This window comes from Zea mays, chromosome 3 (assembly GCF_902167145.1).
Source record: "Zea mays cultivar B73 chromosome 3, Zm-B73-REFERENCE-NAM-5.0, whole genome shotgun sequence".
Lineage (NCBI taxonomy): Eukaryota > Viridiplantae > Streptophyta > Magnoliopsida > Poales > Poaceae > Zea > Zea mays.
In genome coordinates, this window is record NC_050098.1 from 94,641,247 (window position 1) to 94,713,335 (window position 72,089).

The 72,089-nt window shown below is 46.6% G+C and overlaps 2 protein-coding genes and 1 long non-coding RNA gene across 3 annotated transcripts; 2 read left to right on the forward strand and 1 right to left on the reverse strand.

Annotated features, from left to right (window-relative positions):
• Positions 1 to 10,562: 10,562 nt before the first annotated feature.
• LOC103650404 (uncharacterized) lies at positions 10,563 to 12,439 on the forward strand. The gene is made up of 2 exons (XR_002268030.2): positions 10,563 to 10,816; positions 10,885 to 12,439. It is a non-coding gene; the product is annotated as an uncharacterized lncRNA (long non-coding RNA).
• A 1,298-nt stretch (positions 12,440 to 13,737) lies between these two features.
• On the forward strand, positions 13,738 to 14,732 carry LOC100283303 (uncharacterized). Its single transcript, NM_001366961.1, has one exon. The coding sequence runs from the start codon at positions 13,824 to 13,826 to the stop codon at positions 14,400 to 14,402; it is 579 nt and encodes a 192-aa protein (NP_001353890.1). The 5' UTR covers positions 13,738 to 13,823; the 3' UTR covers positions 14,403 to 14,732.
• A 7,812-nt stretch (positions 14,733 to 22,544) lies between these two features.
• On the reverse strand, positions 22,545 to 56,337 carry LOC103650405 (protein LAX PANICLE 2). The gene is made up of 4 exons (XM_008675975.4): positions 55,494 to 56,337; positions 55,342 to 55,392; positions 55,129 to 55,201; positions 22,545 to 22,955 (listed from the first exon to the last, which is right to left on the reverse strand). Exons 1-4 carry the CDS (start codon positions 56,075 to 56,077, stop codon positions 22,791 to 22,793), a joined length of 873 nt encoding a protein of 290 aa, XP_008674197.2. The 5' UTR covers positions 56,078 to 56,337; the 3' UTR covers positions 22,545 to 22,790.
• Between the last annotated feature and the right edge of the window lie 15,752 nt (positions 56,338 to 72,089).

Genomic DNA, 72,089 nt, shown 5'->3' on the forward strand with positions numbered 1-72,089 from the left:
AGTTTCGGTGTCACCTCCCTGTTGTTCTCCAAACAGAACACTCTCCCATCCAGGACGTGTATCCAGAGAACAACAGGGAGGTGCTGCTGAAACTCTGTCTCGGATTGGAGTAGAGCATGGAAACTAACCCCATCTATACATGTTTATATTAAACTATACTTGATTATATATGTTAAATGATGGATGACCGTGAGTGGATGTACATGGACCGTGAGTTGATGACTTCTCAAGATACACTTGGGTGTTCTTTCTCCATGACAAATCTGAAGTTGCATCTATATTCAAAAAGTTTGCCAAGAAAGCACAAAATGAATTTGATTGCAAGATCAAGAAGATTAGAAGTGACAATGGCAAAGAATTTGACAACACCAACATTCATGAGTACTGTGATGAAATTGGGATCAAGCATGAAGTATCTGCCACATACACACCTCAACAAAATGGAGTTGTTGAAAGAAAAAATAGGACCTTGATCACTCTTGCAAGAACAATGATTGATGAGTATAACACACCGGAGAGGTTTTGGGCTGAAGCTGTCAACACTGCTTGTTATGCATCAAACAGGCTATTTCCTCACCGGCTACTTGCGAAGACTCCCTATGAACTGCTAAATGGGAAAAAGTTAGACGTCTCCTTCTTCCGGGTGTTTGGGTGCAAATGCTACATCTACAAGAAACGCCATCACCTAGGGAAGTTTCAAAGACGTTGTGATATTGGTTTTCTTTTGGGTTATTCATTAAAGTCCAAAGCATATCGAGTATTCAACCATGCCACTGGCGTGGTAGAAGAAACATATGATGTGGAATTTGATGAGACTAATGGCTCCCAAGGAGCACTTGAAAATCTTGATGATGTAGGTGATGAGCCACTTAGGGAAGCAATGAAGAACATGCCTATTGGAGCTATCAAACCAAAAGAAGATGAAGAAGAGGTGCAAATCATTGACAGGCCTTCTTCATCAAATGTACCACAAGATGATGAAAAAGATGAGAGGCATGCAAATGAAGATACATTTGTCTCTCATGAACAAGCAAGTGTACAAGCCGAAGATGTTGATGCTCCAGGATCTTCTTCCCAAGTGGTTGACAGGAGAAACTCATCACTACTTCAAGCTCATCCTCAAAACCAAATCATCGGGAGTCCTTCACAAGGGGTTATTACTCGATCACATAGACATGCTTCTTTTATTGAACATCACTCCTTTGTTTCTTGTGTTGAGCCTACTTGTATAGATGAGGCGCTACAGGATCCGGACTGGGTGAATGCCATGCATGAAGAACTTAACAACTTCACCCGTAACGAAGTTTGGACCCTGGAGAAGCCCCCACAAGATGCAAGAATCATTGGAACAAAGTGGGTGTTCAGAAACAAACAAGATGATCAAGGTGTGATTGTAAGGAACAAGGCAAGACTTGTTGCCAAGGGATTCTCTCAAGTTGAAGGCTTATATTTTGGAGAGACCTTTGCACCGGTTGCTCGACTGGAAGCCATCCGTATCCTACATGCATATGCATCATGCTATGATATAAAACTTTATCAAATGGATGTAAAAAGTGCATTTTTAAATGGCTTCATAAATGAACTTGTATATGTTGAGCAACCGCCTGGATTTGAAGACCCTAGATATCCTAACCATGCTTACAGGTTGTCCAAGGCGCTATATGGGCTAAAGCAAGCTCCAAGGGCTTGGTATGAGCGCCTTCGCGACTTCCTCATCGAAAAGGGCTTAAAGATCGGGACCGTCGACACAACTCTATTCACAAAGAAACATAACGGTGATATTTTCATTTGTCAAGTATATGTTGATGATATAATCTTTGGCTCGACAAATGACTATCATTGCAAGGAATTTGGTGAGTTGATGTCGAAGGAGTTCGAGATGTCAATGATTGGTGAGCCAACGTACTTCCTCGGCTTTCAAGTCAAGCAAATGAAAGATGGTAACTTTCTCTCACAAGAGAAGTATACCAAAGACTTGTTGAAAAGGTTCAACATGGAGAAGTGCAAACCAATCAAGACCCCCATGCCTACAAATGGACATCTCGACTTAGATGAGGGAGGTAACCCGGTTAATCAAACTCTCTACCGTTCTATGATTGGTAGTTTATTATACTTTACCGCATCTAGGCCCGATATCATGTTTAGTGTCTGCATGTGTGCTAGATTTCAATCTAATCCTAAGAAAGCTCATCTTCGCGCTGTTAAGAGAATTCTTAGGTATCTCAGGCACACCACAAGCGTTGGTTTGTGGTATCCCAAAGGAGCTACTTTTGATTTAATTGGCTATTCCGATTCGGATTATGCCGGTTGCAAAATTGATAGGAAAAGTACTTCTGGGGGATGCCATCTGCTTGGTAGATCACTAGTTTCATGGACATCCAAAAAGATAAATAGTGTTGCCGTGTCAACTGCCGAAGTGGAATACATTGCCGCAGGTGCTTGTTGCACACAAATTTTATATATGAAACAAACTCTTCTAGACTATGGCGTAGTTCTAGGAAAGGTACCTTTGTTGTGTGATAATGAGAGTGCTGTTAAAATTGCTAATAATCCTGTGCAACACTCTCGCACCAAGCACATTGATATCCGTCATCACTTCCTTAGAGATCATGTTGCTAAAGGAGATATCATTTTAGAAGGAGTGAGGTCGGAAGATCAATTAGCGGATATTTTCACTAAGCCACTTGATAAGACCCGCTTTTGCATGTTGAGGAATGAACTAAATATTCTTGATCTCAGAAATTTTATGTAAAATGTCAAATGGTGTTGTCAAGCTTGCATTGCATGTTTAAATTTCTTGTATTGCATCTAGGGCTTGTCTAACCTAGTTGAGATAACCGCCAACAAAGCGAGTGAAAAAGCTTAACTCGGATCAAACTTGACAAGTCTTAGTTTTAAGCTTTTAGCACTTAAATTCTTACTTTTTATGCAATTGTTGGTTCTTGAAATATGCATGAGGTACTGCACTTAGGGGGAGTATTCAAAACTCAAATCACTCATGAAAACCCCTAGTGCAAGCCAAAAATGCAAATTTCACCATTTGCCTATTTTCTCTAAAAATTATCTAGCCTATGGCAAAATATTTTGAAAAGTATATGAGGGTGCCAATACCTGTCCCAACAAGTGTTATTTTGTGTGATTATAAGTTGGGATTTGGTTTGGTTGGAAATTAGATAGAAAAATTCAAAATTTTCCAATCTTCCCTCTGTCTGGGCTCACCGGACAGTCCGGTGTGCACCGGACAATGCACTGTGCAATGTCCGGTGCATCGGCAGCCGCGCGCTAAATATCCTTTTTCCTGTGCGTTGTCCGGTGGTTCACCGGACAGCTACTGTGCGCTGTCCGGTGTGCACCGGACAGGCACTGTAGACTGTCCGGTGCGCCCATATCGCGTTTTAAAAAAGGCCTCCAGCCCGAGACCAAGCCAAAGGCTCATTTCTTCCTCTGTGCTCTCTGTTCTCTGCGCTGCTCCCCCTCGCCGGCGATCTCCCCTCCCCTTCGGCGATCCTCCGGCGACCCTGCTCCTGCGCTCATCCCCTTCCCTCTCTGGTGAGAATCCCTCTCTCTCTCTCTTTCCCTTTTTTCTCTCTGTGTGATCCTGTCTCCAGTGAAGCACTCCATCTCCACCCTTTGATCCAAATTCAAAATTCTTGCGAATTCCTGTGAATCCTTTTGGATTAAAGTGTTCCTATGTGCTACATTGAATCCCCTGCAAGTTCTTAGCTCCTTCGGGAGAGTTTTCATACCTCAAATGGCCATTTCCCCGAAAACCTAATTCACCGCACGTCACGTGTTCGATGAAATGCCCAAACCAGCCAAAAATGCCCCGATTGAACCCAAATTTTTCAGGCACCTTCACAACACCTCCAGTAACATATTTGCCAAATTTCACGCCAATCCGAGATTCCAGGCTTTAATTTCACCAAATTCCCCGTTTTGAGCGATCGTTTCCGAGCCGAGTGCCCAAATCTCTTTTTCTTCGCCTAAATTCAAACCAAGCACACACTTCACTCATATTCACCTATATAAACCTATTCGTGAAGTATCGGCTCAATTCCATGTCGTTTCGTGCCTTAATTCAAATTCCAAACCTCCTATGGCACTGTTTATCGTTCAAACGTCTCGTTTGACCTCTCGATCGTCTCATCTCGTGTTTTCTGTGCCATATTTCTCTGTGTATGTATTTATTCACATTTCATATACTTATTACTATGCGACTAATACGTGCTCACCTCTTCTGTCATTTCAGTGACCTTGATTGCCCATGTGCTGTCTCCTGTCCTGCCTGGATCGTCACCTCTCGTGTGAGCTTTCCAGGTAGTCATCTCATCCTTTGCTATTCTATCAGATATTATCGATCTGTGCTTAGTCACTCTCTCTCATTTGCAGTCATCAGTTCAGGATGCCGCGCACGAAGAATGTGTCGGCGCCAGGGGGAGGCAATGATGAGGATCCTCGTCGCCCCTTCAGGCAGGTCAAGGGCAAGACAGTTCACCTGGAGCAGCAGGAAGGCCGCAAGAAGCAGCGTATGGACAGAGCAGCCCGTGCAGCGGCAACAGCTGCAGCAGCCGCTGTGTAGGCCGAGCTTGGAGATCAGCCACAGACTCCGTCAGATCAGATCGCATACCGTGTTCGTCGTCTCGCCTCCCGGCCTCGCTCCTCCACTCACACCACTGCTTCCACTCCACCACCCACTCCGCCTGCTCCCGTCACCCCTGTTGCGCCATCCACCACCACAGTCATACCCGCTACCTCCACTACACCAGCTTCCACTGCTCCTCCTCCCGCTCCCGCTTCAGCTCCTCCTGTCCCTCCACCTCGATTCCGGGAGCGCGATGAGACTGAGGTACGACCACTTGCTGCGGATCCCAGACTTTTTGACCTTCAGCGTGCTACAGCGGCACGGGTACGTAGGTTCAGATACGTACCCGTGGAGTCTTGGTTACCAGCTCAGAGGGACCCTGCAGTAGTTGACCTATTCAGCACCCGTATTCAGGAGTCTTTTTTCAGAGCTCAGATGTCTGCTCAGATAGCTCTGCGAGTGCACCGGCTCTTGGACCTTCCAGCTTTTCTGCTCGCCGCCGGTGCTGACTCTGAGGCGCACCTCACATATCTGCCTGGCCTTCTGACCCTTTTGACTACCAGCGGCAGGTATGTTGAGGAGTGGGTCCGAGTCTTCTATGCGTCTGTATGGATAGACCCGGATCATCACTGGATGAGGTTCCGTTTTGAGCGAGAGGATGTCACCATTACTGCCAGTCAGATTCGCCAGCTCTTTGGATTTCCCGAGTCGACGACTCGTCTTCACAGCCTCTGCTACGGCACCTCTGACCCTCCTCGTCGCCCTCACGGCGGTGTGGCGCCCGCCCTTCTCAGATGGGTCGCGACGTTCACCGGCAGATTTTACTACAGCAGCCAAGTGCTTATTTGAGCTTATCAGACAGACTCTTCTGCCGAGGATGGGATACAGGGAGGCTACCACACATATTCAGCTCTGGCTCCTTGGTGCCCTGGTCTCCCACTCTGAGTTTGACGTCGTGGATTTCTTTATTTGTGAGATCGAGGACACCATTTTGGATGGCATTCGTGCTCGTCGACATTTGCCATATGCTCACTACTTGTGCCACATCTTTGCGCAGCTGATTCAGCCTCCACAGTTTCAGGGCACGCTTGAGGCCTCACGCCTTGTTTTTGGATCCTACCGTCTTGCGCCTGAGGCTCCTGTGCCAGCTTCTGCTCCTGTATTTGACTCTCAGACCGAGGATGCAGCTCTTCGTCAGTTCGACACTCAGTATACAACAGTTGATGATGATGATGATGATGATTTTGGGGTTCCTCCTCCGCCTCCTATGCCTCCACGCTCACATGATCATGAGGCTGGGAGTTCTAGTGCTACTCCTGCTGCTCCTCTGGCTATTGACCCTGCTATTGCTTCGATTCTCCAGTCTCTCACTCAGCAGCAGGCTCACCTGGCAGCCGAGCAGACCTGGTTGTCCGAGAGGATGCTCACGATGTTTCAGACCATACAGGACAGACAGGATTCACTTCAGCAGCAGCTACTTCAGGATCGGGCTAAGAGCAGGGCATTCATGGCTCTTATGCTACAACATTCTGGTGTCTCAGTTCCCCCAGTTCAGTCTGCTCCACCTCCTCCGCTTCAGGCTCCAGTTGTGCCAGCGATTCAGACCGGACCCCCTATTCCTTCTGTTGGTCCTTCTCCGCTCCAGCCGGTCACTTTGGCTTTTACGTCACCGGTTCTCAGCTCTGTCTGCCCTCAGCCGCCAGTGCCACCAGCATCTGCTGTTACCACTACTGTTGTGGCAGTATCTGTGACCACTTCTATTCCGTCAGCTCCTGCAGCGCGACCTCAGTCCGAGTCAGTACTAGCTCCAGCTTCTACCGCAGATCCTGGATCCGAGACTGACTCTGACCCCCCGCTGGCGTTCGCTCTGCTGCCTCGACCGCGACCGGATGCGCCCCCACCGCCTCCTCCCGCTTCAGATGTTTAGGTTCGAGTGCCCTTTTGGTGTTTGACGCCAAAGGGGGAGAGATATGAGTTGTGAGAGCTAGGGGGAGTTAGAGAGTTAGTAGAGAGTCATTTTGATGTAATATATGTGCTTGCTACTCTCTGTACTAGCTTGATGTTTTTGGCTCACAAACTCGATATATACTCTCGTTGCTTATGATTGACTATGTGTATTATGTTTTCACCTTATATTTTATCACCAGTCTTCTAGTTCTTGATTCATTGGTTTAACTTCACTTTTATATGAACAAGAATCTTATGATGTGTATGCGCTCACTCTTATTATTATGGTACACGTTCTTTCTGTCAAAGATTACTGAGTATAACTAACTATCCTTTCTATTGACAGAAACTTCAAAACAAACTACTCTCACAAAACTTGTAGGGTTGTCATCAATCACCAAAAAGGGGGAGATTGAAAGCATCTAGGCCCCTGGTTGGTTTTAGTGATTAATGACAACGTAATATTATATGTGACTAACGTATGTTTTGCAGAGACAAATGGTAAGTTAGGTCGCATTACAGGTAGAAGTACTACAACGGTGAAAACAATCCCAGAGATAAGAACTCGAAGCGACGGCTAAAACGACGAAACAAAAGGTGAAGGACTACGGAGTCCGAGTGTCAAGGAGATGTGGACACTCGTGATTTAGTTAGGTCTTTTATTCTCTTTTAGCCGTACTATAAAGAGGGGTTGTCGATGAGTAGTTTGACCAAGAGAGTTCTAGTGTAGTGTTGGTGCACAATCACACTCACATACAGTGCTAGGTGTCACTCTAGAACTCACCCACAAGTTAGAACGAAAACCGATTTGAAAAACAGCTGAAAAACAAGAGTTAGGGTTTCTGGCCCTGGGGCACCGGACTGTCCAGTGTGCTCTGGACTGTCCGGTGCACCCTCTGCCAGGTGGGGCCAGGCTGGCCCGGGGAAGAGGCCTTCCCTTCGCAGAAACCCGAGAGTACCTGTTTCAGAAAGGAATTTTAGTGGCGCATCGGACAGTGCACCGGACAGTGCACCAGACTGTCCGGTGTGCCATGAGTCCAACGGCTAACTGTCAGAACTAGCCGTTGGAAACGGCCGTTGGCGCACCGGTGGCGCACCGGACTGTCCGGTGCGCCATTGCGCAGTGAGATGCCTGTAACGGCTAGTTGGTGGGTGAGGGCTATTTATACCCCTTCCACCCACCATATTCAATGTCTTGCACTCCACATTTATTCCAGCACATTGCTAGAGCATTGCAAGCACCAAAAGCCTAGTGAGGAGATTAGAGAATCTTAATCCGCGTTTGTTCCTCATTAGCGCTAGCGAGAGCCACCTAGAGCACACACCACTTGCATTAAGCTTCTCTTGGTCAAGCGAAAGTCTACGGCTTGTTACTCTTGGTGATCGGCATCACCTAGACGGCTTGGTGGCGTTGGGAGCTCGGTGATCACCGTGAAGATCTTGTTGGTGACCCGACTCAAGTTTGTAAGCGGTCTCGAGGGATCCACCACGCCGGAGTGGCAAAGGATCATCTCGTAGTGAGCACTTGGTTCTTGCGAGGACCAAGGGGGGCGATACCCTTGCGCGGGTGCTCCAACGAGGACTAGTGGAGAGTGCCGACTCTTCGATACCTCGGGAAAAATTGGAGGAGTCTTCTAAACCTTGCTTTACATTACACACTTAATTCAAGCACTTTACATTGTGTATTTGTTTAGCAAGTATTTGAAGTATTGTCTTAGCATTATTGTATTTCTAGTATTATTATCTTAGTGCTAGTTGTTGGGGTGAAGTTGGGCTCTTGCTTAGCTCTTGCTTAGCTTTTAATTAGTGTTGATTTTTAGAAAAGCCCAATTCACCCCCCCTCTTGGGCATCGTGATCCTTTCAGAGACCACTCGAGATAACAGTACAACCATGAAGGTGGAACGGGACGCCCTTAGCTGATTAATTAGATGAACTTGGGGTGTAGTTGGCTTTGTCAGAGGGCCGTCAATGGGGGTCGGGGCATAGTGCTTGCTCTGCTAAGGGTAGGTGCCGAGGTTCATTCGATTTTTTGTTAGTCACCCACCTTAGGGAGGAGTACTATGTTTGTACGACTGACGAAACCTAACGAGCAACTTCACACCAGGGGAATCTTTGTAAAGGCCACGTAGTGAAATCTTGCCTACTCACCTTGGTAGTGTTCGAGGGTTTGATCGATTCGAGGCAAATAGGGATCAGGACTCGTGAGTAAAGTGTGCAACCTCTTCATAGTGTTAGAAACTGGTATATCAGCCGTGCTCACGGTTAAGAGCAGCCTTGGGATCCTCTTGGATTAGAGTAACTTTAGATACTTTTATGACAATGGTAAATGGTGATGATTATAACTCTGGTTTCTGGTATTTCCTCTTGGAGGGAGTATTTTTGGGTGATAACTGGGTTTATTACTAAAACTTAGCTTTCCCACTAGTAATAAATATTTGACCAACTAAAAGCAACTGCTTTAACCTCAACCCCACATACAGCTAGTCCAATTTAGCCAAACGGGACATTTGCTGAGTACGTTGATGTGTACTCACCCTTGCTTTAACCCCAACCCCAGGTTATCCCCATTGCAATCAGTGCTCAGGAGGAGATGAATGCAACATGGAGGACTTTGAGGAGTTTTAGGACTATGATAAGTTCTAGTCGTGTTTAGTGGCAAACCCTCAGTCAGCTGCCCGTGAAAGCCTTATCCTCTATGTTTTGTATTTCGCACTTTGATTATGTTAATGACTATGTTAAAGTTAATGACTTTGTGGATGTCTTGGACATCTTGATATAATAAAATACTATTTCCGTCATTTATTTTGAGCAATATGTGATGATGTCCAACTATGTAATCAATGTGTACGTGAGTTTCTGATCCTGGCACGTACATGGTTAACATTCGGGTTGCCTTAACATAAGTTCCAACATATTTTGTAAAGGTAAATTACGAAACATATCAACGTACTTAATATTTAAGACAAATTTGGAGGACGCAAAATACTTAAGTAAGCAATTAATAAATTTCGAAATGAATTTAAACTTAATTGTAGCCATTATGGTCTGCACACTTATTAATGGACATTAAACTTATACTTAAAAAATTGAAACTCAACATTTGAACCTGCGGTACGTTTAAAAAAAATGAAAAAAAAGAAGGTAGCTATGGTAGTTGGATTGATATGTATATTTTATGTGTAGATAAATGTATAGGGGAATTTATAGGGGAACAATTGTGGGAAGAGTGAATTTAGAGGAGAAAATCTTGTTGACGTGGCTGCACAGTAGCATATAGGGGGAAAATTTAGAAAAAATCGCTACGGACAGTCGTAATGTAGGTGAAGCCTGAAGCGCTCCATCCACTTGAGGTCGCCATTCTCGTAGCTGTACAACAAGGGGCTGTGTTGGTTGAAGAAAATCTCGATGGACGCAGCGTCTACCGGAGCACCTAGTTGAGACGGTCCGATAGATTGATTGGCGCTGACCTGCGCCACTGCATCTTGAACCCAGTTTGGATGTCCTCCGTGATGGACACGTAGATCCACCCTAGCTCCATACGTTGCAAATCTATGTCATTGACGCCGCTGACTGGATGAGCAACGCAGGTAAACAGGTGCGCAAGCGACGGTGATGAGCGAGAAGTGGGAAGGTGAGAGAGAACTGAGAATATATATATATATATATATATATATATATATATATATATATATATATATATATATATATATATATATATATATATATATATATATATATATAACTAATATGTGGGGTCTATATGCCATGCTAGTTCTAAGCTGTATGATGAGATCAGAATATGTTTAGACCTAAGATATAACTGAACAAGAAATAAGAATTTAAGAAACATAATTTTAAAGTTTATAAAGCAGAATGATAAGTTTAAAGATGTAAATGTATCTCTACTATACTTAAAACACCAGTTTCAACGGTAGTCCTACGTCATATTTTTACATAAATCTCCCTCAATTTTCTGGAATCAACCCGCAGTCCTGCCCCCATGTGCATCCTATGCCGCCCGTCGATCGACCCGTCAACTAACACCTCACGCCCCTGTCGCCAAATTTCTCGCTCAATCTGTCCTCCCTCATCATCGGCTCATCCTCCTCTCTCGCTTCGTCCGCAAGAGGAGCGCACCAATGCATCCTTCTCTCCGGTCGGGTGTCAACTAACCCCCGCGCACCCGTCACCAAATTTCTCGCTCAGTCCGTCCATCTCCCTCCTCGCCCTTCTCTTCCGCTTCCTCAGCAAGAGGAGCGCACCCATGCATCCTTCTCTCCGATCAGGTATATATCTATACTATCTATCCATCGACCTTCTTCATATCTTATCCAACTAACTGACAAAGGTGCAGAACGAGTGGACACAGCAGCATGTCACGATCCAGCGGGGCCCGTCGGTGCACACGGAGAAGCTCATGCCGCCGCCTCTAGCCGTCGGGTCCTACACGCGTGGTTCTAACCTGCGGTCGGCGTCGTCCTTCTCGTTCCGCGCCTCGGCCTCCATCGCTGTCATCGGCAGCCACCCCACCACCACAAGTAACTGCAAGATGCCCCTTTCCTCCCTTCGTATCATGTCCATCGTGCCCGCCTATCTATTCCCGTCGATCTTCTACCTATCTTACCCAAACTATGATCCTACGACCTCTCCTTGGCGTACATGGTCTTGAGAATTTGAGCTGACCCTTGTATATCCTAGATATTAGATCTGCGTGAAACGTCTCACCCTGAGCAGGACGAGGGAGCGGCTGGTGCTGCATAGCAACCGCACGTAGTGCTGGCTCGCCTGGCGCGAGGCTGACGTGAAGGTGAGCGATGCGACGCAACACACGTGCTGGCGCTGGCGCGACCGGCGAACGCGCATGCCAGGAGCCTGTGGCACCGCACACAGGCGTACAACAAGAATGGCATGTGGATTAATAAACTAAACACATAATTAATTAGTTGAACTCCAAAAACTATTGGGTTCCCACTTGCATCCTTAAATCCAGTTTCAGAATATAGTGTTACAATACCTCATTTGATTTGTGTGGCTATAATGTTTTTTAAGTTTCTATTGTTCTCTCTATACTTAAATGATCTATTTTTTCTATGAACCTTGTTTTTCTATGATATTGTTTCAAAATATATGAATTTAGTAAATGTTGGCATTGATCAATTTCAGTATCATGTCGAGATAAGATGAAAGATGGCTTGATGAGCACTATCTCTGCCCTCGACAAATTTGAACAGAGAGTTAAAGACTATATGGGTGTTTATACCTTTTTTTGCAAGGCCAGATCACATTTTTCAAGGCTTTTTAAAATGACTTATTATTTTTATTTTCCTCCTATGTTTGAGGTAAAGTTTCATTTGCCTTTGTTCATTGGGGACATCTGTTGTACATATATTTTGTTTATTTCATATGATATATGATATTTATGGTATAAGAATGCTTGTCTGTAAACAAAAACTAGAGTTAAATTATTACCAGAAGTTATAATTGTGTATTGCCATGACCAACAATGGTGTGGAGAAGAAAAACAAGAGCGACAGCATGCGATGCGCTATGCACGCACGCATGCATTACTGCTCTCTTGTGCGTAGGAGGTGGAGGCAAACAATCTGAATGAAGCAGGTGAGCTTCTCAAGGAAGTCAAGGAGCATTCCAAAAGGTGGCACTTGCCTTCTCCACAATGACCATCATGCACTCAATGGTGGGCAAAATTAAGCTAGGCTTGCTCTGCTTGCTAGAAAGTAGAGAAGGCGGCTTGCCGTAGATGAGGATCACTGGCATTGGCCACCCCAATACTATGTTCTTCCTAGCCGAGCAGATTGAGGATGAAGTACTATGTCGGTTGAGCAAATGTGCACATGAATTTGACTTGGCTTCATTCAAGCTGTTCTCATAAAATATAGTCTTTGTTCTTTATCTGTCTCATGAATTTTTTAAAGTCAATCTAAAGGTCCATACCATTCATATTTGGCTTCTCATTTGTTGATTTCAATCTTTTGCTTTTGCCAATGGTTTTCGTCGACGCAATTAAGTTTTTCTCAACTCCTTGACATATCGCCATTGCATTTTTGAAATAAATTGATACTTATGTTTTTATCTAGGTTAGATGTTGTGCCGCTTTTTATGGTATCATCTTGTTGAGGTGGATGACTGCTTAGGTTGGCATGTTCTCTGATTTAGATTGTTTTGCTATATATGATCAAGACATTTGAGAATAGTTGGATCAGTAACCAATATAGTATTTAAGGGAAAATACATTAGAAGGATGATGTTGATCTTGGCAACATCATTCAAGTCAATTGGCTTGCGCCAATACTTTTTTGGCTGATCTCAATGCTAACCTTTTGTTGGCTAGATTGTCTCGCTAATTTTAAAAAGGGAGAAATATTATCAGAGTTAGAAAGATTGATTATTAGTTTGTTTACAGATTCATGAGCCGGAAGGTTGTATTTTGTTTTGATGTTTAATTGAATTTTGTTAGATATTCTTATCCTTTCTGCACTACCGGAGGGTGCTATGTGTAGTCCTAAGTCTGAGGCGCCGTTTGATATCTCTATCTCACGTCTAACAGGTTTTTTTAATAAAAAAATTATAATCTTCTGATAGTCTAAATTAATTAAGTGATAACAATTAATACAGAGCATCGATTTGATTCGTAGCTAGCTCTTATGCAATTGTTTTGGAGCCAAGCTATGTTTAAAATTATGGTTTAAATTGTGCAATTAATGTTGTAATATCTTTTAGATATTTATTTTAATATTTTTGCATGTTATTAGACCTGATCATGGGCCACCCGATCCGATCCGTCCGAAAAAATCAGATCCGACCCGACCAATGCAACGGACGTGTACGAGCTATAATTTTTGACCCGCAATAATTCACGGACCGTGTACAACTATGATTTTTGACCTAAAACCCGACCAAATCCAAAAAAAGCCTACCAAAGCCAACAAACCCGACCTAACCCCGAAAAACCCAACCCGACACGTCAAACGTGAAGGCACCGGCCAACATGACTCAAATTATACATGAGTCGGGTATAAACCGTGCTAAATGGCCCATGCCCTAAACCTTAAACGTCGGGTTAGGTATGAGCCGTGCTAAATGGTCCGACGTTTGAGCAGATCTACATAGTATTATTTTGCTCCCACTGTATTATATAGGCGGTCGCAACTCACGGTTATTTAACTATACTCAAGATAACAGTAACGGTGAAAAGGCTAGCCAAGAAAACGACTGGGCGCACGAGGCTTCTGTGTTCTGTGACTTCTGTCCCTATCCACACGACCCCGACATTCCATGGGCGACTCCGGCGGACCCCACCACCACCGCCCTTCGCCGCCGCCTCTGCTGGACGCCGGCAAGCGACGGCGCATCCCCAACGTCCGCCTCGCTGGCTCCGTCCCGCTCCCTTCCCACCTGCCCCACCCGCGCCGCGTCCCCATTGCCCCCGCCACCAGGTCCCGCAAACCCCTCCAACTTCAGCATAACAGCAACCAGCATGACCACCCCTCCGCGGAGCCACCCAATACCCTCCTAAAACCCTTCGTCGACAGCGGCGACGACGTCGTCTTGGCCGCCGCTTTTCCCCGCAAGGTCAGGGCCCCGAAGTCCACAGCATGGGAGGATTCGGAGATGGAGACGGAGACGGAAATGGAGGAGCAGGAGGAAGTGGTGGACGTGCCGAGCTGGCTATGGGGGATGGGTATGGGGCGCTACGCGGCGGCGTTCGAGGCGCACGAGGTGGATGCTGAGGTGCTCCCCTGGCTCACTATGGACGACCTCCGGGACATGGGCATTGGTGCTGTCGGAGCACGCCGCAAGCTCTTCTGCGCCATCCAGAGGCTCAATTTGCAGCCGCCTCCATCACGGAGGTGAAACGTTCTGTCTAACCTTCGTGCTGTGGTCTGTGGTCGTGCTAGCTAGTCCGGCGCCCTCTCTTTGCTAGGGGACTAGGATGCATGGGTCTTAGAGTGGGTGTGCAAAGTCTAAAACATGATCGGTTTGCTTAGCTGTGAAACTATAGCATGGTCGGTTTGCGGCGCCCGTTGCATAGTGTAGATGTGGAGAAGGCGAAATAGAAATGCTAACTCCACTGTTTTTGGTGTTGTCTAATGCTTTCGTGGAAGTGCTAGGATGATGTGTTGTTGGATGTAAATGTGAAAGATATGGAATAGTAATGCTCAGTTGTTGACCTCATGTTTCGAACATCATTGCTCCGTTCTTTTCTTCACTGGGCTTGGATTAGTGGAATTTCGACATCTAAGATAATGAAACATGCTATGTGCGTGCATTATGTTATGAATTTAAGTTCATCTTGCAGGTGAGAATTGCACAGGAATTTCAAGTAGGGAGTTTGTCTATGCTGTGTTGCTATCCAAATTGCTTTTCTGGTATTAGTGTTCCCACATGCTTAGATTGCTGAAAATGTTGAGCTTTTGGGTGTGCCAAATATCTTGCCAAAGAATTTAAATTATGCCATGTCGATTTTGCATAACTGATCATCTGCTGCAGAGCAAAGCTTGAATGTCAATTATTATTACCTTTTCTAAATGCTATTACTAGCCTTCAACTTTCCCTATTGGCCATCTTATTTGGTACTGTTTACTGTATCCCATTTAGTGTTTAGTTGCTTCAGGGTATACAACCCATGAGACAGTACACATGGAAATGATAATATACTGCATCCAGCTGTGCCCCTCTGTTGTATTTTTGGAGTTACAATGACCAGCAGGTATGCGACTTAACTTTATTAATGAACGCACTTCTATCAATGTTTAATGTAGGGTAGAGGCAACATTTCTTTATAATAGTGTTCAAATGATTGTTTTTGAACCTTAGTCATCTAAACAGGCATGAGTTCCATATATGTTCGAATATGTCCAAGTATTATCAAGGCATTAATGTTTAGCTTCTCTAGAACTAATTATTGTTGATGTTTACATAGGCCTTTGCATTAGCAGTGCTGTGAAATTGGTGAAGTTGTTGTGAAATTAACATGCGATGCCCAATCTAATAATGTTCAAATGATAATTTATGGTTTATACATAAGTGTAAGCTTCAATAAGTGTTTCAATAAGTGTCATAGTGTCCCCTGAATTGGGTAATAGCGGGGCATGGTCCGAAATGTCCCTAGATAGGGCATTCACCGTCGCTTTTGGATATTTCTCCTCCCATTCAGTAGTGACCAAAACTCTATAAAGTTTCTCGTATGTGGGATTTTGGCGCGCATTAGCCCATGTGTACAGCCTACCAGACATCACCAATTCTCTTAGATCAAGACCAACAATCACGACATTAAAGAGGAAAGGCCAATGATGATTGAATCTATCGTTGTTTTTTCATCTGCTTTTCTAAGGATGTTAAAATCCCCACCAATTATGATAGGATATGATAACATTACACCAAAGCATGAGAACAAACTGAGTAATATTATTCTACGCGTCGCTACGAATCCGTAGGTTCGAGAACCACTAAAATCGGAATTAAAACAAATTAGTTATGGATTTTTTTTAAGTTTTCTAGAATTATTTTTATACTAAAAATCAATTTCTACTTTCATTTTATAATTACCAAATGCCCCCGGACTGTGGCCACTATCTCTCAAGACTGCAGGGTGTTTCATATAAACTTTAGGACCTATTTGATATAATACTTACACAACGGTGGACTGCGGGTTAGTTTTAAATAAAAGTGAGGTCTCTTTTGCAATATGGCCGAGCCGAAGGGATACCTTTGATCCCTGGCCGTTGGATCTTTGTCGAAGCGCCCGGATTAGATCCTTAACCCCTTTGAACCGGTACGTGATCACGACCGTAGGATGAGAGATCTACGGTCCGAATTTAAAGTCTTTCGATCTGATCTCGATCGTTCGTTCGCGTTCAAACGACTCCGATAAAACTGGTGAAGGGGTACTCTTTATTCTGATCTAACATCTATGCAGAGATCAACGGTCCCCATTTAATGAAATGCAGAAATAATCGCGGCTGACCATGACCGATCTAACGTCACTGAGCGTGCGACCCAATTTCGTTACTCAGTCGCGACGGTGGTGGCGCCCTCGCCGCCCCATGGCCGTCCACCGCCCCCGCCCGTGAAACACCAGGCCGAATAGCGCAACACAAAGAGGACAACATGACGAATCTATGGAATACAAACTAACCCAGAATCGTAACGTGGAGGCTTCTGCCCACGGTGGAGTGCGGAGCAGCGACGGAGTAAATGCTTCGGCGAGGAATTGCCGGCGAGTACGACCATCATCTAGCTCCTGAAGGACGTCCAGATTCGTAGTGCGTTGGAGATCATCCTAGGTTGCTTTGCGTGCCCGAACGACCATGCAGGCAGGCGCCCACGATGGCGGGCTCGATTTCCTCACGCGGCATTGTTCTTCCTCTCGACTTGCTCTCTGTTCTTCCATGGCGACTGGCTTGGCTTGGGTTCTAGGGGGTGTGGGCTTGTTTAAATACCTAGAGACGGGGGGACTCATGTTAATCCTGAACGAGGGCACGTCGACCGGGAAATCTACACAGAGTTTGTTACGTCGGGCACGTGTTTGATACCAAAAAGAGGAAGAGAGATCTGCGCCATCAGCCCCACACGTAAGAGAGCTACGAATCCGCGCGCGAGGGCCTACAGCGCAGCGACCCCGGCGGCATGCGCGCGGGCGCACAGGTTGGACGGCGTGCAAACATGGGGAGAAAAGAAAGACGGAGAGCCCCAGTTGTCAGCAACAGTGAGGGAACGTGGCCCACGCGGGGCGCGGGGGGATAAATGGGCCGCGGTTTTAGAATTCGACCCAGGTGGTTCTCTTCTCTTTTTTCTGTTTTCTTTTCCTTTCTATTTATAATTGGGTTTGGATTTGCACACTCAAGTTCAAATGCACAATCAACAAACCCCGACATGGAATGCAGATATAATTTATATTAATTACTTTATTCATCTATTTATGCAAAAAAATGCTTTCTGTTATGCAACCAAACATTATCTCTATTAGAAAAACATTATATTTGAATACGTGATCAAATCAAAAGTTGCTCAAAAATGAATATTAATATAATCTTTTACATGAGTGATGTTAATAAAATATTTTTAAAGAGTGCTTTAATTATATAGTTTTATAAAGAGAATAAAAAATAGATTAGAAGTCTTTCTTTTAGTTATTGTCCCAACCTTTAGTTTGAAGATTTGGATTTTAAGTTTTGAATATCAAACTCTTACCATTATTATTTGTTTACTTTTAAAGAGATACTTTATAAAGGGAGGGAATCATTATTAGAAGACATTTTATCTCAAATCTTTTGGGAGAACTCTCTAAATTACCCAAAATACGATTTTGGGTGTTACATCAAGCGACTAGCAGAGAAAGTCGAGTCGCTCTGATCGACTATCACCTCTGCACCGACTTATCGACTACGCTCGACTTTAAAACCTTGCCCCTAATGGGTATACTGGGCCTAGGCCCAACATGGAAACACACTCTAACAATTCTCCTTTCAAATTTAAATGCAAGATATATGTAAGAAGACAATACGTTGGAGCCAGTTTTTGTTGGTAGTCAATACCAATAAATGGTTATTGGCCTTCTTTGAGATTGTATATTTTTTATATTGTTGTGTGATGCAGTTAGTTGTAGATTTTCATAATAAGTGGGGCTTATTCAGGAAAATGTGTCTCTGAGCCTAGCAAAGCGGCAAAAAGAAGGTGGGGGGGGGTCAGGAATCAGGATGCATGTGTTCAGTGATGCAAATCTAAAACGTGCAACTATGTTTTGAATAAAGGTGAAAACATAGCTCCAGATGTATCATTTTTATATATAAAGGTGAATCAAAGTTTTATGTGGATTGTAGTTGGTACTTTTAGAGTGTGTGTTCCTATATGTATCCGTAGACGGGCTGGCACCACTGTTAGGCTGCCGGCCCATTAGGGTTTGAATTCCCTAGGTCTCTATATACATGTACTCATCCTCTATGCAATAGAACAAGCAATACATTCTCCTGCATGGTATCCGAGCTAGCTAGGTTTTGGCCTTCCCACTCCACAGCCGCCACCCCATCTCTGCCCTAGGTCTGGCCACTACTGCTTCCGCGCCGTCGCTTTTGGAACCTCCGGGGGTGGCCAACTCCAACATCTCGGCACACAAGCGCCCCATCTCTCCTCCTCTAGGCAGGGGTCCCTACTCCTTCGAGCTCACGCATGGGTCTCCCATGTCGTCTTCCTCCCCCTGCTGGAGCCCCTCGCCGGGATGCATGCCTGCCGACCACCATGGACGCGCCCAGCGCCCCCTCCCTGCACCTCCCCTCCAGGCCGACGGGCGGCCAACCCAACCTCCCGGTACTCCTCGACGCTGGCGCGCCGTCGCCCCTGGCACGCGCCCCTCTCCTCTGCTTGGTCGGGACACCGCCCCTCCCCTGCATCGTCGTCCTCGGTCCGACCCAGGCGACCGCGCCCTCGGCGTTCGCGCCCCCGCCCTCGCGCTGGCACGCGTCCTGGGGTCGCCCCACCGCCCCTGCAGTCGCAGTCGCCCGCTTCTCCGGCGGTCTCCCTCCCCGCTGCTCCTACAGCCAGATCCGACCCCAACTGAGCTACCTCATATCTTCCCTCGCCCGACCATGTCCGCCGGGCACGTTCCTCGGCCCTGTCGCCGATGCAGCAGGTGAGTGCGACTTTGCCGCCACCGCAGCAGGTGCCCCCGGCCGCGACTTCCTCTCCTTCTCGACCATCTGCTCGCGCCACCCCTCTCCGGACAGGCGTCGGCCTTCCCTCATCTAGGCGCGGCGCGGGTCTCTGCCCCGCCCCCCCTGCTCGCCTACGCGGCCCGCCGCGTGCCCCCCTTCGCACTTCTCCCGTCACCCGCGTCGACAACGCCCTGTCTAGTTGAATCCGACGCAGCCCCCCTGCCTGCCTGGACCCGCCCTGTCGTCCTCCCCCTTCTTCGTCGCCGCCACGGCGGGATCTGTCGCTGTCGTGGCCTTCCCGGCGGATCCACCATTATCGCGTCCTTCCCGGCTGAATCCACCATCCCTTTGGCTGGATCGCGTCTTCATGGCTAGATCCGTCGCTGCCGTGGCCTTCCTGGCCGGATCCACCGCTACACCCCCTTTTGTTCCTCTAGCGTGCACGGCCACCCTGACCAGCGCAGACACGTGTGCTGTCGTCGGCTTCCCTGGCGGGGGCTCTTCAACGACCGGACACGAAAAGAAGCAAGAAGGTCCACATCACTGTTGTCCCTTTTGTGTCGCCCTGCCGACCGTTGACGCTCGAACGTCGACCCCTCCCGAAGCACGAGGCTGTTGCTGCATGTCTCCAAGCCACAGTAACGCACCACCTCGAGTTCGGCTATCTCGGCATCCAGGGGCTATCATTTACATGGAGTGCACACCGGTCTCTACTCTAGCTGCAACACTTGCACCCTCACGATGCTGCGACTGCGGGTGATTTCAACCCATCGGCTCCTATCTTCGGCTTCTGCTCCAGTGTCATCGTTTGTGGTGCTCTCGTTGCGACTGCGGAGGGATGTTAGAGTCTGTTCCTATGTATCCATAGACAGGCTGGCACCACTGTTGGGCTGCCGGTCCATTAAGGTTAGGGTTCCTAGGTCTCTCTATATATGTACCCATCCTCTATGCAATAGAACAAGCAATAAATTCTCCTACAGGTACCATAAGACCAGTGGGATGTACTTCTTACCGCGATCTTGTATGAAGCAGTAAGATGTGGACCACCCTTAAAATTATCTCAGTACGACTTTTGTCTTAAAATGATTTTTGATGGATAAGAAATTGATAGTGTTAGCACTTTGGCATGAAATTTTTCTAGAGTTTTTTTTTACTGAGTTACTCCATAACAGCAACAGCTGTTCTCCATCCAATTCTGGCCTAGGAATCATATATTTTCAATGTGCAAGGTTGTAATGCAGCTTTGACCGTCAGTCTAGCTCCAGTTGCAGGTCTGCTGCACCATATTCTTATATGGAAGGTTTAGGCCCAGTTGACAAAGAACATGAATGGCCGGGGAACTTGAAATGAATGGGAATAAATGTGTAAAGAAAGTGTTCCTAGATATATGACAACTTGCATACGACTGGGGCGGTTCATGATAATGATACAGGGAACCTACATGTTGGGGTTGGGCTTTCTCTTGACATGTGTAAATAGAGGACCATTTTAGTACTAATATATTTTCCAGAGATGTTACTACATGGCACTACTATATGGACAGTTTATTTTACCTTCAGCCCAACTAACTTGGTGAACCTGTGTGTTAGCTCAGTTTTATATAGAAGGACAAGGCTATAAATGGTATGATAGTTAAACTTGTCAATGGCCTTTTAGGTGGTTGTGTGGAAACAAATATCATGTCAATCAGGATGTAGTTTTGTACTATATCAATGATTATGGAAGCTGATAAGTATAAATTATTATGACATATTTTTATTGTAGCTCTTTGTAGTATTGTCAGTGTCCTCAGGTGAATTGTGAAAGGTACTAGTTTTGATGGGTGTTCACACTTCGATATTATTACTACCTCTTGTATGATTGTAATATTTCCACTATAATAAACAGCCACCTCCTCCTTATATATATGCTGGAAATACGCGCTAGTGCCAATGTTTGTTTTTGTCACACTATTCCAAGAGATTTTTGTCTTAATATTCGTTCATTGACGTAATCACAGATATATTTGATTGAATAAACAAGAGTTTCTCATACTGCTAACTAAGTTTTTCCATATTAGTAAAACCTTGCCTAGGGTATGTTTTGTGCTTGCTGTCTAGCAAATGCTTTAACTGAATAGTTGTCTCCTTTATTCCTTGATAGCATAAACCAAGGGGATGTGCTGTCAAATCAATCTGCTTTGATGCTCCTTATGATGTTCTTGATGTATAATTTTTTTATGTTAGTATTGGCAGCTACTTTTAAGTGCCTAGTCAGTACCGTCAAGTAACTTTTGGCAAGTAGCTAGTCGATTTAATGTTGGCCCTTTGATCAAACCCTTTACTTTTCATCAAGTGTCGGTGTGCACTGTGGCAGATACTGCTGGTAATGATGCCTTGTCTTGTGTTGAAGGGACCTACCCCACCTGCTTCGACTTTTGTCCTGTTCGTCATTCGTGGCATGCTACACTGGAGATTCTTAACCAATTTCTACCATGAGTTAGCCCCCAATTTTTTTTCTCTCAAATATATCATCTGTCGGTGAGACCCCTGCTCTGCTGGGGGTGTCAGTGCTTGTTCACGGTCCAGAGCACATTGTGCACTGAGTATACCTTAACTCCCTGCTAGTATTGTGTCTTAATTTCATTTCCAGGGTTTCCTGTTTTCCATTACTATTTTCTGTATTCTTTCTCAATCCTTGTGTAGCTATCATAGATACACTAATTTACGTTTGGTTGGGCTTGCTTGCATTCCTTTCTTTTGTATCTTGACTTGTGAGCAATTGTTTGCCCGCCCTTGTCCTTGATGTCGACTTCCTACTTTCCCTACTTCTAGTATGCGCTCTCCTCTCTTTCATTGATTCTGACATGCTACCTGAACACTACGTGATGCTGCATCGAGGGTCTTCCACAGTGCCACATTGCGACATCATTTGGTCATCATGAAGAGTGCAGCTTATTATGAATCTTTTTACTTGCCTTTGTTTTCTCGGTTAGGCCCGTTTGGTTTGAGATGACTAAAGTTTAGTTACTTTTAGTCTCTAAAGAAGCAAACATGATGACTAAAGTGGAGTAACTAAACTTTAGTTTTTTAGTCACCAAGGGGTAACTAAAAGGGACTAAAGTAGGCTTTTTATCTTATTTGCCTTCTCCACTTTTTTTTGCAGCAAAAATCAACTAATTAACGAGGGTAATACAGTCATTATTCACAACAATTAATGTTCTTTAGTCTGATTTAGTCACTGGAACCAAACAGGGTACTTTAGCGACTCACTAAAGTTTAGTCTAGTGACTAAAGGAACCAAACAGGGCAGTGGCAACCTATATTTGCATCACTTGTAAATGCTTGGGTTCAGATATGCCATGTAATTGGAAGAAAATAAGTCTGTGAAGTAAATAAATATGAAAGAATTATTTCTCAGGGTTTTGAAGTACAATTACATTTGGGTGTTACCTATAATCTACTGTCCTTGGTGTTCTACTATTCTTTCTCAGTGAATTCTGTGGTGAGGATTAGATGTTAGGGGATGGGAAAAAGGGGGATCAGTGCCTGTGGGCACTGAAAATCTAATTACAGTGTGAAAAGTTGTCTGTTGTTGCTCCGCTCTCCATGTGCTAGCATCTGCCATAATGCAGAGTCATGACCTGGCTTGTGCTTGGTGAGCCGGGGGCCGGCAAAACCGCTGCAGCCTCAGCCGGCACTGGCCGCCAAATGGTGTCACGGACCTGCTGCAGCGTCATTGTCGGTTGAAGGTGTTGCCCTCGACAGGTAATCTCTAACTGCATTTCACAGAGATGTATGTTAATGAGGTTTTACTGGCAAGCATCTTTCGCTACGATTATGATTGCTGAAGCAAAGATTACGATATGTCAACCACAAAATATATTATCATTTGTGTACAAGCAAAGCAAAAGTAAGTGCCGCGTCTTAGTTTTTCGCCAGATTATCTGCAAAGCTAAACTCAGGTACAAGTCCAGAAGACTTCATTTTTCGTAACATATATACTTTTTTTGTAAATTGTAATAGAGGACAATATCAAATTTTCATATTTGAATGAGATGGTGCCGTTTTCCTTGTCCTTCCTATATTCAATGAAGCTATTCTTTTAGTGCTTATCATGATGATTGTCATAGAAACAGAATCGCATAATTTGATTTTGCTTAATTTTGCATGAAAACGTGGCCAACATTTACATGTCTTTAGTATCAAAATATAACATATCCAACTACTCGACTACATCTACCTCTCATTACTATTACATCCACCTCGTTTGGTTCTACTGCCAACAGGGGTTTACAACATCCCTCCCTGCTGCCAGTGAGGTTGAAGGGACACAGGGTGGTGGAAGAGCAAACGGCTATGCAGATCTTGTAGCTGCATTGCAATTCAAGGCCTGAAAAAACTAGTGGCTGCAGCCTGCAGTTGAGCTTAAGAAAATGGCTGGAGAACAAGAATCATTAGAAAAGGGCCCCAGCAGAGGTACTCTTTTATTTCTGACGAAAGATGGGGCCCTCCAATTGTGATTCTCCCGTTGCTGCCTAACTTTGACCCCCACCTTTTTCCCTCTCTTTTAAGGTTGGAAAGAAGATCCAAATTATTATTATACAACGCACAAAACATTGAGGGAACTACTGTGTGAGTTAGCCTGGTGATGAGTTGCTGCCAAGGGCACATTTGGCAGCCCTCCTTTGTGCGAGGACATTTGTTGTAGCTAGGGACGGAGTCAAAAAAAATTATGATGGGTTGAATTAAAGCGCTAGTGTTCACATTTTTTTAATTTCGAAAAGGGGCTTTGGTAGGACTCTACGTGGGTTCGGAAGTGTTAGCTCTGTCCCCTGTAATAGGCCTGGTCCAGTTATGTGTTCTATTAATACACTACCCAACCCTATTCTACCCATCGTCACCATCCAGGCCGCTGTGGCCGCTTCACAAGAGCGTCAACACGCCGCGTCTCTCGCTTGGGAGCAGGAACGCGCTATGGGGCAGGCCTTGACCACTTAGCTAGCCACTGTCCAGCGTCTTCTCCACGACCGCGACACACCGCCCCCTCCCGTTGTGCCACCCGGGGGGGGAGGTCCCCGCGTTCCCCCATGCCTCCGGACTTGACGTTGGCACCATCGTCGCACTCCATGCCCAGGCCACTGGGGTTCACAACATACGGTCCCTCGTGTCCGTCGTGTTGGACTCGGTATCCTCCTACTACCCCCGCTGGCATGCTCAAGTGGTCCTCACCCTTCGGCGCTTTGCCCTCGCTGACCACGTCTTCGATGAACTCGCTGCCTCGTTGTCTTCATCATGGACAGTGTGGTCATCTCGTGGCTCCACGACACCATCACCATCGAGACGCAGGACATCATCTGTGATCAGCCAGACACCGCCCGTCAGGCATGGCTCGCTCTCGAGGACCAGTTCCTCAGGAATCGGGAGGCTCGTGCGCTCCACCTCGACGCCCAGTTCCACCTGTTATCTTAGGGGAACTCTCTGTGGAATAATACTGCCGCCAGATGAATGGCATGGCGAACTCTCTCTGTGATCTCGGCGAGCCTGTCGCCGACCACACCCTAGTGATGAACCTTCTTCGTGGCTTCAGCCCCCGGTACGACCACCTGAAGGCTCTCATCAAGTGGACCATGTCGTTTCCCACCTTCCAATGTCGTGCGAAATGAGCTTCTCCTCGAGGAGCTCACCATGACGATTGAGGCACCCACTCCGGCACCGGCACTCTACAGCGCTCTTCCTGGTGGTCGGGCGCCCTCCGGGGGCCATGGCCCTAGCACCTCGTCGATCGAGGGCCCCGCTCGTCCTCTTGCCACCACCCTTGCGGCCCCCTCATCTGACCTCCACCACCAACGGCGGCCATCGCCCCCGCAAGGGCGGACGCGAGGGTAGTAGCTCTAAGCGTGGAGGTTCCATCGGCCGGGGGTGGACAGGGCTGGCCGTTTGTCTACAACCCCTGGACCAGCACCATCTCGATGTGGCCGGGTCAGGCCCCCAGTGCCTTCTGTCCTCCTGCGCAGGCACCAGCTCTCCTGATTGCACCCACCTATGGAGCTCCTTCGCCACCTGCCTTCGGCATGCCCCCATATGGCGTGCCCCCCGATGACCCCAGCTCGTGCCTCCGAGGACCCACACCATGACTCCCTGGTCGCCCCTTTGGCTGGAGGCTGGGACGTAGCCTCCGTTGCCACCACCTACAACACCATGACGTTGGCTCCACCCTCTCCTAACTGGGTCATTGACTCCGGTGCATCCTACCATTCCACCCCTACTGCAGGCATGTTATCTCGTTCTCACCCACCTCATTCCTCCCACCCCACTCCGATTGTTGTTGGGAATGGTTCCACTCTGCCGATCACCTCAGTAGGTGCCTCGGTTCTCCCCGAACCGTTCTATCTCAACGACGTTCTCGTCGCCCCTCACATCACTCACAATCTCCTTTCTGTTCGTCGGTTCACCACTGACAATTCTTGTTCCATTGAGTTTAACCCTTCTGGTTTTTTGTGAAGGATCTGGCCATCAGGACCCCTCTCGCCCGATGTGACAGCACTGGGCCACTCTACACGCTTCGCCCTTCATCCACCGATGCGTCCCCACCTCCCGTCCTGGTCTCCACCACTTGGCATCGTCGTCTCGGCCACCGAGGACCTAACGTCATGACCAAGCTTTCCAGTAGTCTAGATTCTTCTCATAGTCGGAAACATTTTGAGGGCCTCTGTCATGCTTGTTAGTTAGGCCGACATACTCGTCTCCCGTTTCCCACTTCGTCTTCTCGTGCTGAGCAGGCTTTCAGTAATCAATCTTTCTGGATACAAATATTATTTGGTGATTGTGGATGATTATTCCCATTTTCTTTGGACTTTCCCCCTACGATTGAAGTCTGACACTCTCACCACTCTCACACATTTCTTCGCCTGGGTATCCATCCAGTTCTGCCGCCCGGTTCGTGCCCTACAGTGCGACAACAGCAGTGAGTTCGACAACAATGCCTTCAGTCCTTCTTTCTCACCAATGGCGTCCATTTACACCTCTCGTGCCCCTACACCTCTGCTCAGAACGGCCAGGCCGAGCGCATGATTCGCACCACCACTAATATGATCCGCCGCCTTCTCTTTCAGGCATCTCTCCCTGCTAGCTACTGTGCAGAGGCCCTACACATCGCCACCCACCTTCTCAATCGCCTTCCCTCGACGGCGGTGAGCCATCCCACTCCGCACTTCACCATGTACGACACAACCCCCTCCTACGACCACCTTCGCGTATTCGGCTATGCTTGCTATCCTTACACTTCTGCTATTGCTCCGCATAAGCTATCCCCACGCTCCACCCATTGCCTCTTCCTCGGCTACTCCACTAACCATAAGGGGTATCGCTGCCTTGACGTCGCCTCCCACCGCATCATCATCTCTCGCCATGTCGTCTTCGACAAAGATATGTTTCCCCTTGTAGGCTCCTCCCCACCCGTCGATCTTGACTCCCTCCTTGAGTCCGATCCGCTTACCCCTCCTCCCTAGGCACCTCGCCTTGCGCCATTGCCCATGCCACGTGCGGCCACATCGACCTCCCCTACGCCACGCTTGGCTCTGACGCCTCCACTCGCCCTTCTACCCGCTCCACGTGCGGCCCCGTCGACCTCTACCGCACCACGTGTGACCACACCCGCAAGTGAGGGGAGGGGGGCAGAGACAAAGGAGGGGGGAGGGAGATGCTGAGGGTGGCACGAGAGGGGGAGGGACGAGTGATTATTCAACAATATTGTCATTTTGATTTGAGTACGGGTTCTCCATACACTACCTGACTCGCTTTCTTTGCCGAGTGTCCAGACACTCGGCAAGACCTACAACTTTTATTTTGGTGATTTTTCCATCCGAGTAGTTTGAAAAATCAAATTTTAAAATTCAAACATAGTTTTGCATGACAAGATGAATTCAAACCAAAACATTGTCAACTACACAGTTTCATAACTCTTCAAGACCTACAACTTTCATGTTGGTGGTTTTCCATTCGAGGTCGTTTTCAAAATTCAAATTTTAAATGTTTGAAATTCAGACGTAGTTTTCGTTGACAAGATGACTTCAAATAAAAAAGTTGTCAACTAAAAATTCTATAACTTCTCAAGATCTACAAAGTTTATTTTGGTTGTTTGCTCATTTGTTCATCCCACATGATGGTTCTAACATTATTCACAAATCTGATACATCTCTCTTATAGTTTCATAAACTACAAGAGATATACAGGTTTTATGAAAAATTTACTTTTATTTTGTCATATAAGATCAAAATATAAATTGTACATCTTTATGAATTATACAAATTTGTAGTTGAAAACTTTTTTCATTTGAATTAATTTACTGCTTCAAAATGTGATTTTTAAATTGTCTTTGCCTAGTGTTGAAAAAAAAACCTCGGCAAAGAAGCTCTTTGCCGGGTATTAAAAACACTCGACAAAGAGTTTCTTTGCCGGGTGTTTCTTTTACCGAGGGTTTTTTAATTGGCACTCGACAAAGTGCGTCTTTGCCAAGTGCTCGAACGAAAACACTTGGGAAATCATTTGAAACTCGGCAAAAAGCCGAATTCCGGTAGTGATGATCCAACGATTTGAACCGTTAGTTTTACTGGTATGTTAAGTTTGAGTGTAATTCGTTTGATGGATTTAGTGGAGGTTATGGGTGCAGGGGTGATTTGGTTAGGTGAATTTTATAAAGTTTAAACTTTTAGATTATATAGTGGTATAGATAAAAATGATAAAAAAATATTATTTATTTATTTTAGAGACGGTGCCCACGGTAGGGTGGGTGTGGCTCGTGCCCCCCTAAAGTCTTCCAAAAGTTGCATCATATATTTCTCATTATATAATAATATAAGACTACTTTAAACTATTATATTTGTCCATTGTGACTTGTGAGTGGTTTAGTTTAATTATATCACTGTAATAGTTTAGTTTAACCCTTCTAATAAATTATATTATTTTAGCTCTGTTCCTGTTGGACTTAACTATTTACTTAAAAAACTAGAATAAGTCTTAAAGACCCACTCATGAATCCAACTTTATGCAATAAGTGTGGAACTAAAGAATCTTAAGGTGTGCGGACCAAAATAGATTTTCTTATGCATACTCTTTTCTCACCCACAGATACGTGTGAATACGCGCCATGTGCACCTAAACTCCATGGGCACCGAAGATAGAGGAAGAGATGATGGTGCAGTGCCTACATGTGTATAATAAACCTTTGCCTTTCGAGGAAAATAAATATAATTGATGTCGAGTTATACGAACACGCACGTACGAGCACCACACAAGGTGGAGGCAGTGGCAGATATCCGATTCTGTCAGGTAATGCTAGTTGGGCTAAAAAACTAGATTGAGATGTTGGGTTAGTAGTGTACAGACAGAAGGCATGCATGGTGTGTATGCGCGCGTTTATAGTGGTGGACCAAATTAAAGTGCATATGGCTGCTTATCAAGTCGTCTCAGTGGAGACTGGACATGCATGTTTCTCGTGCGCGTACGTGTTTGAGGAAAACCCATGCATGGTCCTAACTTTTATCTATTAAACATTCAAAGGACTTCATTTCACATTTAATAAAATACAAAGATAGGGGTATATACTTAAATCATTTATTAAAAAACAAATATTTATGTTTTTTATAAATTACTAATGTCTATGGTCTATAATAAGTACTATTAGATTATTTGTGGAATATTTTTTTTAATAAAATCATTTGGACATAAAAATATTGATATTATCTCTCTCTCTATATATATTTGACTCCTTGATAAATAAGATGTATATTCATTTCCGAACCGGGAGAGTACTGCAACAATAAACAATACAACCTTTTTAATAATTGAAATTCATGATGTGACAGTTGTGCTTGTCGGTCAGAATTTCATAGTCGCATGTACAGTCGGGGAGAAAACGACGACTGGGGCTGTGCAGTGCATGTATCAGTGTTGTAGTGTCGGTGGGGATTATTGATTGGCGAATACACAAGCGCAACAAACGATATGCATGGAGTACCTAGCAAAACGTCCTGATTATTGTATCCAGCCTCTGCCAGGCGGGGATGGAGACGTCTTCTATGTGAGGATATCATATGGAGGTCATGGAAATCGAACAAATTTTTTACTCTAATTTTAAATTCTTTGTTCTAAATATCTTCGTAAGGCTACGGATTTTCATTTTATTTCATATAATATAATATTATCTTTTTCTTTGAACTAGTAGTTCAGTGCATCACTACCGGACTTATATTTTTTTTGCCAATACATTAATTTGAATTCCAATACATTTCATGGTACTAAAAGATAGTACACTATACATTTTTACAACTCTAAGTATATATAGAACCGATTGTGATGTTCTTTGGATAATCAGTTTTATTAATTTATGTATTAACTGACTTGGATGTAATTAATATACGTTAACAGACTATAAACATGGCCATTTCTAGTGGCCAGTTACATCTCACTTTTTTCAAGAGTGCCATATCATCAAAGTGTTGCAGGCAGGCTGACCAAATGAAATAAGAACCAGTATGCACAATTTCATTATTTCACGATTTTTATAGACTGGTGTTGTAAACAAAACACTGAAAGCAACAAAAGAGTTTTATATTATTACTCTGTTTCCAACACGTGGGAAAGAAATGAACTGATGATCGTACTTGTTCATCCAAATTATAAGGCATATTTTTGTCTACAGACTTAGATACGCACTATGTCTAGACAAATAGCAAAAACTATGTATATAGAAAAGCCAAGACATTGTATAATTTAAAAAACAATGTATATTATTTCAATGTCATGCACATGACAACAACATGTATTTATAGTGATGTGTCACTGGCCTCAAGGCTTGTTTGGATATCCATATATCCACCCCAAGTCATATGTGTTAAGGTTGATTGGTATGGACTTTAGTTTAAATTTGTCGGTTACCGTAATTAGGGGTACCCCCAATACTCCTTAACATGGCTCGAAAACATCATCGGAACAAACCGTAAAGACTGATAAGCACGGTTCAAATCAAAGCATCGTCTACCAAGGGACGCGATCTCGCCTCGCCCGAGCCCGGCCTCGGGCGGGAACAGTAGTCCCGGGCGGATTCACGCCTCGCCCGAGGGCCTCCACAGGCAGTGGGCGCACCCTCGGCTCGCCCGAAGCCAAGCTCGGGCAAACTTTGTCGTGCAGCGACCTCGGCCAAATCGCCTTACCAACCGACCATATCGCATGCGCATTTAATGCGGGGATCGCCTGACACCTTATCCTGACACGAGCGCCTCAGTCAGCAAGGTCGAAGTGACCGCAGTCACTTCGCCCTTTCACTGATCGTTCTGACAAGAAAACAGCACTGTTCGCCCCGCTCCGGCTACTGTGCCAACCACCAGGGTAAGACTAACAACAGTAAGTCACGGCCTCTCCCGAGTTCAGCCTAAGGCACAACAGGGAGCTCCGCCTCGCCCGACCCCAGGCCTCGGTCTCAGCCTCGGCCTCGGGGGAAAATCTCTGCCTCGCCCGACCTCGGCCTCGGGAGGAGTCGCCGCCTCGCCCGACCTCGGCCTCGGACCGACCACGCTACAGGAGATACATCATTACCCTACCGCTAGCTAGCCACCCCATGCTACGAAGGAACAAGACCGGAGTCACATCAAACTACTCCAATAACAGGTAATGATGGTTCCCCGCGTGCGTCCATGACGTCGATGGTTCTCAGCTCCCTACGGAAGCAAGGAAACGTCAGCAGGATCCATGCCGCACCGCCAGCTGCGCTTCTACAAGGCTCAAGCACTTCTCCGTCGGCCACGTTAGCGCATAGCTACACCCCTATTGTATAGCTGGACCATCTCCTTGTATCTATAAAAGGGGATGTCCAGGGCCTTCCTAGAGGCACGCAGGCAAGCAGAAAACGCAGGGTGGGAGAGACGCGGAGGAGGCTAACTCAGACAACTCAAGGCCGAACCCTTTCTCTCTCTCTCTCCCTCTCGCGCGCGCGCGTGCGACGCTTGTAACCCCTACTACGAGCACCCCTAGGGATGGCAACGGGGAATTCCCCGTCGGGTTTTAGCTCCCCAAACCCGTCCCCGCGACAAAAAAATTTCCCCGTGGGAATCCCCACGAATGCTTGCGGGGGACATGTCTTCTCTATCCCCGTTCCCCGCAGGGATAAATCCCCGTCGGGTATCCCCATCCCCGCTTACATTATAATTAAATCGTACTTTATTTGTTATTAATGTAAAACATTGTCACTTATACACATTGTTAGATGTAAAAATCATTATGTGCTCATTAAAATCAATGTATTTGTACAACGGGTGATCTCTTGACAAGGTAATTTTTTATTTTTATCATTAACTATTACATGAAAACACTGTCACATGTAAGTTTAACGGGTCACACGGGGAACTGGGATGGGGAATGCTTTCCCATCCCCATCCCCGTTTACCCATCGGGGGAGAATTTTCCCTCGATTACATCCCCGTGGGGGAAGAAACTCCCCCATCCCCATCCCCTAATAGAGGAATTCCTCGCGGGGAATCGGGGATCGGGTCCCCATTATTACCATCTCTAAGCACCCCGGTGCAAGATAACATAAGCCTCATCCTCCCTCTTGTGTTCCATCTTGCATCAACCCATCTGGGTAGGGACACGTAGCATCAAATTCACTGGTCGGTTGAGGGTCCTCGCGGGTCCGAAACGCCGACAGTTGGCGCGCCAGGTAGGGGCTTGCTGCGTGTTGGCAATACTTTCCCGTTGAGTTCCAGATGGATAATCTTCAGCAACCTCTTCGGCCCGGGACGGTGCTCTGCTTCGGGAGTCTCGACTTCATGTCCCCCGACGGCGGCTACGACATGGTACTCCTCTCCCCCTCAGCACGACAACAACGGCGGTCATCGGCTCGCCCGGCGGAAGCGAACTCGACGACGACTTCCCCCCGTGGCGGAAGAGGAACACCCGGGTTCGCCCCGCCACCCTCCTCGTCGGAGGAGGAGGAGACGGGGCAACCGTGGCCAGGCAGGAGGCGGCACCTCGTCGGCTGTCGGACCAAAGCGCGTCGACGACACCGGCACCCCTGCGAGGGACATGTCTGGTGTTGTCCTCGCACCTGAGATAACGACGGGTGTCGCTCCCAGCAACGTGCCAACCCCAAGCGAACTGATGACGCCGGCGCCCTTGTGAGGGACTTGTCGGACATTAGTCTCGCACCTGAGATAAGGACACATTCCATCCCCGATGCGACTTCACCACCGTCCATCAACCAAGAGGTACCATCCGTTTTCCACCCTGTTCCCTTTAGATTCAGCTTCGATCCACCAAGCGACCCCGCTTCGGTAAGCGCTTTCGCAAGGGCATATCTTGACCTTCCAGGGTACCATATGTGGTCAACTTGGGACCGGCTGACGGCTGTCTCAACCTCCGGACCCGCGGGTTCCGAGGAAGAGAACGACCCCGACTTCGGTTGGGATTTCTCCGGACTCCGTGATCCCAGTGTCATGCGAGACTTCATGCTTGCATGTGACCACTGCCTCTCCGGCTGCTCCGACGATGACCACAGCCTTGACGACGAGGGTTATGGCCCAAGTCGCGAGTGTTTCTACATCGATTAGGGGGATCACGACGAAGACAACCACCTCAGCATGCCAGAAGATGACGACGCCCCTGTGCCTGCGTCTCGCGTTGAGATCCCGCGGGAGCTAGCTGTGGTCCGAGTCCCTGCGGGGGATCAGGGCACACAGCTCGAGCAACTCCGCGAGATGCAGGCCAAGCTCGACAAAGAAATAGGGCGACTTGTGCAGCTCCGACAGGACATCGAGCAGGAGTGGGCAGGCCGAGCATTCGCCGGAGGAGCGCGTCATCGGGCCCAAGACGTCCAGCGCCGTATCATCGACGATGCCAGGGCAGGGCTGCCCTCGGCCTTCAGCGGGGCCAGCCAGAACCTAGTTGCAGTGCAATGTTACTTCGGACAATGCCGGAGCCATCCACCACCGAGGGGCGACGTATCCAGGGCGAGCTCAAGGGCCTCTTGGAAGATGCCGCTGTCTGACGAGCCGAGAGGTCTGCCTCCTGGAGGCGAGGAGACCCCTCGGAGCATCGCCTCGGCACCGAGCACACAAGAGACAGGACACCCGCCGCCCGGGATCACCTCGGCGACGAGCAACACCGCCGCGACCGCCGAGCCCGCCTCGAGGAGAAGGTGCGCCGAGGCTACCACCCCATGCGCGGGGGACGCTACGACAGTGAGGAGGATCGGAGTCCCTCGCCTGAGCCACCAGGTCCGCGAGTCTTCAGCCGGGCCATACGACGGGCGCCGTTCCTGGCCCGGTTCCGAGCCCCGACTACCATTACCAAGTACTCAGGGGATACGAGGCCGGAGTTGTGGCTCGCGGATTACCGGCTGGCATGCCAGTTGGGAGGAACGGACGATGACAACCTCATCATCCGCAACCTTCCCCTCTTCCTCTCCGACGTTGCCCGGGCCTGGCTGGAGCATCTGCCTCCTGCACAGATCTTCGACTGGGACGACCTAGTCAAGGCCTTCGCGGGAAATTTCCAAGGTACGTATGTACGCCCTGGGAACTCATGGGATCTCCGAAGCTACCGCTAGCAGCCAGGGGAATCCCTGCGAGAGTACATCCGACGGTTTTCAAAGCAGTGCACCGAGTTGCCCAATATCACCGACTCGGACGTCATTGGGGCTTTCCTCGCTGGCACCACTTGCCGGGACCTGGTGAGCAAACTGGGACACAAGACTCCCACCAAGGCGAGCGAATTGATGGACATAGCCACCAAGTTCGCCTCTGGTCAGGAGGCGGTCGAAGCCATCTTCCGGAAGGACAAGAAGCCTTAGGAAAGGCAGAAGGAAGACGTCCCCGAGGCGTCCGCCCAGCGTGGCACGAAGAAGAAAACCAGGAAGAAGGCGCAAGCAAAACACGACGCCGTTGACGCGGATCTCATCACTGCTGCCGAGCACAGGAATCCTCGGAACCCTTCCAAAGGGGCCAACATGTTCGACAAGATGCTCAAGGAGTCGTGCCCCTATCACAGGGGTCCCGTCAAGCACACCCTTGAAGAGTGCGACATGCTCTGGCGCTACTTCAATAAGGCAGGACCCTCGGCAGAAGGTGGCAGGGACCAAGGCAACAACAAGAAGGGGGCGACAAGGAAGAGGAGTTCCCGGAGGTCCACAACTGCTTCATGATCTACGACCGACAAGTGGCGAATGCCTCGGCTCGGCACCGCAAGCAAGAGCGCCGGGAGGTCTGCTCGGTGAAGGTAGCGGCACCAGTCTACCTAGACTGGTCCGACAAGCCCATTACCTTCGACCAAGGCGACCACCCCGACTGCGTACCGAGCCCAGGAAGGTACCCGCTTGTCGTCGACCCTGTCATCGACAACGCTAGGCTCTCCAAGGTCCTCATGGATGGAGGCAGCAGCCTCAACATCATCTACGCCGAGACCCTAGGGCTCTTGGGGGTCGATCTGTCCACAATCCGGGCCGGTGCAGCACCTTTCCACGGGATCGTCCCAGGCAAGCGTGTCCTGCCCCTTGGGCAACTTGATTTGCCCGTCTGCTTCGGAACTCCCTCCAATTTCCGAAACGAACCCCTCACTTTCAAGGTGGTCGGGTTCCGAGGGACCTATCACGCGGTGTTGGGAAGACCGTGCTACACCAAGTTCATGGTCGTCCCCAACTACACGTACCTCAAGCTCAAGATGCCAGGCCCCAACGGAACCATCACCGTCGGATCCTCATACCGCCACGCTTACGAGTGCGACGTGGAATGCATGGAGTACGCCGAGGCCCTCGCCGAGTCCGAAGCCCTCATCGCCGACCTAGATTGCCTCTCCAAGGAGGCGCCCGACGCGAAGCGGCACGTCGGCAACTTCGAACCAGCCGAGGCAGTTAAGTCCGTCTCCCTCGACCCCAACAACGACACCAGCAAGAAAGTCAGGATCGGCTCCGAGCTCGACCCCAAATAGGAAGCAGTGCTCGTCGACTTTCTCCGCGCAAACGCCGAAATTTTTGCGTGGAGTCCCTCGGACATGCCCGGCATACCGAGGGATGTCGCCGAGCACTCACTGGACATCCGAGCCGGTGCCCGACCCGTGAAGCAGCCCCTGCGCTGTTTTGATGAAGAAAAGCATAGGGCCATAGGCGAGGAGGTCCACAAGCTAATAGCTGCAGGGTTCATCAAAGAGGTATTCCATCTAGAATGGTTAGCTAACCCTGTGCTTGTAAAGAAAAAAGGTGGGAAATGGAGGATGTGCGTAGACTACACTGGGTTAAATAAAGCATGTCCAAAGGTTCCCTACCCTCTGCCTCGCATCGATCAAATTGTGGACTCCACTGCTGGGTGCGAAACCCTGTCTTTCCTCGATGCCTATTCAGGCTATCACCAAATCAAGATGAAAGAATCCGACCATCTCGTGACTTCTTTCATCACACCCTTTGGCATGTATTGTTATATTACTATGCCATTTGGCTTGAGGAATGCAGGTGCAACATACCAAAGGTGCATGAACCACGTGTTCGGAGAGCACATCGGCAGAACAACCGAGGCTTATGTCGATGACATCGTTGTCAAAACAAGGAAAGCCTCCGACCTCATCTCTGACCTTGAAGTGACATTCAGGTGCCTAAAAGCGAAGGGCGTAAAACTCAATCCTGAGAAGTGTGTCTTCGGAGTCCCCTGAGGCATGCTCCTAGGGTTCATCGTCTCCGAGCGAGGCATCGAGGCCAACCCGAAGAAAATCGCGGCCATCACCAACATGGGGCCAATCAAAGATTTGAAAGGAGTACAAAGGGTCATGGGATGCCTTGCAGCTCTGAGCCGCTTCATCTCGCGCCTCGGCGAAAAAGGATTGCCCTTGTACTGCCTCTTAAGGAAGGCTGAGCGCTTCACTTGGACTCCCGAGGCCAAGGAAGCCCTCGGAAACTTAAAGGCGCTTCTTACTAATGTGCCCATCTTGGTGCCCCCACTGCGGGAGAAGCTCTCTTGATTTACGTAGCCGCAACCACTCAGGTGGTCAGCGCCGCGGTCGTAGTCGAGAGACAAGAAGAAGGGCATACACTGCTTGTCCAGAGGCGAGTCTACTTCATCAGCGAGCTGCTTTCCGAGACCAAGATCCGCTACCCACAAATCCAGAAGCTATGGTACGCAGTAATTCTAACACGGCGAAAGTTGCGACACTACTTCGAGTCTCATCCGGTGACTGTGGTGTCATCCTTCCCCCTGGGAGAGATCATCCAGTGCTGAGAGGCCTCGGGTAGGATAGCAAAATGGGCAGTGGAACTCATGGGCGAAACACTTTCATTCGCTCCTCGGAAGGCCATAAAATCCCAAGTCTTGGCAGACTTCTTGGCTGAATGGGTCAACACACAATTGCCGACAGCTCCAATACAGCCCAAACTTTGGACCATGTACTTCGATGGGTCGCTTATGAAAACAGGAGCAGGTGCTGGCTTGCTCTTCATCTCACCCCTCGGGAAACATGTGCGCTACGTACTGCGCCTCCATTTTCCAGCGTCAAACAACGTGGCCGAGTACGAGGCCTTGGTTAATGGACTGCACATCGCCGTCGAGCTAAGGGTTTGGCGCCTCGACGCTCGTGGCGACTCGCAGCTCGTTATTGACCAAGTCATGAAGAACTCTCACTGCCGCGATCTGAAAATGGAGGCCTACTGCGATGAAGTTCGGCGCTTGGAAGATAAGTTCTATGGGCTGGAACTCAACCATGTTGCTCGACGGTACAACGAGACCGTGGATGAGCTAGCTAAAATAGCCTCGGGGCGAACGACGGTTCCCTCGAACGTCTTCTCCAGGGACACATATCAACCATCCGTCAAAATTGACGACGCGCCCGAACCCGAGGAGACCTCGGCCCAGCTCGAGGTACCCTCGGCCGCCGAGGGTGAGGCCCTGCGCGTCGAGGGAGAGCAGAATGGGTTTGCGCCAAACCTGAACTGGCAGACCCCGTACCTGGAATATCTCCTCCGAGGAGAGCTGCCCCTAGACAAGGCCGAAGCTCGACGACTGGCTCGCCGCGCCAAGTCGTTCGTTTTACTGGGTGATAAAAAAGAGCTGTACCACCGCAGCCCCTCATGCATTCTCCAACGATGCATATCCGTCGCCTAAGGACAAGAGCTGTTATAAGAAATACACTCGGAGGCTTGCGGTCACCATGCAGCGCCTCGAGCCCTCGTGGGAAATGCTTTCCGACAAGGTTTCTACTGGCCGACCGCAGTGGCCGACGCCACTAGGATTGTACGCTCCTGCCGAGGGTGTCAATTCTACGCAAGACAGACGCACCTGCCCGCTCAGGCCCTCCAGACAATACCTATCACTTGGTCGTTCGCCGTGTGGGGACTAGACCTCGTCGGTCCCTTGCAGAAGGCACCCGGGGGCTTCACGCACCTGCTGGTCGCCATCGACAAATTCTCCAAGTGGATCGAGGTCCAACCCTTAACCAGCATCGGGTCCGAGCAGGCGGTGACGTTCTTCACAAACATCATCCACTGCTTTGGGGTCCCAAACTCCATCATCACCGACAACGGCATGCAGTTCACTGGGAAAAAGTTCCTAGACTTCTGCGAAGGCCACCACATCCGAGTGGACTGGGCCTCCGTTGCTCAGCCGATGACAAACGGGCAGATGGAGCGCGCCAATGGCATGATTTTGCAGGGACTAAAGCCGAGGATCTACAACGACCTCAACAAGTTTGGCAAGCAGTGGATAAAAGAACTGCCCTCGGTGGTTTGGAGTCTGAGGACGACGCCGAGCCGGGCCACAGGCTTCTCGCCGTTTTTCCTAGTCTATGGGGCCGAGGCCATCTTACCCACGGACTTGGAATACGGTTCCCCGAGGACAAAGGCTTACAACGACCGAAGCAACCAGGACAGCCGAGAAGATTCACTGGACCAGCTGGAAGAGGCTCGGGACGTAGCCTTACTACACTCGGCGCGGTATCAGCAGTCTCTGCGACGCTACCACGCCCGAAGGATTCGGCCCCGAGGCTTCCAAGTGGGAGATTTGGTGCTTCGGCTACGACAAGACACCCGAGGGCGCCACAAGCTTACTTCTCCCTGGGAAGGGCCATTCATCATCGCTAAAGTTTTGAAGCCCGGGACATACAAGCTGACCAACGATCAAGGCGAGGTCTACAACAACGCTTGGAACATCGAACATGTACGTCACTTTTACCCTTAAAGTGTTTCAAGTCGTTCATGTACCTCGATCCCTTTACATGCATAAATAAAAAGTCTAACCGTCAAGGGAGGATCGGCCTTGCCTCAGCAAAAACCGAACCTCCCTCGGGGGCTAGAAGGGAGGAACCCCCTCTGCGTCAAAATTTTCCTCGGAAAAGTTTTCTACCAAAACGACTTTCGTGCTTTTCGACTACATTGATAACGGAATCCTAAAAACGATGAGAGGAACACTTAAATGGCAAGGCCGACCGAGCTGAGGGACTCCTACGCCTCCGGGATACGGATACCTCACTCATCACCTTCCGCGAAAAGTAACTCACGCTCAGATAAGCGATTCTGCTACCGAACAAGTCCTAACGCACGAAACAAGAGGTAAGAAAACACAGCTTTATAATCTGACGCTAAAAATGTTTAGGCCTCAGCGGCCGCAAAAAACATACGCATACTTAAAACAAACTGTTCCTACAGGCTCAGACATCGGCAGGGGGAGGAGCAGCACCCTCGGCGTCGTTTCCACCCTCGGCGGAATCTGGCTCGGCCTCAGACGGCGACACGGGCGGAAGGACCTCCACCTCGAAGGAGGAAGCCAGCATCGCACTTGGGCCCACGACAGCCGCGTCAAGCCTCTGGACCTCAGCTAAGGCGGCCTCCTCTTCGTCGGGTAAGCAGTACCCCTCGCTGAACCGCTCCAGATCCACGTCGTAGTGGGAGGCGAGGACGGCGAAGGCCCGCCTAACGCCGTGGTGCAGCGCCCTGTGGAGTCTGCTGCGCACATGGCCGCCCAAGGCCCATAGGTGACTGTAGGGGGAGCTACCCGAGGGGACGTCGTCGAGGCCAAAGGCCCGGCAAAAAGCCGAGATAGCCTCGGACATGGCCACTCGGTCGGCCTCCTTCTGCTCAGCTGCCTGGGCAAGCGCCTTGCAGTTCTTGACGGACTCGTTAAGAGCCGTCTCGAACCCTGCAGACAGCCGGACAATGTTCTTCAAACAAGGAGAAGAATAAAGACAAAAACAAAGTCACAAAATAGACAAGACATACCTTCGGCCCGGGCACACTGCTGTGGGGTCATGGCTTGGGCGGACCGGCCAGACCCGACGGCCACGGCCAGGCCCTCCGCAAGGGTCCCGGCCCAAGCGGTCGCCTCGGGTCTAGAAGGGGAGGGAACTCCCTCTGCGTCAAAATTTTCCTCGGAAAAGTTTTTCACCAAATACTTTCGTGCCTTTCGACTATATCAGTAACGGAATCCTAAACGCCAAGCGAGGGGGACCTTGAACGGCAAGGTCGACCGAGCCGAGGGACTCCTACGCCTCCGGGATACGGATACCTCACTCATCACCTTCCGCGAAAAGTAACTCACGCTCGGATAAGGGGTTCTGCTACCGAACAAGTCCTAATGCTCGAAACAAGAGGAAAGAAGCACGACTTTATACTCAAATACCCAAATGTTCAGGCCTCAGCAGCCACAAAGAACAAACACTCATACTCAAGGTAACTATGCTACCTAGACTTAGACGTCGGCAGCACCCTCGGCGGTTTTCCCGACCTACGGCAGATGTCTTAGTACTTAAAGCCGTTACATTTTGCCCTCAGGCAAATACCGTTACATCCCCTTACAAACGGGACTCCAGCTCCATTCCCGCAGGAATGAACAACCTCCACACAAGAGGGGCTGCGAGATTACAAACTCCAAGCGGCTCGCCGGCGACCACTGCACCAGCAGCGACAACGACCTCCGCCTCGGGCGGCTAGAAAGCAGCAGCGATTGCCTCAGGGAAAACACTACTGTGAAAAGGCCCTCGTCCCCGTCCCCCACACGAGGGGCGAGGACAAGCCATTAAAGCCAAAGAGCCGAAGGTCCGGCCACAGGTGGCGCTGACGGTCTCGTCGATGGAGGCAACCGCTTCTGCAGGGGAAGCCTCCTCTGGGAGCCACCACCGCAGCACCAATGACAGCGGCCACCTGCGCGCCAACGCCACACCGGCAAATGGCGGCCACCCCAGTGCACACCGGCAGGTCCTCACTCCCGTCCTCGCCACAGGAGTGAGGACAAGACAATCCAAGAACACGAACGCCGCCCTCGCGGCATACGACGTGTTGTGCGACCCCATGGTGCGGCCGGCGGCGTGGGAAGGGCCATGGACGTGGCCGACCTACGCGCGGCGCAACCGTCGCCCGTGCGGTGGACGGACAGCCACACCCCGACTAGGCAGCAGGTGGCAGTTTGCCTCCTCCGTAAGGCTGGTGGACGCCCTTCTCCCCCAAATGCTGAAGGAAGAAGCGGGTCGCCAGCCCATGCGGAAGGCAGGACACCGACTCGGCTTGTCCTCCTCCCCAGCGCAGATGATGAACATCCTTAAAGCTTAGGGCAAGGGAGAGGCCACGGCCTGGCTCGCTCTTCCCCACCACAAGGCTGGCGGCCATCATTCTGGGTGACCGCCGACGGGGGACTGTAGCAGGGCTGCATGATGAAAATCCTTGAAGCCGAGCGATGACTGAAGAGCGCCAACCCCCACGAGGTCACGCTCCTCCAACAGCAGCAAGAAGAAGGCAACACAGGTGCACCCCATCTGGGGGCTCGAAAGGTGGAAAGACGCGATGAATGCGAGGAGTGCAAAGGCATGGCTACTGCCCGGGGGATCGATCCCTTTTTAAAGGCAGATCTCCTCACTCACACCCCCAAGCGTCACGGGCAAAGTCTTCACCGACGTGCTCCAAGGTTCCCACCCTACGACACGGGGGCTAGGTCCCACATGTCATACAAACTAACCCAAAACACGAAGATGGCAAACCGCCACACATGGAACATGCAACCGCCCTGCGGTTATGCGCCCTTCCATCCTCGCCGAAACCAGCGGTCGGGAAGGCGGACCGCCACGCAAGAAGCATGCAACCGCGCCGCGGTCGTGCACCCCTTCAGCTTCGTTGCAACCGACGGTCCAGCATGGAGGCCTGGGCCCGCATGTCATATAACCGGCACGTCGGCTGCCGTGTGCAAAGAAACCACACCGCCACTTGCGCCAATGCCGCGTCTTCTCGACTGCAGAACCAGTGCAACGACTCGAGGCAACCCCGCGCATGACCCAACAGTGCCAATTAAGTGCGACGGTCATGGGTCAGCCAGCTGTGGGGATAGACACGACGGTTGATATGACCATAGGCGGGCCAGCAGTAATTGCAGCAACGGACGTGCGGAAGCAGCGTTCCAATCACCTACAGGCTCGCATCCTCTCCTGAAGTAGCAGGGGAGCCCTCTCCCACGGCATAAAGACGACGCACCCGTGTTCTGTTCCTCGAACGACTCGCGCACGCGCAACAGATGCACCGCGAATCGCCCGTCCCGTCGCATTAACTCCCTGGCAGGGCAAGCGACACCTCTGGCAGGCGAAGCGGGCGCCGTTTCACCTCCGTCATGATGACCGCGTCAAAAAAGGTGCGCCACATTATTTAAATTCATATCCTTTTCCTTTTCCTCTCTCTCTCTCTCTTGCCACATGGATCGAGAAAGGGGATATTTCAGAAAAGGATCCTTCTCAGCGAAGGAAACAGGCCCCGAGCCCTCGTACTGATCAGGGGTTCGAAGGTTGCGCCCTGCGGGGTTCGGCAACCGCCCCAGAGCACTCGGGCTCTGAGCCCTTTACTGATCAGGGGTTCGAAGGCTGGCCCCTCGGAAGGGTTCGACAGCCGCCCCAGAGCACGCAGAGTCAGGGATGACCTTGGGTACGTCCGTTACATGGCCGAGGCTCGGGCTACGCTACTGAGGTACCCTAGGACATTTCCAAGATCAGCGAGAACGATTTGTAATGGAATCCCACTGGAGGGAGGCACCGAGCCTTCGGACCCTATCAAATGGGTCCGGGTCCAGCAAATCACCTGCAGGTACTTTTGGAGCGCGCCTCTGGGCCACTAGCCGACCCTTATCGAACGGGGCTCGGGCGTCCACTCGGATCACCCGATAGCAACTCACTGGAAACACCGTGTTCGGTGCCCTCTGAGGGTAGCATGGCGCTTCCCCCCTTCCTCCTTGCGGAAAGGCGACGAAGGGGCGTACAATAAAAGTCGAGACGGTCCTTGATCGTCCTCTCGCTCCGTGCAGAGGCTCGGAGGCTGCTCTCACACCAGGCTATGGCCAAATTGTCGACCACGTCGATAGACCAGCTTAAAAACTTGGAGCCTGACCATGCACCCGGGCTGCGGCCAGGTTGCATGAGGGAACAACAAGGCCGACCGAGGCATCACCAAAAGAATTAAGACCTCAGAGGAGTCAAACCACTCCTCCGAGGCCTCGGGAGCTACACCCGACGGGTGCGCTCGCGCGCACCCATCGGAACAAAATATAATCGAGAAATGCTGGTCCCCTTGCAAAAAATCCGGCAGAACCTCCAAGCGAGTACCTACACTCCCTTCGAGGCTCGAGGGCTACTGTCGAGTACCGTAATTAGGGGTACCCCCAATACTCCTTAACATGGCTGGAAAACATCTTCGGAACAAACCGTAAAGACTGATAAGAACAGTTCAAGTCAAGGCCTCGTCTACCAAGGGACGCGATCTCGCCTCGCCTGAGCCCGGCCTCGGGCGGGAACAGTAGTCCCGGTCAGATTCACGCCTCGCCCGAGGGCCTCCATAGGCAGTGGGCGCACCCTCGGCTCACCCGAAGCCAAGCTCGGGCAAACTTTGTCGTGCAGCAACCTCGGCCAAATCGCCTTACCAACCGACCGTATCGCATGCGCATTTAATGCGGGGATCGCCTAACACCTTATCCTAACACGCGTGCCTCAGTCAGCAAGGTCAAAGTGACCGCAGTCACTTTGCCCTTTCACTAACCGTTCTGACAGGAAAACAACACTGTTCGCCCCGCTCCGGCTACTGTGCCAACCACCAGGGTAAGACTAACAACAGTAAGTCACGGCCTCTCCCAAGTTCAGCCTCGGGCACAACAGTGAGCTCCGCCTCGCCCGACCCCAGGCCTCGGTCTCAGCCTCGGCCTCGGGGGAAAATCTCCGCCCCGCCCGACCTCGGCCTCGGGAGGAGTCGTTGCCTCGCCCGACCTCGGCCTCGGACCGACCACGCTACAGGAGATACATCATTACCCTACCGCTAGCTAGCCACCCCATGCTACGAAGGAACAAGACAGGAGTCACATCAAACTACTCCAATAACAGGTAATGATGGTTCCTTGCGTGCGTCCATAACGTCAATGGTTCTCAACTCCCTACGGAAGCAAGGAAACGTCAGCAGGATCCATGCCGCACCGCCAGCTACGCTTCTACAGGGCTCAAGCACTTCTCCATCGGCCACGTTAGCGCATAGCTACACCCCCATTGTACAGCTGGACCATCTCCTTGTATCTATAAAAGGGGATGTCCAGGGCCTTCCTAGAGGCACGCAGGCAAGCAGAAAAGGCAGAGTGGGAGAGACGCGGAGGAGGCTAACTCAGACAACTCAAGGCCGAACCCTCTCTCTCTCTCTCGCGACGCTTGTAACCCCTACTACGAGCACCCAGTGCAAGATAACATAAGCCTCATCCTCCCTCTTGTGTTCCATCTTGCATCAACCCATCTGGGCAGGGACACGCAGCATCAAATTCACTGGTCGGTTGAGGGTCCTCGCGGGTCCAAAACGCTGACAAAATTACATATGAACCCACCATAATATATATAGGTTAAAATAGACACATGCACATCCAAAGAAGATCTTAAATGAAATTGAAACCGCATTGATCCAAGCTTGAACATGTGCGGGAGGCAGCTTTGGTGTACCAAAAAAATCCATATCCAATATAGAAATGAATATAACTATATAGTTATTGTTGGCACCGATCTAAGCAGCGCTAATCACTAGGAGTGTACCGTCTGGCGGTGCCCTCTGCGGCGGCGCGGACGGTCTGCGACTCTGGGCCGGATGGTCCGTGACCTGGGCGCAGGAGCGACACCTTCCCTGCGTCGCGCCGGACGGTCCGTGATAGCACAGAGTCGTCTTCCTCCTCACTGGAATCTAGATCTTGCCCCTTGGGGAAGAGATCTTAGGGCGCTTCGGGTCGATAGGTCACCTAAGGCGTCCCAGACGATGTGGAGTCGTCTAGGAATTAAGAGGCAGTCGAGATATAGTATTTTGAATGAACAACTAGATCTTGCCCCCGGGAGGGGTAAGATTCTATGGTCGTCTTAGGGTCGGTAGGCCACCCAAGACGGATCTAGACGACGTAGAGTCGATTAAGGGTGGAGGTGGATATGCAAAAAGCTATAACTAGACTATGCTACATCTACTCCTAGGGCAGGAATGATAAAGAAAGTAATTGGTTCGATTGGAATGTGTTCGGGGTTCTCAATCGGCCGTATCCCTTCATATATATAGGGGGAGGTCTGGACCCATTCCTAGGCGATAGCTAACAAACCTCACATGATTAGATGGATAACCACGCATGAGATAAGGATAATCACCCGAGTTAATCTGATCGCGGGGGCGCGGATCGTCCGCCACTTTTGGTGTTCAACACATGACCCCTGCCTTTTGGTGGAGCTTGGCGAACCAAAAGCACCAGCGAACTTTAGAAACAATTGACCTCATGAGTTATTTTGTTGCCGAAGTAAGGACTCAGCTCGATGCAAGTTATCGGCTCTTGTGATCAGATAATATAAATATTTGATAGAACTTTTTGATAACAGAGGCCATTTTAGATTGCATCCTCTTCGGGCATGTCTGCCTGATCAACATGTCAATAGACAAAAACTTGTGGTGCCCCCAGCCCAAATAAGCAAATGGATTGGGCCAGTAATACGGATTCATCGCCGTACCACCCCACACATAAGTAGGACAACACATTAGCGATGGATAGACCGGGAAGCACCATGCCATCTATGGAGGAGGATAACTAGGAGATCTTGGTTGTGCTACCTTTTGGGCCGGTTTAGTTGGCTTTTGCTTTTGCACATATCGCCTTTTTCACTTCGTTTGTTTTATTGGTCGGTTGTGTGGAACGACCTTCTTCATATATTTAACAAGCAGCTGATCAAAAGTAGGGCCGACTCTGCTGAGTTGGCCAGACATCTTGGAAGTGTTTTACTTCCTAATACTTGTTTTGGAACGTTGTGATCCGACGGTCTGAGGTTACTGCTGCTTTTGGTCGTCTACAGACTGTCCGACCTTCATAGCCGGACCGTCCACGCCTGTCTCAGAATGTCGGGCCTTAGTACCCGGACCGTCCGGCGTATGCAGGATAGGTGACCATGATCGGGTGTCCGATCATGCTTCCCCCTAGTGCCTCTGGTCTTTCTTTTATCTAGAGCCTTCTGAGTAACCACTCTGCATGATATATTTGGCTTGCAAGGATCACCAATGATGATATTTTTAGCTTTGCTTTTATCGGTCGCACGTGGCCGAACTATGACTATTTTGCTTGTCGGCTCTAATGTGGCAAAATGGACATGTGGCCTGTCATTCTTCACCTCCTTTTGAAATCTCAGCCGATTGTATTTGCCGACAGAAGACAACACAATCATTGGTGTTGTAAAGAAAGGAGCTATGCCATTTACAATATATACGCCCTTTTAATTCTTCAACCAGAGGAATTATATGTGAAAATTTAATATTACCATGCTTAAGTAACTCATTAAATATTTTATCACACTTAGCAATATTAAATGTGAACTTAACTTACTCCTTTTGTGTCGAGTGTGGGTGAGAGCGAACAGAAGATTTGGCCTTAGCGGGCCAAACAAGCTCAACGACAGGTGACTTTTCTGGCTCTTGTGGATTGGGTGGCTGGCTATCTTTATGTTGGCCTTCCGCACTAGGAGGATACAGGTGATTTCTAGTTCTTCGGACGGTCCGACCTATGCAGCTAGACAGTCTCTGAGTGGATCGCACAGTCCGATACTATTCCTGGACTGTCTGATCGCGTCGAGCAATACTTGCGACCTTGTGATGGGCTCTGTGTGACTCCAGACTGTCCGGCGTAGGGTATCGGACGGTCTGACGAAGGGCCGGATGACCCGATATTGTGTGTGGACGGTCCGGCCGTGCTTAGAGTTGACCCACCATTTAGTAGCGACGGCGGTGAGTTTTCCCTAATTCATGCACCATCTTATCTATATCCTCCATGATACTCTTAATCTGATTATCAAAAGAAATTTTAATAGTTGGAATATCATCGGTCGACCTAGCATCACCTAGCGTGGGGAGCTGCTGCAACACGATTGACATGTAATCAACGTTTATTTCCCTCTCCCGGACGGACTTTTGGTGGCAATCTACCGTGAAGTGCGAGAGGAACCACTTCTCTGCCACCTTGAGCACCTACCTTGAGCACCTGATCTTGCTGCCGTTTGATTTCCTCGTCCATCATGTCATCTTCTAATTTTTTATGCTCAGCATCCGACAAATTAGTCAGCCTTGTGTTGTTGTTTGGAGAAGCACCGTTGAGATCTTTAGAATCGGCCATATAAGCCTGATTTTGTAGATCTGCAACCTTATTCCCAGCGGAGTCGCTAAAAAGTGTGTTGGTGCCGATCTAGGCAACGCCAATCACTGGAGGTGTACCGCCTGGCGGTGCCCTCGGCGGCGTTGCGGATGGTCCGCGACCTGGGCGCAGGAGCGGCGCCTACCCTGCGTCGCACCGAACGGTTCACGCACAGGGTCGTCTTCCTCCTTGCTGGAATCTAGATCTCGCCCCTGGGGAAGAGATCTTAGGACGCTCTCGGTTGATAGATCACCCGGGGCATCCCCAGATGACGTGGAGTCATCTAGCAATTAAGAGACAATCGAGATATAGTATTTTGAATGAACAACTAGATCTTGCCCCCTGGGAGGGGTAAGATTCTATGGTCGTCTTGGGGTCGGCAGGCCACCCAAGACGGATCTAGACGACATAGAGTCGAATAAGAGTGGATGTGGATATGCGGAAAGCTATAACTAGACTATGTTACATCTACTCTTAGGATAGGAATGATAAAGAAAATAATTGGTTCGATTGGAATGTGTTCGGAGGTTATCAATTGGCTATATCCTTTTTATATATATAGGGGGGTCTGGACCCATTCCTAAGCGATAGCTAATAAACCCCATGTGATTAGATGGATAACCACAAGGATAATCGCATGAGTTAATCTGATCGTGGGGCCGCGGACCGTTCACCACTTTTAGTGTTCAACAGTTATATGTTGCGTAGATCCGCCCCTAGCTAAAGAGAGTGCAACTCAAACGTGAATATTGTGCAAATTAAGGAGCTGTTTGGTTCGTGGCTAAATGTACCACACTTTAACTAAGATTAATCGTCCAAATTAAATAACTAACTTTAGACAGAAAAATTAAACAAAGTATGATAAATTAGGCAGTGAACCAAACAATACCCTAAATCATTCACGTACTGAGCATGCACCCGGGGCGGCTGGCATATATATATATATATATATATATATATATATATATATATATATATATATATATATATATATATATATATATATATATATATATATATATATATATATATATATATATGAATTCCAATTGATGAAGATGATATATACCATACCGTGTACCCATCGGAGATGGATCACGTACGCGTAGACCACACGTACAAATATAATCATTCCGACCCAGTACGTGCAGGCGATGGATGGATCGCCAGCATATATGCATGCATGGACGGCGACGGCGGATCGGAACGACGCAAGGGGCAGGGGGCATGCACTGCTGCTACGTGGTGCCATGCACATCAGCGAGCATCGCATCTGCACATACACAAAAACGAGCTCGCGTCCCGTCCGTCCGTCCGTCGCTGACGAACGACATGGCCGTGTGTTAGGTCTCACGTCCATTCGTGAAAGCTCCAACGACGACATGATGGCCAGTACACGCACACTGTGCCTGCTTTTTCTGTCATGCTGTGTATAGTATTAGTAGTAGAAGCAGAAGGCCGCTGTCAGCATGCGACGAGCAGCCCTCATCAGCTATAGCTGCTACTGTAATTAAGTGATGCTACCACACGCACATATATACATACATATCCTGAGTTTTCCGAGGTCTATAGCGTGATCAAAATTTGTGGTCCCTCGCATTAGTCATTTTAATTACACACTTGTTTTGTTTATTAGATAATTTGATTATAAAATCGCAATTTGGTATCGTCAATTCCACATTCGATTTTTGGTGATGCTTGCACTTTTTTAATAGTGGCTTCATAATGTATAGACCTATATATAGTAAAATAAAGCTATGGGCTCATGACTATGAACCATACCGCCAGTGGCGGGCCTAGGATTTAGAGGGTGGGTATTCGAAATTTTTTATATGATGATTTTTTGGAAGATTAAAACATGACTATCGACATATATATTTAATTATATATGTATAACTTATAATTAAGCACACACGCTATGGTTACCGCCATTGTAAATGTATCTTTACTGGTGATTTTCTTAAGACCACTGCCAATAGAAATTATTTATTTACACTGATGGTTCTTTTAATCATACCACCGACACAAATCAGATTTTTAAGAAAAATCTTCAGCAAACATGCATTTATACTAAAGATTTTCTTAATTTAGTGCCACTATAAATAACTTTAAGTTGATTTTTTTCAATTCTTTGAAATGGTTTCGGATGGAGAAATGGTTGGAATAAAAGTTACTTGAAAAGAATTGTATTTTTTTATTGGAAATTATTTAGGTTCCAAAAATTATGTATGATTTTATCATATTCACAATTTGTAAACGATATTAGATATAAAAACCACAAAAATCAAAGTTGTAGATATCAAAAGTTATAAAACTTCGTAGTTGACAAAATTTCCAATTAAACTCATTTATGGTCTTAAATCTAATTTGAAAATTAGATCAAAATAAAATATATTGAATGAATGTCGTAAATGAATATAAGATGGAGTGGTTAGGCGATGAATTACTATTGTAGCATAATTTATAATTTCTCAAAAAATCATTTGTGGCGGTGGTTTTTTTTAATAATACCGCGAATGTAAATTACATTAGTGGTTCTCTAGCAGACACTTGTGAGATTCATGATTTGTACTGACTTTTCACACTAGCGATTGGTAAGAAAAGAATAGAAATCACCAACAATAATGTTTTACAAGACTATGTAGCAAGTTCCAAAAGAAAAACCAAAATGATTTACTAAAGGAAAGAATTAATTTCATTGAAGTAGGGGGTGCTTCTTACTTAAACTAGTCCCATGTTTTGGAATAGATTTCTAAATTGTTGATAAGGTTGCATAAATGCAGCAAATATGGCATGCATGGTAAATCTTAAAAGTAAACTGCAGATGGATATGGTGATTTTAAGTTCTTATTTCTAAATTTATATAATCCTAAGAATACAATGGATCTAGAAAAGACTATGTTCTCTAAAAAATGAATTCAATTCTTAATCTAAAATTTAGAAACTACAAGGGGAAGGGGACCTAGGGAGCTTTTCTTCAACCTTGTGGACTAGGGACCTACTAATAGGTTGCTTTCCTACATGGAGTCATGCTCTGATGCCTCATGAAACTGGCTATCAATAGATTTGGGTGACCAGCGAATCACAAAAAAGTTAATCTTCAAAAGGCGAGACATCACGACTTATGACATGGCATGGTTTAGGCAGCATTAATTGGTAATGCTTGTGGTGCTTGGCTGATATGTCATAAATTAACTCTCTTATTCAACCTATCCTACACTATATTTATATGGTTTTAACCCAACTCGTTCCAACCCACAAAGTAATTAAATCCATTTGTTTATTATAAAAACACACAGGTTTGCATAATATATAAGTTTTCACAAGATATATGGGTTCACATTAAAGTTAGAGTTCTAGATTTAAAAATCTCGTGTTCACATTATATATCTTTTTTTAAAAATAATTAGTATTTGTTGCAGATGTTTTAATGCAACGAGTAACTACTTCATTACAATTAGCAATGGCAGATCAATATATGGGCCTCACATCAAAGTAAGACCCTAGAAACAAAATCTTGCATTCACATCTAGATCTTAAAATTTAACAAAAATGAAAGCTACACAAACTAGTTTGCTTACTATGACTCTCTCTATCTCTGAATAAATAGATTCTTTAGAATTGTCTTAAGTCGGTCTTTTAATTTTTGTACACAATTTTGAGAAAAATCCATCAAAATTTATGGTATCAAATTAGTATAATTAGATATACCATATAATACATTTTTACATTATAATTGTTAATTTTTTCTATAACTTAAGATATTTTAACTTACACAAATCTAAAAATTGATTTATGTAGACAGAGGGACGAATAGTCTCCAACATAGGGAATATTGACATAAGATACAAATTGGAATAGATAAAAACTCATAAGGTCCAATAAGACTTCACTTCTCTAAATTTAAAATATCTTAATAATATGGCATAAGCATATAAATTGGCTGTCCATATTTTTCTAGAGTATTTTTATAATTTAATGATGATATGCTTTTGGTGGGATAGGGATGAGTATGTTGATCTTGTTAAATTCGAGATTTGTCGATCTAGCTTAGGCCCCGTTTGGTTTGGGGTGACTAAACTTTAGTCACTCTTAGTTCCTAAAGAAGCAAACATGGTGACTAAAGTGGGGTGTCTAAACTTTAGTTCTTTAGTCACCAAGGAGGTGACTAAAAAGGACTAAAATAGGATTTTTACCTCACTTACCTTCTCCTCTTTCTACGTGCACCAGGTTTCACTAATTAATAGGGGCAATACAGTCATTATTCACACCAATTAACGCTCTTTAGTCAAGTTTAGTTACTGAACCAAACATGTTACTTTAGTCTCTCAAAGGCGCCCATATGGGGTTACAATACGATATGGGTGCACACATATTTATAAGAATACGCGTGCATGCATGTATTTAAGTATTTAGGACGTGTTTGGTTCCTACCTACTAAACTTTAGTGACTAAATAAATTTAGACAGTTTTAATCCCTAAAATACCAAACGGAGTGACTAAGAGGCATTCCAAATAGAAATTATAGGGACTAAAGTTTAGTTTCTAAAGTTTAGGAGGGTGATTAAATGAACCAAACACCACTTTATATCTGTACCGAGTTCCATAAAAAGAAAATAATGTCCCTATATCAGTACTGGGTTTTAGTAAGAGAAGTGACATCCCTATATATCAATTATCTTCTAATGCACTTTATAATTAAATGGATAGGCGGCCTCCTGGGTGGAAACGAAATCAGATTTCCCATCATAATTAAATTACGTACATAACTATATATACTATTGTAGTTGCAAGAGTTTGCTTTGCTTGGTTTGATGAGAACTGAAATAATCCCCACCATATGAATGGTGTGGATTCAAGTGTTGGAAGCACAAATGATGAAGCCTTGGTTTTCTAGACTAGGCTATATATATAGAACGGTTTTGGTGCAAAAAAAAAACCTATATGTATTGGATTGTAGCCTATGTATATATTACTACCAGCTAATAACTACAGACTTACAGAGTACACATAAAACTATATGCGACCAAAAAAAGCATAATCATGTGCACAAGCCTCCACAGCACAGGGCAGAGAAAAAGCCAATGCAAGGCCAATACCTAACAAAAGAAAGCACTAAGCGTTATGAAAAGAGGTGAAAAGAAGACAAAGTTGAAGCAGCCGCCTACTACAAGATGTCTAAAATAACAGCAAATTAAGGCTCTATACATGCATGGCTCACCTACCACTCTAAGATAGACTATTTTTAGGGCGTAGTGAAAGTGTAGGCAGGAAGATCCAAAGGAAACTTGGAGTAGCTTATCACACCTAACTGAAAGTTGTATTTTGTCATTAGACATATATTATAGGTTTTGATATGCAATTCGAGGGAAAGGACATACTAATAAGTACAAGTAGCAGCTAGCTAGTTTTATTTCGCTATAATTTTAGTGCAGATCATAGGTGATAGGTAACTTTAATGTTAATGACATAAAAGATTATGAATTATGCATTGTTCTGTAGACTCGTCGCTTGTCTCTAATATAACGTGTGTGATTTGGATCCACTAAATACATTGTCATGAAACATGTTTTTAGACAATGCAAGCCTGACACCTCCACTACATGATATTCTAGATTTTCAGTGTTTTTTTTCTAGAATGGCTGAGGTTTTTGTAATCTATTTTTGACAATCTCTGCCGGCGAAAACAAATTATCAACACTAAATAATTTAGTATCGGGAATTCCTTAACTAGCCTAAAAAAACCTTGGCTATTTCAGTCGACCATAAATAAAAGTCACTCAAGAATTCTTCAAATCATGTAGTGGTCAAAGTTTTTTTTAAAAAAAATGTAGTGCAATAATCATATATCATTCTTAAAATAAATGGTTTGTGTTGTTGGACTTGGTACATACAAATGTCGTTCACTTTTCACATTTATTATGTTCAGCGTAGAGCTTATTAATTACTAATATGATGCTAACAACGTAGCGGAAATGCACTTACTTTATTTGCCACTAGAAGGCAACAAACAAAGGCCAGCGCAGCGTAGGGCTAAGGAATCAACTAAACCTCTTTTTACACAAGTTGATTAGAAAGCTCCTCCGGCACTATGATGATATATAGGACTGAAACAAAACTGTACCATATATACTTAGTTGAGTTGTCTTATATATATAGCCTTAATTATTATTACTTCCATTCGATTTTATTCTGTGTCTGTTGCAGTTGGCTCCATATTGTTGTGCTGATGCTCCACACAGATTGGAAATACAATACTACTTGTTGAACCAACAACGACCACCCATCCATGCACCGACAGTCTCTAGCTAGCTAGGTTTTTGCCGGAACTATTAGCTAGCTTGGGCGCTCTCGTGGCATAAACCTCTACTAATAGATTATCTTTCAAAGTAAGTGTGGAAATATTGAGAAAATTAAAGAAGAGTCGCCATATAGATATATTCAAATTTAATGCGCATCACTCTTAGACTGCACTGTTTTAATTACATAGTAGACGACAGTACTGTTTGTAGAGTGAAATCTGAATATGAGCACATGAATGGGTAAGCTGATGAACCCGAAAACTGGTTCAAGTCGACATTGTAGACGCATTTCTACCTCCTTAAATTACTACCGCATAATGTAAAACAGACGGATTTGTACGTAATTAATTTAGTTACTAGCTCATTCAGTAGTCCTGGTTGCTGGGGCCGGGCCGTGCATGCATGCAACGGCCTTTCATGAAAATGGAAGCTAGCTATTGTTCTGTATCGATCTATTTGGTTGCAGCAGGCAGCCAGCATCATGCATGGCAGGTCCACAGCCACAAAGCCTGGATGATCCAGTGATCATTATGATGACAACATGCATCTTTCTTCGTTCCTCCCACACAAAGACAGACAGACGTTTCTGTATACGTAATAAATGATCTATTTGGTTGCCGCGAGTGCTTAGTGGTTTGCCGAGTGTATTTGGTAGTATGTCGAGTGCCTCACTGGATAAAGAAGCTATGTCCTCAGAGTGGATGCCTATATGTAGAGAGAGAGAGAGAAAGAACCTATATTCCACGGCAAATAAAACCACTACACACTGTGCATGCATGGTGCGTGCAGAATATAGGATGGTGCATGACTTTCACTGGATTAGGTGAGACATGTCCGTCTATTTTTTTTTCTTCTCTTGGGAGTGGTAGGGGCAGTAATATCTTCAAGTAAACTCAACACCACTCTCACACTTGTTCAAGTACGTACACTAATTTCCTTCAAGGACAGGCCGGGGTTCATGATGGGCCCTTCTGTTTCAGGTAAAATAATAAGTTAATAAGCATCCCATGCATCATGCATGGACAATGCATATCAATATATATATGTGGACCTGTATAAACAAATACTATACAGCATTATATGCTTAATTAATCAGGCACAGCCACAAAAGCATGCAGCATTAAGCTTAGTTAGAGAGAGAGAGAGAGAGAGATAGAATAGGGGGAGGGCGCTGCATGCGGCTGGCTGATATAACAGGTGAGACGCACACCCCTCACCTACACCATTTGTCACAGCAACAACAAAGACACCTATTTGGGATGGGAACCTGGACATCTAAACTACTGTCCGTAGCTCTAAAGCTCCTTTCACCAACCAATATTTGGGGCTGCAGGTGAAGGCACTCGATCACCCTCTCATCTCTCTCTGTCTTCTCTATTGGAGAGAGAGAGAGAGGCTAATTAAGAGTAGATGGCAGCATTTAGCTTGGTTAGATTCATTCAGATGCATCTCCCTCTCAGTCTCCAATAGGCAGGTGACTCGTAGTAGTAACTTGCTGTTCCCGGCCGGCCCTTTGCTTGTGACCTTCAACCTGTCACTTCCTCTAAACTTGTTCTCTAGTGCTTTTCTAAACTAAGAATTCATACTGTATTTAGTGACGAAAAATGTGCGGCTGTTTCTTTGTGGAGCTAATTTCTTTATTGTTATAAAATGCATTTTCTTTCGCGTCGTGCATGCAGTGCGCGTGGTCCGGTCTGATGACGATATCGTCAGGAAACCTCTTCTCTTCCTATATTTTGATTTAAACTTTATTTTGATTTCTCATACTAATCCTACAAACGATAAACCTAGAACATATAAGTCGTGTAGTAGCTAGCTAGTAAGTAAAGGTTATTGTTTAAAACACAAGCAAGAAGTTCACCACCCATTGCACAAACAAAAACACACACACGCATATATGCATAGATGGTAATCAATCAAGAAGGGGAAAAAATTTAAAACTATGGCAAGCAAAAAAAAAAAAAAACGGCATCAGACAATGCATGTCATACCTGTGAATCGTCGTCAAGGCCCAGCTTGTTAACAAGGTACCTCATCACTACTCTAACTGTCATCCTCCCCTCTCTGCTGCCCATCAACAACAGCAGGTCAATGTGGCATGATCAAACAGCACGGATGGTAGATCAATCATAAAAAAGGTCTCGATTTAATGGACGACGACACATAGAGATGCATCTCTATGGAGAGTGGAGATGCGTACTGACCTAACCCTCAAGAAGCTCCTGGGGATCTGCAGCAATGGCGGCTCCCTCCTCCTGCATGTGTGGATGAGCGGCAACGGCATGAGCTAACCACCCACATTGGCCGGACAAGTCGCCAGCAGGCAGGCAGGACGCGGACACATTATCCTACTCACTGGTTCTGGGCTGCCCGGAGCAGGAACCACAGGCCGGCCTCGTGGGCGGGAGGTGGCGGCGCCGCCGCCACCACTGCCCCCACCGGCGCTGCCGAGGACGAGGACGAAGGCCCTGGTTGCAGAGAAAGCTGCAGTTGCAGCTGCGGCGGCGGGAGCAGGGGCGCAGCCGCCGGCTGTACGGATACGGACACCGAAGGGCCTGCGTCGTCATCGGGCCTCGGCCGTTTCAGCCGGTGCGGGGGTGACGGCGGCGGGGACGCCGAAGACGGGCCGCCGATCCCGAGCTGGAGCCAGGAGGAACCGGCGTCGCTTCCGCCGCTGCTTGCGCTGGTGCTGGCCGCTGCTTCCCGGACGTCGCGCGGTATCTCTGGCTGCTGCGGTGGCGCGGCGGTGTCGTCCTTGCTCTGGCGGTGCGGGTGGGAGGGGTCCTGTGCCATGGGCCTCAGGACGACGACGACGCTGCCGGGGCCAGGGAGCGGCGGCGGCGGCGGCAGCTGGTGTTGGCTGTGTCTTGTGCTGAGGCGGCGAACGCTGACGGCGGCCGGCCCATGGGCGTGGCGGTGCGGCCGGAGCAACGTCACCATCCTCTCATGCCTCCCCCTCTCCGGTGGCCCGCGGCCGACACAAGAGCAGGAGGAGGAAGGTGCAGGCAGAGGAAGGAGAAAAAGTTCCAAGGAGCAAGGCGGGTGCCTTTCATATAAGGTAAGGTAGACAATGAATTATTATGTATAGTAGTATATACATCCATCCACTAATTTCTCCCTCTCTTGTGCCGCGTGCTGGAGGCTGGAGCAGAGAGAAGGTAAGGTGTCGTGGGCGTCGCGCACAGTGCCTCTCTCTCTCTCTCTCTCTCTCTCTCTGCAAAAGTGCGTTACATATGCATGCATGCTGAGGTCATCCCATGCCATGCACTAACCGCGTGTATGACGTTGGCCCCGTTTGTCAGAAAAGTCCATAAAGAAAAACTGGACCAAACAAGCCGGTTGACTAGTTTACTTTTGCAATCCTTACAGCTGGTGCGCTTTGTTCTCTTGTTGTTATTATATGGATGGAACACACGAGCTGTCTAAGCAGCAGGGACGACGATGGAGCTGCACGAGAGAATCCAAGCTAACTACCGCGAGCGCGCCTCTCGCTCCATGGGAATTGAAGCCTCTTATATTCACTCACCATTAATAAAAATCACGTGTTATATATTTGTATTGATGAGCACGCTAGCTAGCTAAACGTCAAATCCTAAAGCAAGGAGAAACCGAAATTAGGTCTGGAATGCCCGTACGTACTCGTACCTCAGCTATATATAGCTACCCGATCGAGGTCCTTGTGAGTGGGGCCTGCGCAATATTCCTTGCTTCCCTTGTAGATCCTCCTCCACTCATGCGTCGATCAGTCCATCGATGAAAGTTTAGGTCAAGGTTGATTGCTCCTCAATCGATCGAGATGTTCGACCAATTATTTATATTTAATCCTATATATATGGTAGTAATGATAATAATCGTAATCATCATGCATGATCAATAGAGAACTACTGTCCTATCTGGTTATTACCGTGCACTAATCCTCGTTGGTGCCCTACAGAAAGGCAGACTCACGTGAGGTCCAAGCACCTCGGACAAGTAACTCCGTAGATAGACGTAGACCTTCTCCACACGCAAGTGGTGCTCCACTTTTGACATCTCTCAGATGTTCCCTGAAAGCATCTAAGTCCTTAGTTGGTTTTAGTGATTAATGACAACGTAAAATTATTTGTGACTAATGTGTGTTTTGCAGAGTAAATAATAAGTTAGGGCACAATTCAGGAAGTTGCACTTGCACTCCAACATGTGAAAAAATTCCTCAAATGAGAACTTGAAGCGACGACTGAAAAAGGTGAATCAAAAGATGAATAACTTCATATCCTAAGTGTGTGGGACACATGGTATAGAGTTAGGACTTTTATTTTTTTTTACTTTAGCCATACTATAAAGAGGGGTTATGGATGAGTAGTTTGATCAAGAGATAACTAGTGTAGTGTCGGTGCATGTTCATACTCAAAACTAGTGCTAGGTGTCACTCAAGATCTCACTCACAAGTTGAATTGAAATTGGTTTAGAAAAAAAACAAAGAAAAAATAGAGTGTTGCTGTCCTAGGGGCACCGAACTATCAGGTGTGCACCAGACTGCCTGGTGGTGCCCTGGGCAGCTGGCTAGAGAGCAGACCAAAACCCGAGAGCAAGCACTTGGTGCCAACCAAATTTTAGCCAGGCACTGGACTATCCGGTGTGCACCGGACAATCACTGTGCTATGTCCGGTGCGACTCCGAGCAATGACTCGCACCAATGCGCACCGGACTGTCCGGTGTGCCCATGCATAGAACACTCAGTAACACCTAGTTTGGGGGTGGTTGGGGTATTTATATCCCCTTCAGTAGCCATAGTAATTGTCTTGCTACCCCAACCAACAAGAATTCATTGCTAGAGCATTATTGCAAGTCCAGAAAGCCTAGTGAGGTTAGCAAAATCATAATCCCATGTTAGAACCTCATTAGGCTTTGTTCGTTTCATCCCTAATCCATGGGGATTGAGGGGGATTGGGGTGGATTGAGGGGGATTTTGACTTGTAGGGGATTCAATCCCTCTCAATCCTCATGGGTTTGATAAAAACGAACAGGGCCTTAGTGCGCATGAGAGCCACCTAGAGAACACACCACATGCATTACGATTCTCTTGGTCAAGTGAATGTATACAACTTATTACTCTTGGTGATCGGCATTACCTAGACGGCTCGGTGGCGATTGAGCTCGGTGATCACCCTGGAGGATTTGTTGGTGACCCGACTCAGTGATTGTACGCGGTTGTGAGGGATCCGCTGCGTCAGAGAGGCAAAGGATCATCTCATTGTGAGCACTTGGTTCTTGTGAGGACCAAGGGGGAGCGATACCCTTGCGCAGGTGGTCCAATGAGGACTAGTGGAGAGTGCCGACTCTTCGATACCTCGAGAAAAATTGGATGAGTTTTCTTGTCCCTACTTTAATTTCCTCATTTACTTTGAGCAATTTACTTTGTGTATTTGGTTTGCTAGTATTTGTCATAATGACTTAGGGTTTCTTACCAGTTCATTGCTTTTATATTCTAGCTAGTAGATTGAGTGAAGTTAGGCTCTTATTTAGGGTTTAGTATTTCGCAAGAATTTAGAAAAGCCCAATTCACCCCTCTCTTGGGCATAATGATCCTTTCATTCCCTACCATCTTCACTATCGAGCTTCCGACCGAAACGCCACAGACCTTGTCCCTCGAGTACTTGGTGGCCATACCAAAAACACAGTTAGTGTGATCTCGCAAGACACACACCCCACTCGGTACAATTACAATGGCTCGCACAAGAGTTAAGGGATTTTGAGGGTGTGGAAGCTCACTCGATCAACTAGGACTAAACCTAGAGCAAGCACTATGAAGTGGTCTAACTAATCTAAGCACTTCGCAAAGCACCTATGTTAATCACCGAGTACTTTATTAAGAACTTGGTGTATGGAGCTATGGAATGATTTCTCTACACTCAAGCAATGTTCTTGAGCTCTCTACACATGAGAATGGCCAGTTGGGATATATATATACTGTATATATATATATATACTGTATATATATATTACACCTGGGTGCATTCAATATAGAGAATGCACCCAGGCCGAACCTACGCGCCCAGGTGCATATGGTCCGAGCCAACCGCTCCACCCAGGCCGAACCGACGACTGCCCCCTCCACTACTGCGCCTTTTCACTTCCCCGCCCTGACTGCGCCTTCGTTCCTCTCGACTGCGCCTTTTCACTTCCCCGCCCCTCCGCGAACGACTCAACATCATCTCTTCCCCGGCGACGTAGCCATCGCCGTAGCCGTTGTGCGCTCGCCGCTCTCGTCTTCGTCCCTCCCGCATGCTCCCGCTCCCGCCCCCTCACATTTCTCCACGAATGGATCCTCCGCGAACGGCTTCCGTCAGAACCGTTTGCGCGCCGGAGTCGTAGACCGCGAACGGCGTCGTAGCCCGCGCCGGAGTGATCTGCGCGCGCGCCCGCCGTGTAAGCGTATCCGCTCCCTCTCCCGTTTCTCTGTCCCCAATTTTTGGATTTGTTTTGTTATCTTCGGTAATAGACTGGTAAACCCCATTTTTTCCCAAGTGTTGCAACTAGTATTATTCGTTGATTGCAATTATTAATTGTTGTATTTTATGCGGATACATTTCATTTGAATAATCAATTTGTGTTCTAGATTATCAACTCAGATGTTTCCACTTTTTTTGCAACAGTGTACCTTTTGTTGCAACTGGTCTATCACATAAGTTGCAACTGTATAATTTTAACTTTCAACCCACATAGATCATTACTGTCTTTTATAACTGTGCTCGTATACAACTAGTTATTTGTTTAAATTCACTGTTGCAACTGTCCCAGTAGTAATTATTTTAGCAGTCTTGTTGCAACTGGCTTATGGCGCATGTGGCAATTCTGTCCCAGTACTAATGTGTGTTGCAACTATTTTTTGTTTCTATTTGTACTGTGTGTTTTAGTTTGTTGATTAGCAATTTTTGGTTATGAGATCTGTACCATGTGTTTGTGCTCTCATGTTTTTTTCATTCTCATTTTTTCAGTGGTTTTATAATGGATCAAGAACAGAATGTCACAGGCCAGCAAGGCGCTGATACTGCCCGTCGCTCTCCTCGTGTACAAAACAAGAGAAAGCAATTAGATAAAAATGAATTGAAGGAAAGGAAGAAGAGGTTAAGGTTGAAAGTCCCCTTGTCTCCTATTCAAGATGCCAAAAGTGATGATGAAAAAGACCCAGATTTTGCTCCTGCCGGCGATGGTTCTGGCGACGACAATGTTGGTATTGTTGGTGGCGATGAGAATAAGGGTATAACTAAGACACGAGCTATACGATGCTCACCTGGGAAGTTTATAAAGCTTGTGAATGCTCTATCTGATGAATTGAAAAGTGAAGTAGTTGCTAAGGGGTTTGGCGGCCTGCTGAGATTCAAGCCGCACTTATTGTCCAGAAAGTTGCTCAGCTGGCTGATGCGGAAGCTTAACCCGGAAACGATGAAATTAGAGATTGGTGGTGGAAATGAGATTCCAATCACTGAGCACAGTGTTTGGTGTGTTTTGCAGTTACCGAACGTTGGCAGTGATCCGCCCCCCATGTCTGATGCAGATGCTCGATCGTGCCTTGCGGGACGAGCTGGGAGAGCAAATTTGTGGCAACTCTTATAGACGCATATCTGGTATCAATATCTCTGTTATCACTGATAGACTGCAGAAGAGGATTCTTACTGGGGAGCTGGGCCTGAGAGCCTTTTTCATGGCTACATTTCAGTGTCTGCTATTCTCCAACACTGACACTCGCATCAGGATTGATGATGTAAAGTATACTCAGGACATCCAGAACATGGCCAACAAGAACTGGTGCAAAGCGGTAGTTGACAGGCTCAGCGTAGCTGCGCGTCTTTATAGAAAGGATTTTGCGGAGAAAGGCATTAACGCACCCATCAGTGGATGCGGGATCTTCGTAGCTGTAAGCTCAACACACACATTCAATTTTTGCCCTTGCAACTTACTCTTCCAATTACACAAGTAGTAATTGATTTATGTTTACTGTTACAACTGTCATATGTTACAAGTTGCAATTTGATTTATTTTTTGATTTTTTTATGATAGCTTAGTTCACACATTCACATGTATTTTGTAATTTATGTTGTACATAAAGTAGCAATAATTTTAGCATTTTCTATTGCAACTGGCTTATTTGCACCTGTGCCAATTTGGTTTACTTTTTTCATTATATGAATTCAACCTAAAATATCCATGTGTTTTTTACCTAATGTTAAAAACATGCAGATGCTTTATGTCGACAACCTGCAGCATGGATTTGACACGAGTCCCTTTTCGATCCCTCGATGTGCTTTCTTGGACTCGAAGATGATTGATGCGATAGCAAATAAGGATCTCAGGGGAGATGTTCCTACTGGCACTACCGAGTTTGGACACCTCAGGGTAAGTTGCAACTATATTGTGTTTAACTATTGCAAATGATACTCCACAGTAGTTGCAATTTGTTATTCATTTATCATTTTATCATTGTTTTTTTACTTTCAGCTGAGAAGTATCACTGACACGTGCTACGGCGTCCCCATTGCTGCTCTAGCAATATTACATGCTCCAGTACCAGCACCTGCCCCAGTAGCAGACCCTAACCCAACAACAGCACCTAACCCAGGAGCAGTAGCATCTGCCCCAGTAGCAGCAGCACCCACTGCTACTGGCACATCTGCTGATGTGCTTGGCACATCCCATTATCCCGCCGGTCATGCTTCCTTCAATATCCAACCCCTAGTCTTTTACCAGTACCCTAGCTTCAGATCTTGTTTTGGTCAGAGCATTATTGATTTAGTTGGAAGGAGTAGGAAGTCAGATGTGATGAACATCTTGAAGGCTTTTGATGAAAGCACTAGTGAAGCCCAGTCGTACGCACATAAGGCTGCGAAGTATTCAACAATATCCCGCGACCTTATGGCAAAAGCTCACCACGAGTGCTACACTGGCATTCAGAAGCTTATCGTTGACGCTATCGTTGAGAAGCGAGCTGCCAAAGAGCGCAGGAGGAAGGTGAAGAATGACACTAGAGCAGGAGCAGGTATTTTTTGTTGCATATAGCATAATATTATTTTTTGCAAGCACCCACCATACAAGTTGCAATTTGCCCACACACATCAATATGTGTTTACAATCATTTTTTAAATTTGTATGCAGGATCAGGAACTACTTCAATTGCACCGGAGGACCAATCTGGACGCGGTGATGGTGAAGAAATTATACGGAGTCCCATTGCAATTGACACTAGAGCGGGAGCAGGTATTTTTTATTGCATACAGTATAATATTATTGTTGCAACCACCCACCATACAAGTTGCAATTTTGCCCATACACATCACTCTGTGCTTTCAATCACTTTTTTAAATTTGTATGCAGGATCAGGAACTACTTCAAATGTACCGGAAGACCAATCTGGAGGAGGTGAGAGTGAAGAAATCCAGTTGGATTGCAGTGGTGGAGATCTTGATGACAACTTAGATTTTATGAGAACCCCATCGTGTGGTCATGACATTGATCTGCAAGAGGGAAATTTGAATAGAAGTAAGCCTACCTATGTCTTCCATGCTTAAAAAAATGTTTTCTCTCATCTTGATTATTCCCATTTTTTCATTTATATTTTTTATTCTTCCCCCTGACAGCACCTCTTGATTTACGTGGGGCATTCTGAAGTGTTGATGATATCTTGCAAATGATGGATTCCCCACAGCACTCTGCCAGCATTGATGGCGAGGTTATTTTATTGTGTTTTTTATTACCATCAACTCCTTTTTCTGATTAATATTATGCTTTTTTCCTTTTTCTACAATTCCAGTCCCCTCCCAATAGCCAGCAGACTCGTGCACCACGAATTACTGTTCGAAAGAGGAAGGCTTCCTCAAACCCCCTGGCAATGATCAACGGCCTGTGGTAAGATCCTCTGATACCCAAGTGAAAGCATACCCTAGTTGCAATCGGCCCCCACCCACTGTAGTAATCATAGCATCTGCCAACTTGCAATTAATCATATATTCTGAATAGGGAGCACCTGAGACAGAAGAGGAGCCTCTGAGCAGGGACACTGGGATGCAGCATCCTACTGCCCAGGTATGTTCATGCAATTCGTGTCTTTTTTTTATAATATAAATGATTCACTTTCATAATACAAATATGTTAATTTGGCTATTCTACTCAACTGCACCAGGATCATATAATTTACTCAAGGAGGAGCGATAGGGCCATTCAAGTTGCCAACACACAGAAGGCAGAGGCTGAGAAGAAGAAGGCTGAGATTGAGATGAAGAATGCTGAAGCTGAGGAGGCTGAGAAGAGAAAGGCTAAAGCCGAACAAGCTGATAAGAAGAAGGCAGAAGAAGCTGAGAATAAGAGAAAGGCTGAGGCCGAAGTAGCTGAGATCAAGAGAAAGGCTTCCGCTGAAGAAGCTGAGAAGAAGAAGGCTGATGCCGAGAAGAAGAAGCTGAGGATAAGAGAAAGGCTGAGGCCGAAGAAGCTGAGTTTAAGAGAAAGGCTGCAGCTGAAGTAGCTGAGAATAATAAGGTTGATGCCGAGAAGAAGAAGGCAGAAGAAGCTGAGAATAAGAGAAAGACTGAGGCCGAAGAAGCTGAGATTAAGAGAAAGGCTGTAGCTGAAGAATCTATGAAGAAGAAGGCTGATGCCGAGAAGAAGGTTGAAGCGGAGGAGAAAAGGATACAGGTTGCAATCCAGAAACAGCTGAAGGACAACATCAAAGCTTTGAAAAAGCCGGTGCCTGCTACCAAGTTAAAGAAGATGTTCCAGTTACAAATGTCAAAAGAATATGCTCAGCAGCGCCAATAGTACAAGGATAGGTTGAACATGCTTCGTCAGGAGGCCAAAGCTGAGATTGACAGTTTGGAGAAGAGCATTGATGGCCAGGCAGGACCCAGCTCATCATTTGATGATATCCAGTTCCCGGCGGAGTCTGATGATGATATCAACAATTTGACCCAACCAATCCGACTTTCTCAAGATGAAGTCTCAGTAGGCCAGGCTGATTTCAGTGAGTTTCAAAGGATGATATTCAAGCGCCTAGGTGATAGAGTGCTGAAGAAGCCTAGGGAGTACATATCCTCGTTCAAGATCCCTCGTAATCGACCTGAGATACCCCTGGCCAAGGCTATTGCACTTAGGCAGAAGATCGCCTCTGATCCTGAGCTGAAAAGGTTTTTTTGTTTTCCCAAGTTGCAACTGCTATTTACTTTTTATTTTGCAATTCGAACCAAGTAGTGTTGGGGACTTGTTCTCAAATACTATGAATTAAGAACAAGGCAACACAAAAGAAGGTTAAATGATTAATGCCCTTCGTCCTTCGAAACATTATTTCCCTTGGGATATAACGATCTTCGGACGAAGGCCATGAAGGACACACCTTCATCATTATGATATATGATAGTAATAATGAAAAACATATAAAATACAAAAGATAGCGTAAACATTTATATATCATTATTAAATCATTTCTATTTTATTAATACGAAAAAAATAGAAATGACATTAAATTACAAGTGTACCTTCGGCTTGAGCAAAAGTACAAGCGTGACGTATCCGTGATTACAGGATCGCGTGAACAGTATCGGGATACTGTTCACCTATTTATAGGCACATGATGCAACCTGCGCAAAATTACATTTATGTCCTTTACAATCAACTACAATAATGACACAAAACATCATGGGTCTTTAAGTCAATTCATCTTTAAGTCGGTTCGACCCTTCATCTTGAGATTTGTCTTTGTGTCGAAGCTTTACAGATAATAGCTTCGACGCTTGCTTCTGAGAAGACCTTTCGAAGGTGTTCTTTTTGGGATCTTCGGCTACGAAGCATACCCCCAACAGTAGCCCCTTCACGGTGCTAGATCATTTTTCTTAACGAGCTTGATCCGTGAAAAAGTCTTTTAAGCTTCGGGGCGCCGAAGATCCAAAAAAGACCTTCCCTGAGCTCGTTGGCGAGAAACGATTAAAATAATCGTCGCGCGCGCGCCCCATCTTGTACCAATTATGCGCGCGCCAGCGATTCACCTTCTCGGACTCTGTGGCCCACCACTCAGTGAGTGCGGGTGACTGCTTGTTCGGTGCTGGGGATCTTGCCGATTCACCTTCCCACCTGCGGCACTATATAAACAGACGGGTAGGTGTGAAGTTACCACAGCATTCATTGTTGTCGCACTGTTTTGCTGCCAAATTTTTAGTCATAGCCGAAGCTTAATCATCGTGCTCAAACGAAACTTCGCTTGTGCTTCTGCTTCGGAACAAGAGTAAGAGCTTCGGGGAAAACAAAAAAGTCAACACCAAAAACTTCAAGTAAGTCATAATCAAAATGGCCAGAGTTCGCTCTACTGCTCGGGTCGATCGTGAGGGAGACGAGACCGAAGCTGCTGACACTGTTCCTATTTCGGAAGCAATGAAGCGCTCTGGGTTGGTAACACCGGAGGACGTGCCTGCTGCCGAAGACATCCCTGCTGCCGAAACAGAACGGACTGCTGTTGAAGAAACTGATTCCGAAGATGACTACAGTAGCGCAGTGCCGAGCAAGCCTAGCCACCTGGACTTCGGAAAGTCCACCATATCCGAAGCTGATTTTCCTAAGATGGTGAAGTTGGGCTATCTTAGTGAAGCAAAGAAGGAATTGATTCGTTTCGGTGGAGAGGAAACTATCCCGAAGCCGGGAAAAAATGAAGTGGTGGTTTTCAAAAGTCTTTTTAAAGATGGTTTAAGATTTCCTCTGAACAAGATGATTGCTGGTGTATTGAAGAAATATGGGATCTACCTTCATCAGCTGACGCCTAACGCTATTGTTAGGCTGAGTGTTTATATTTGGGCCCTCCGAAGCCAGGGGGTGGAACCATTCTCCGAAGGTTTCTGCCGAGTACACGAACTGCACTACCAAACCAAGGCTAGGGCGGATGGTTTGCATGAGAATTTTGGCTGCTACAACTTTGCTTACCACAAAACTACAAAGTTCCCAGTGATTAGCTACCGAAGCAAATGGCAAGCAGGGTGGAAATCTGAATGATTTTATGTCAGAGTTGACGAAGATGAAGATAAATTGGTCCAGAGTCCATTAGAACTGACCTTCGGAGAAACAAGACCCCCGTGCAACATGATACGGGGGAGCCCGAGCCAGATTGCTTTGGTTGAATTTCGAGTAATTGCAGATCATATTGGTACTAGAGACTTGGTGTAGGAATTTTTGGCCTTCAGAGTATTTCCTATTTTGAAGGAATGGGAAATGCCGAAACTGGAGGGGGAGAAGAAGAAGGGGGAGCTTATTCGGTTGCCTTACCACTACAAGTATAAAAAACATTTCAAAGTACCCTGCCAAGAATGGCTGGATACAATTGAAGTAATGTGCAACGAGATTCTTGGAAATTACTCTAAAAAAGAAGATCAGTTGATGACAGCAGCCTTCGGCACCCGTCCGAAACGAAGGCTAAACAGGGTGATGGATGCTATAGGATTTGAATATCCTGATTATGAGCGACTGGACAAAGGTGCCGAAGGGCAAAAAAGAAAAAGAGTGGCCAGCGCTTTGAATAAAGACGACGAAGATCAATCAAAGAAGAAGAAACAAAAATCTGAGGCGAAATTACTTGCTTCGAAGAAAAGAAAAGACTCGTCCCCAAAGCAAAAATCAATTGATAAGGAAGAAAAGACTTCTGCGACATCTTCTGATGCTGAAATAGAGGAAATCCTAAAGGTAATGACTGAAACTTTGCCTGTCAAACTAAGTCCATTGGGGCTTCATCTGACGAAGCTTTTTCATAAGGAAAAGGAGCCCACAGAAACAAAGGCACCTAGGCCAAAGAGGCAAAGGATTGTTACTGTGACAAAAGTGATTGAAGCAACACCGCCAAAGGCTTCACCTCCGAAAGCGCCTGTTATTGAAAGCGTAACATCCACCGAAGCTGCACCTTCGGAGGCCGCAGAAGAAGCTGCTGGAGCCACCGAAGATATCAATTTGGAAAGTGTGGCTCTTGATATAGATAAAATTCTGCTAGACATGGCTGCAGAGGAAGCTGCTGGAGCCACCGAAGAGGCTTCGGCCCCAGAGGCCGAGAAAAGAAAGAAATTGCCGAAGAAACACCAGAAGATGAAATTTTCAATTTTCAAAACTTGGTTGGTCAAGAATTAACAAAAGCCGAAAAAGAAGAATTAAAAGAATATGCCATTTCCTGCGGCTACCGACCAGGGGCACTTCTCTTCGGAGGTGTTGATGATGAGAAGCTAGGCTGCATCTGAGATCAGACCGGAGCAAAGATTATCGGTACTCTATCAAAGAGTATCAGTTTCCCGAAGCTCGAAGCCGATATTAGCCGCTACCGGCGACAACATATCGTCGGTAGTCTGTTTTATTCCAATTTCAAGGTAAACAATCTCCCTCTAACTTTTTATTTTCATAAAACATGCTTTGTAACGAAGGTTATTCATGTACAGAGCATGCTATTGAGTAAAGCTTTGAGGATGCAACAAGATTTAGAAGACAAAAAGCACGAGGTTATAATTGAAAAACTGGAAAACAAAATAAAAGATCAAACAGTTGCTTTTGAGAAAAAATAGTTCGAACTCCAAACAACTGAAGGTTTACTATCGGAAGCCGAAGCTAAAATAACAGAACTGAATACGAAGCTTCTCGGTTCCGAACAAGAAAAGTTGAAGCTTACTAAAAAACTTGAGGCTGAAATCCAGAATGGTTTAACTTTGAAAAAATCATTGATAGACCTTCAAAACAAATGCTTGAAATTCAGCAATCAATGTGTTCAACGACTGAAGAAGGTGTTTTATTCACTTGGGGCCAGTAGTGAAGAATTTATTCCTTCGGTTGAAGATCTACCAGGAGCCTTTGAACACATCGAAGGTGAGATTGATGACCTTGATGATGTTATTGCTGGACACGGCGACTTTTGTGCCCTAGTAGCTTCTCGGGGCACCGCTGCTGCATTCCAAAAATCTGGCTGTGAGCATGGAAAAATTATCAACAGACCCAATTTCAGCCTATCACCAGCAATTTTAGATGATATTCCTAACCTTGCCCGAAGCATTGCGAACAAATTTATAAAGGTGATATGGACGAAGGGTGGGCGAAAGAAAGCTGGTGACGAAGCCCGAGATCACCTTAAGCTGGTAACAATATTATACCTTATGATTACCTTTTCCTTTGAATTTTGAATTCAGCTAATAATACTTACATACAGGTTGACCAAGCCGAAGCTGAATCTGCAAAATAGAAGGAAGAAGCTCCAGAGATGCTGTCGAAGCTCGAGTAGTCTGTAGAAATAGCTCAAAAAACTCCTGTGATAACTTGTATAAAGTATGATGTAATTGAATTTCACTTTGTAATATAATCTTCATTTTCCGTCCATGTATGAAATGCTTTGGTGTGGACGAAATTAATACTTTTGAGCCATAGGCGAAAAACACCTTCCCTTCTTTACGTACACAGCGAAGCATAAAATTGCCTCTTTTTCTCTTTTTCCGAAACCTTCTCTTTTGAAGCCTAAGCAAGTTTGTATGTTATGCTGATGATGATCCTATGTATGTCTAAGTGAATGTTTATGAATGCAAATGTATGATGTAATGTATCGTGCAAAAGAATGTTCGAAGACACATATAAAACCATAATAACAAATCTTTGTCGTTTATTTTTTGGCTTCACCGCTTATTTTTCGGTGTATCAGCGCTGACTTTTCGCTGTAAGCTTCCCTTAGGAGCTTCTTCGCCTTTTATTTCGGTGGAATCAGCATTGACTTTTCGCTGTAAGCCTCCCTTAGGAGCTTCTTCGCCTTTTATTTCGGCGGAATCAGCGTTGACTTTTTGCAGTAAGCCTCCCTTAGGAGCTTCTTCGCCTTTTATTTTGGCGGAATCAGCGTTGACTTTTCGCTGTAAGCCTCCCTTAGGAGCTTCTTCGCCTTTTATTTCGGCGGAATCAGCGTTGACTTTTCGCTGTAAGCTCTGCATTCCCTTAGGAACGACTTTTGAGCAGAAAACTTACACTGTGCTCCCTTAGGAACGGCTTTTTTGTAGCTTCGTCGTGCTCTGCATCCCCTTAGGGACGACTTTCAAGCTTCTCCGTGTTTTTTCTTTTTCTCGTTGCACTCGATGGTGCATACCTAGCTTTTACATTACATCTTCGGGGGATATTGCTCTTGTAGAGCTGATATAAGAAAAAAGAGAAATTACATGGTATGGCCCCATTAAAAACCTTTCTCCCCCTTTGGAAAGGAAAAGGGTGCCATAGGAAAGAATAAAAAAGATTACATCAGATTACACATAATACCGCGGAAGCTCATCCGCGTTCCAAGACCTAGGAATGTCGCTGCCGTCCATATCCTTCAGCCTGTAAGAGCCGGGTCTTGACGAAGATACTACCAGGAAAGGCCCTTCCCATTTCAACTGTAGCTTGCCCACTGTGTCTGGGTTGGCGACTCTCCGAAGCACCAAGTGTCCTGGCTTAATATTTTTAAGCCGAACCTTTGTGTCACGCCATTTTATTGTCTCGGCTTGATATTTATTGATATTCTCTACAGCCTGAAGCCCGATCCCTTCTATAGCATCTTTTGCCACAGAATAGTCAGCTTCGTCTTCTACCGAAGCCATTGTTCTTATTGATCCTGCTTTAGCTTCTTCTGGAGTTATTGCTTCGTCACCAAACAACAATTTGAATGGTGTAAAACCTGTTGACCTTGATATTGTTGTGTTGTGGCTCCACACCACTTTAATTAATTCGTCCGGCCACTTCCCCCTTGGCTGGTTGAAGATTAACTTCATTATTCCTGTCATTATAATGCCATTAGCTCTTTCTACAAGTCCATTTGACTCCGGATGCCGAACTGATGCAAAATGGACCTTCGTGCCAATTTGTTCACAAAATTCTCTGAAAGCTTCGGCATCAAACTGCGTTCTGTTGTCCACGGTAATGGCCTTCGGCACTCCGAAGCGACAAACAATATTTTGCCAGAAAAACTTTTGAACAGTAACCGAAGTTATTGTGGCTAAAGGCTTTGCCTCAATCCATTTAGAAAAATATTCCACTGCCACTACAACATATTTCAAATTCCCTTGTGCTGGTGGGAGTGGGCCTAGCAAATCAAGGCCCCATCTTTGCAATGGCCAAGTGGGCTGTATTAATTGAGTTAGAGACGAAGGTTGTTTTTGATCTCTTGCACATTTTTGACAACCTTCGCATTTTTGGACTAATTCTGCTGCATCCGAAGCTGCCTTCGGCCAATAGAATCCTTGACGAAAAACTTTACCCAACAGGGGCCTGGATCCGATGTGAGATCCACACAGGCCTGCATGTATTTCTTTCATCAGCTCTATACCTTCAGTTCTGGATAAACATTTGAGTAATGGAGAACAGACTCCATGCTTGTATAACTCCCCTTCTATTATTACATATGGACGTGCTCTCGCCGCTATTCTCTTTTGATAAGCTTCGTCATCTGAAAGAAAATTGCCCTGGAGAAAAGAAATGATCTCGGTTCTCCAATCTTTGCTATAAACATGAGATATATTGAGCACTGCTCTTTCAAGAAGGTCAACCAAAGGTGCTTTTATTGTTTCAAAGAAAACTTCCGAAGGTAGTGGCAGCCCCTGTGCTGCTGACTTGGCTAGTAGATCAGCGTGTTCATTTTCTCCCCGTGGAATATTCTTAACAGAAAACCCTTCAAAGGAGGCTTCAAGTCTTCGAACTGTATCCAAATACTTTTCAAGCTTCGGATCTCTTGCTTTGCAGCTTTTGTCAACATGGCCAGAAATAACTTGAGAATCAGTTTTGAGGACCACCCTTCTTATCCCCATTGCTTTCAACTTTCGAAGACCCAAAAGTAAGGCTTCGTATTCAGCAATATTATTTGTACAACTAAAATCAAGTTTCACTGCGTAGCATGTTCTGACTTTGGAAGGTGCAATTAAGACGGCAGCTGCTCCTGCCTCGAAGGTTCCCCAAGAACCATCGCAAAATACTGTCCAAGCTTCGACATCTTTACTTGCTTCTTCTTCCTGAGCCCCTGGCGTCCAGTTAGCAATGAAGTCTGCTAACGCCTGGGACTGAATCGAAGATCTATGCACATAATCAATGCAGAACTCATTGAGTTCCGCAACCCATTTTCCAACCCTTCCAGTAGCTTCTCTATTTCTCATAATATCCTTCAATGGTTGTGAGGAAGGGACAATTATATTGTATGCTTGAAAATAATGCCGAAGCTTCCTGGCAGCCATCAAAACAGCATACAGCACCTTCTCCAATTCTGTATAATTTTTCTTTGATAAACTAAAAACTTCGGAGACGAAGTATATTGGGGCTTGCTTTTTGACTTGCCCTTCAAGCTTCTCTTGGACAAGTGCCGCACTTACCGCTGAGTGCGAAGCTGCCACATATAACAACAGAGGAGCCCCTGGCGTTGGTGGAGTTAATGTCGTTAGGTCTATCAAATACTGCTTCAGCTCGTCGAAGGCTTTCTGCTGAACTGGCCCCCATTGAAAAACTTCGGCTGACTTCAGCATTTCAAAAAATGGTAGATTTCTCTCTGCTGATCTAGATATGAATCGGTTCAGAGATGCAAGTCTTCCCGTCAGCCGCTGAGCCCCCTTCTTTGTGCTTGGTGGTTCCATTCGAATAATAGCTTCGATTTTATTTGGATTAGCCTCAATCCCTTTTGTTGAAACTAGGCAACCAAGGAATTTCCCTTTCTTTACTCCGAAAACACACTTTTCCGGATTCAGGTTTAGACCGGCCTATCTAAAATTAGCGAAAGTTTCCTACAGATCAGCAATGTGATTCTCTTGCTTCGTGCTTTTTACAATGATATCATCAACATAAGTTAGCACATTTCTGCCTATCTGAGAATGAAGAACCTTCGCTGTCATTCTGCTGAAGCTTCCTCCAGCATTCTTGAGCCCCTCAGGCATCCGAAGGTAACAATATGTTCCGCTAGGGGTTATGAAGCTGGTTTTTGGCTCATCCT

Bases quoted from the DNA above. Each gene is read 5' to 3' on its own strand.
- LOC100283303 (NM_001366961.1), top strand. From the start codon at position 13,824: ATGGGCGACTCCGGCGGACCCCACCACCACCGCCCTTCGCCGCCGCCT.
- LOC103650405 (XM_008675975.4), bottom strand. From the start codon at position 56,077: ATGGTGACGTTGCTCCGGCCGCACCGCCACGCCCATGGGCCGGCCGCC. The intron at 55,393-55,493 runs GTGAGTAGGATA...CCACACATGCAG, and splicing joins CTCCGGGCAGCCCAGAACCA to GAGGAGGGAGCCGCCATTGC. The intron at 22,956-55,128 runs GTATGACATGCA...TGTGAAATGCAG, and splicing joins GCCTTGACGACGATTCACAG to TTAGAGATTACCTGTCGAGG.